General features: G+C 42.9%; 2 long non-coding RNA genes across 6 annotated transcripts in view; both read right to left on the bottom strand.

Moving 5' to 3' along the window:
* The window catches only part of LOC144505130 (uncharacterized), a 22,100-nt gene extending 4,263 nt beyond the window's left edge, over positions 1-17,837 (bottom strand). The window contains exon 1 of the long non-coding RNA XR_013499777.1: positions 17,703-17,837. This is a non-coding gene — a long non-coding RNA (uncharacterized LOC144505130). The remainder of the gene's footprint in view (positions 1-17,702) is intronic.
* A 12,787-nt stretch (positions 17,838-30,624) lies between these two features.
* LOC144505128 (uncharacterized) lies at positions 30,625-71,338 on the bottom strand. Of its 5 annotated transcripts, XR_013499775.1 has the most exons (6): positions 70,755-71,338; positions 69,375-69,712; positions 64,700-64,823; positions 53,368-53,479; positions 51,116-51,182; positions 43,911-45,929 (listed from the first exon to the last, which is right to left on the bottom strand). It is a non-coding gene; the product is annotated as an uncharacterized LOC144505128 (long non-coding RNA). The 5 variants fall into 5 exon arrangements; XR_013499773.1 differs by lacking the exons at positions 43,911-45,929; positions 51,116-51,182 and adding an exon at positions 30,625-31,513; XR_013499772.1 differs by lacking the exon at positions 51,116-51,182.
* Positions 71,339-72,089: the final 751 nt, after the last annotated feature.

The raw sequence follows: 72,089 nt of genomic DNA, 5'->3' as shown, positions 1-72,089 counted from the left end.
AAGCCCAACCCTTCGGGGCATAGTAGACTTTGGTCTCAGAAGTAAAGTCTTTAAGTTCCCGTGAACTTTTTCCTTGTCATCTTCCACCGGTATTGTGATCTCCACGAATGTGAGGGGACACCTACATCCATTCATTTCTTCACACCGGGCCTTGGTCTTGTAATCATCGACTTTCCTCATTGACCGATCTTGGGGGTTGGAGGTCTCCTGTCCTGCAGCCTTATAGACAGGATGCACATCCTTTTGGTGGTCGAATGCACATCACCAACTATCCCTGGAACAAGTGGATACCCCACCTGTCACATGCTTAATTTTCTTTAATGAAAACGGGTTTGAGGGCCCAGGAGTGTGTTTGCCAGTTCTCGGCCAGTCATATTTCCACTACATAACAACATCTGCCAGCGTTGTGGCCTGCATGACACTCTGCGGGACCACCAGTCAGGTACAACTCACTGTGGTTTAGGATGCCAAGATTGCCACAGCTAAGCAACTTCTGCCATGTCACAAAGACATCACACTAGTTCAACAATACAACCATAGTTGCTGGCAGTCTCCTGGTGGCAGCTTTCCTAGGGGGCATAATTGCACCTGCTATATGCTTCTCGGCCAGTCATTTAAACATCATATCTCAATGCCCACAGTGATATTGTTGCTGGACTAGTAATCCAGAGCCCAGGGTCATGCTCTGAGGATCCAGGTTCAAATCCCATCATGGCAAATGGTGAAATTTGAATTTGATAAAAATCTGGGATTAAAAGTCCAATGATGACCATGAAACCATTGTCAACTGTTGAAAAAACCCATTTGGTTCACTAATGTCCTACAGGAAAGGAAATCTGCTGTCCTTACTTGGCCTGGCCTATATGTGAGTCCAGGTCCACAGCAAGGTGGTTGACTTTTAAATGCCCTCAGGAATGGGAAATAAATGCTGGTCCAGCCTGCAATGCCCACCATCCCATGAACAGATTTTTTTAAATTGCCAAGATGAATGTTCTTGTCAGATGGAAATTTTAGTCTTGTGTTTCAATTCTCACTGCACGTGATCATTATCTATAAAAGGAACAATGAAGATACAGGTGTAACAGGCCCGAATTTCCATGGTTGTTTTCCATGTGTTTTCTATATGAAATTAGGACATCAGCTAGTTTTGAGAAAAAAATGGGGTAGAAGTCATTCCATCCATTTTCCAGCTCATTATTTCTATCTTTACATTTCCCAATGCAATTCGGTCAGTTCTGTGATCCACTACCTGAATAACGATGAGTGAGATCATTATAGGAGATGGTAATGAGACTAGAGGTACTGTTACCCCAAATTTCCTAATGATTTGCTTGCAATGCACCGCAGGTAAATTAGAATAAGAGCTATAAGGCACTGCTATTGAAAGGCTTGGCTGAGATAAGCAGAAGTGAAAAGCTTTTAAATATGAAGTGCAAAAATATTTTGAAATGACTTCTTGGAGTAATGTTTTTGGCCTACTGTCTACAAAGCTTTGGATTTGTTTCTGACTACTTCACCCCCAACATTGCACCAAATTAATCTAAAAGGGTGTATGCATAGATCATACATGTTAGCAGTGTACTTGTAGAGTCTCTTCAAGGGGAAATTCTTCTATCTAATACCAACCTTTTATCAAGTTATTGTTCTTCTTGTATACAAGTGGTTATGGAATTTGCTCTACCTTGAAAACTAATGAACATTGTTTTTTCAAGGCATAGCTGAGAAATGAATCTCGGTCTCCAGTTTCTACAAGCAAAATAAGTGATTTGGCATTGTGACATGGTGGATTGAAGAAATAGAAAGGAAAAGATGTCTGAATTTAATTGTTTCTCAGTTCAGAAAAGAGGGAGGTCTTTCATTGGGAAATAGGAAAGCTGTCACAGGGGCTGACAGACAAGAATGGGAAAAGGGGTAAGTAAAGTTTCTGATTTGTAATTTAAAGAGCATATTATTTGTGATTCCTTTTGTACAATGACAATTGTTCATCTGAATTTTATTATCGTTAACCCATACTAATTGAGCTTGATGATGGAGAGGCTACTGCCAACAAAGTCCCCTCCACACAATCTGTTCTCTTAGGTAAGAGAAATTTGTTTTCACTTTCTAATTTATCATTATCATTTGACCATAAATTAAAAAATAAAAATAAATGGATCTCGCATAAAGTAATAATTGTTTTCTAATTACACTATACATTGAATATTAAAAAGCTGTACAGTGCAATTAGAGTAAAAATATTTTATATTGATTAGAAATTATGAAGTGTAATTATTTTTGACAATAGGCATTATGAGAATGAATTATGAAAAGCAGTGTTGAGGTAAGATTTGATTGTGAATGTTATTCAAAAGCCTGGAACACGAACGCTAAGATTCATGTAATATTTCACCCACAGAGGAGGTTATGATGGTACGTAACTGTAATATTAATTGAAGTGGTCACTCCGAATCTTTGTATTACATTAATAAAAAATTATATTCAATGGTCGAGTGAGTCAATGTACTGTTTCAGCCTGAGCTACGGGGAGAATTTAAACCAGAGAGCAGGGCGCAGCTAAAATGGAGCAGGGAAACTTGTCGACAAGGCCACGTCCTTGTTTAAATATGTAAATCAGGTCTCGATCTGGTGGTTTTATAATTGGCTTCTGCGTTCCTGAGCAAAGGAAGGTAAAGAAAATAACCTAGGGATCCTTGTTCCCTGCAGGAAGGCACTTGTGTAGATATCAGGTGACGTTGCTATCTGTCTCCCGAGGCAAGTAGCCTGCTGACATTTATTGCCCAGACTTACATCAGAATTAATATTTGGGTTAATTGGGTGGAGGGTTGCCAGCACTTGTGAAACTATAATCAGCAGCTTCAGGAGAGATGAGCAGGGAAAATAGGGGAAAAGTGACATGAACAAAAAACGCTTTAAGAAAAGGTTATCTTGCGACAGACAAAATGCCTACTACAGTGTGAATTGGCTGCTGCGGCTAATGTAAACTTCTTTCCCTTTATACAAGTGCAGCCAACAGCAAAAATAAACAGCTGCACTCATAAATATAAGTGGCCCAATTTACCTTATTCTAATGGCAGTAGTGAACCGCGTGTTCATGGAATTTGTGAGCTGTTACCAGATTTATCTGCTCAGCTTTGGGCCTTGTGTGTGCATACAGTTGATATCACAATGCCAATGGTGTCACATCAGTAGCATCAAAGCTTCTTGATTAAAATACTTAGATTGAAACAGGCAGCCATGATGCTGTAATTATGTTGCATGCAGGTGTAGGGCAGGTGTTTTTGTATTCCAAATTGATGCCTTGTGGAGAGTGATGATGCCAGGTTTGAAAATAAACAGGGGGAAATGGTGCTGGTGCTTTGGTATAGATTTATAGCTCCACATTCCCAAAACCTGGCAGAAAGGAAGAACTGTCGGTAGTGTTGTGTCGGCAGGACTTTCTGAGTAAGTAGTTTCAAGAAGTGATTTTATTCAGACTCCCTAAAGGCATCGATAACACCCTTTAATCACAGCCAAGTTTCTTTGCACAGTTGTTCGTAATATACGGCAAACATTTTGCCATGTCCCATCCTGTTCATGTCTTTGAGTGTTTTGTTTTAACATTGGATATTTCAAAAGAGGTCCAGTGCCAGAGAAGACTGCATCTGTCCCTCGGGAATGGTGACTACCTGTGCCAGATGATGCAAGAGTTGGCACCACATGGATTGGGAAGTCACCCATTACCTGTGACCTTGAAAGTCACTGCTGCTCTGAATGTCAATGCCAGCAACTCATTTCAGGGTTGCATGAGTGAATTGTGCAGCATCTCCCAGTCTGCCATGCACAAGCGCATAAGGGAGGTCACAGTTGCGCTAATTGCAAAGACCCCCATGTACATTAATTTGAATCTGGACCAGGCAGCCAGGACGCTGGGCTTTGCTCACATAGCAGGCAAGCCCCAGGCGCAGGGTGTCATTGACTGCACCCATGTGGCTCTGCGCTCCCCATGGCGGCGTGGGATGCTATTTGTGAACCGCAAAAGATACCATTCCCTCAATGTCCAGATCATCTGAGACCATGCAATGGTGGTCCCAGGGAATGTCTATGGCAGTTACATCTTGCGTTGCTCACAGATCTCAGCTATTTTTGAAGGAGAGCAGTGTCTGGAGGGATGGCTCCTCAGAGACAAGGGGTAACCACTCAGGAAGCTGATGATGCTAGTGTGAAGGCCACAAACACCTACTGAGACTCGCTACAACAAGGTTCATGCGTCAACGCGTGCGCTGTCTGAGCAAGAAATAGGCCAGCTCAAGATGCAGTTCCGGTGCCTGGACCGGTCAGGGGAAGTGTTCCAATACAGCCCTAGAGGATATCCCGCTTCATTGGGGTCGGCTGCGCTCCACACAACCTGGCACTGCAGTGGGGTGAGGAGCTGGACCAGGAGGAGATGGAGGAGTGCCACATTCCCTCAGATGACGAGGATGTCAGGAGGATAGCGAGGGGCAACAGGCGGAGGAAGGACCTTGGGCAATGACCAGGGCTCCCATGGGTTGCAGAGCTAGAGACGCCCTCATAGCTTCTCGGTTTGGGGATGACCACGACTAGTGAGTCTCTTCTCATTGCTGTGCCTGCGGGAGGTCTTTGTTATGGTCGCACCATTCATGGGCAGGGCCCTAAAGCAATTGGCTGGATGTTGCAGGAGAATGATGATGACTTGCAGTGAGGACAGAGCGATGATCCTCTTGTCCTCTGTGATTGTCTGGGTCCTGTCTGAGAGCTGAGCATGAACTACCACTGAACAGAGTGATCTAGGGGCTCAGAGCGGTTGAATGACACATTTCAACTGCTACTGCCTTCCCCAGGGTCAGGGGCCCTGGTATTTCTCTTCACCTACTGATGAGGTGGACAGACTCTCTCATTTTCAGTTATTGGCATGGTCATAACTAGAGAATGCTGGCAGATATGTGAGACCTGAGAATGGCTGGGGGGGGCGGGGGGGGGAGGGGGGGTGAACCCTCCATGGATGGGGGTTTGTGGGGTGGAGCTCTGGGCCCACAGCAGGAGCAGTGCGGGCTTATTGTGTCATCAGTGTGGGAAGTGGGTAAACATTGGGCTGCCACTCTTGCACTGAGCAGGAATGAAGTGCCAAGTTTGTGTGGGGGTTTGAGGAGCATAGCACCATGACATGACATTGTGGAGGATCCATCTTAATGAACAAAGTGATTTTTAATACAAGTGCGTTATTACAGTGGTACCTTATCTCTACGTGTGACCATTTGGTGCCTTACCCCTACTCTTCCTCACCCTCCCGCCACATCTACGTGTATCCCCAAAATGCACAGCTGAAGTTGAGGTGGCCGGCTGACTTCCAAGCTCAGTTGCTGAGATTACGTTGGTGGGCACCCTTGCGGGAGGCTAGACCTTGAGGGTCCGGGCCTATTTTCAGGCTGTACAGGTGTTGTAGTGCTTGGTGTCTGGGGATGGAGATGTGTTGCCCACAGGAAAGGAGTTGTCAGATGGGCTGGACACCCCCAGAGTCTCCTGGGTGGACAGCCTTGAGCTGTACTCCTGCTGATCCTCTACCCTTCTGGTGCCTGGAGGCAACTGGAGTGAAGCCCCGCCGTCCTCTGGCGCTGACACTCGTGAGTTCCCACTCGTGTCTGCACTGTGCAGTAGAAGCCCTGCACCATGCAGCTCATGCCCTCAGCCATGGAGGTCATGAGCTGAACCATGGCATGGACAGTCCACTCCATTTCCATGTCCATCTCCATGGACATTTCCACTCCATCTGATGAAGGAGTAGTGCTCCGAAAGCTTATGGTATTTGCTACCAAATAAACCTGTTGGACTTTAACCTGGTGTTGTGAGACTTCTTACTGTGTTCACCCCAGTCCACCGCCGGCATCTCCACATCATGGACAGTCCCCGCCATAGAATACATGTCCTGTGTCAAGTTCTCCACTGTGGACACCACCCTCGCAGTGTTGGCCTTGTTGCACTGATGTGAAGGCACTATCTCCTCAGACAGACGGCGATGGGACTCCTCTAGTTAGCCTTGCAGTCAAAGGAGGGATGCTGTCATCCCTTAATGATGCTCACGACATTTGCCTTTGTAGCTCCAGCAGCTCTGGGCTGACTAAACTGAAGATCACATCTTCAATCCGGGGCCCAGTGGAGTCCTGGACTCTGGCATCCCTATTAGTGCCAGATCCCTGGGACGTTCTTTCCTCCTCCGCCTGGTGTGGACCTTCAGCTGTGAGATGCTCACCTTCGAATGACCCAAAAGCCTGCCTACTGATTAATCTCACTGAGGTGTGAGTACCTGTGAGGGTGTGGTGACAGCTGTGATGCCTCCTTAATGCATGTCTCCCTCAGACCTGCTCAGGTTTGTGGTCTCCAGAGGGTGTGAGGATGGTCCAGGCTGGTCAACTGATTAACCTGCATTGGAAACAAGATGGCATTAGTACATCACAGGGGCAGACGGATGGGAGAAAGTTAACCCACGTGAGGCTTCCATCATGGCTGCATGTGCTGAGGGTTCTCACTTCTGTTTCTTGCCCCCACTTCACCCTCTGCACAGGTATACTTCTGCTCCTCACCAGTCAGCTCAAGGGCTCTCTCCTCGAATGGGTCTTCAGCTCAGGTATGACTCCGGCAGGCTGTGACGTTTGTGCTTGGTTTGTCTTGCAATGAGACAAATGGGGAGAGTGTAGGCGGGATTCCTGCCGGCTCAGATGTTGATAAAGTCTGGCATACATAGGAAGTGAGTGGGAGAGAGGATGTGAGGAGCATGTGGGACCCTGTGAGTTGGCTGGGAGTGAGATCACCATGGAGGTGTTAAGAGGTGCAACGGGAAACATGAGGGAGCAGATGTACCCTGTCTGCGAGAAGAAGGTAATTTATCTTAATTCAGCACTGTAGCCCCATTCTTTTATGGAGCCAGCTGGCTCCACGGCCACGGCCTCCTCGGCAGGAGGTGACCTTGCTTGATGGACGTCTGGTTGATTGTGAGTTGAGGATGTCATACTGCTGCTCAACACCATCCAGAATATTGTTGTCTTCCTGGTAGCCATCACCATGACTGGCCTTGGAACAAGTGCTGGGGAGACGTTTAAATGGAGCACCCCACTGATTGCAGAGATTAAGTTTTCCCTGGGTGAGCGAATCAGAGACAAGTTGCCACAAGCAATGGTGCGAAACACATGGAAAAAAAACTCTTTCATTAAAGAGGTTGAATATATGGTGGGTTTTCCTACCAAATAAACCTGTTGGACTTTAACCTGGTGTTGTTAAACTTCTTACTGGGTTTTCCCACCATTGGTACCAGCAGGATTCTCCCTGGTTTTCTTGCCGGGTCCAACACTTTGGAAAAACATTGCAAAATCACACCCCTAATCTCTTTAAGACTAATAGCTCACATGATGAATGCAGATGAGGGAAATCATTTGGTCTACTTAACACACCCTCTTCTCTCTATTATGGTGTCTGATTTTTGCCAAAATGTTTGTCTCTTCTCCCCTTTGGTAGTTGTGTGGGATTACAGGGATAGGGTGGGTGCAGGGTGGTGAGGGGGGTGCCTGGGTAAGATGCCCTTTTGGAGAGTCAGTGCCGACTCGAATGGCCTCCTTCTGCACTATTGGGATTTGATGGTTCTAAATCCACTTCATATTTTGATTGCACAATGGGATGAATTTTCTGATTAAAGTCTTGAATTTTTTTACTTCTGACCTTTATTCCTTTGTCCTACTGTCACAGTTTAATTTAAGTTTAGGGTGGGACGGTGGGCACAGTGGTTAGCACTGCTGCCTCACAGTGTCAGGGACCCGGGTTCAATTCCAGCCTCGGGTCACTGTCTGTGTGAAGTTTGCACGTTCTCCCCATGTCTGTGTGGGTTTCCTCTGGATGCTCCGGTTTCCTCCCACACTCCAAAGATGTGCAGGTTAGGTTGATTGGCCATATGAAATTGCCCTTTAGTGTCAGGGGGATTAGCAGGATAATTACGTGGGGTCACGGGGATAGGGCCTGGGGTGGGATTGTTGTCAGTGCAGGCTCAATGGGCTGAATGGCCTCCTTCTGCACAGTAGGGATTCTATGAAAAGTGAAGTTTGAATTTACCCTTTCTATATTGTTCACTAATTTATATGCCTCAAAAGGGTCACTTTTCAGTCTCCTGTTTTCAAGGTTTAAAAAAATCAAGCTTTTCTTGGATCAGCCTTGTGCCTTTCCCATGCTCCTCTCGGTATTCATCCAGCAGCTGTTCAATGTTGTGGCCATTATGATGCATAATTTGACCAACATACTTTTATCTTCAATTAACTGGAGGGTGTCCCACCCTAAGTTTTGTTTATTCTGTAATCATATGCACTATAGATCTTATGTTCAAAAATAGGGTGACTGTCACTAGATAACACTATCTCCTTATTTGTCAATTAAATGGGTGACTTGCACTCTGCAGCTATACCAAGTGACAACAGCACCAAATTTTTCTCGTGTTCACAACTTAAGCTGGAAATGAGATTTTTCTGGGATACAGCAGATATGTTCAGAATTTTATTCATGTTTGACCTGGCCATATGGGAACCAGTCTGTCCTTGGTAATCAGAATGATTTTCTTCTTTTTAATAAAATGATAATGAAAAGTATATGAACTTAATGTGAATCATGGACAAATGTTTCTGTCCTTTCTCCTTCTGGAGACATGGAACACTTTCTAGGTATGGTTTTACAGGCTCCCAGGTGACCAGCATTTATGCCATGGCTGTTGATAGACTATACAACAGGCATCACTTGCACTCTTCACCTGAAGCCGACACAAATCGAACAATGACGAAGAGAAAGAACCCTGCTCATTCTCATCTCCCTAACTCAGGCGAACCTGTATGCCTCTATTACTACTTCAGATGGTATTAGGTGGCTGGGCAAAAACCAGGAAAAAGAACCCAGGATCTTGTTCAACTAAATGGCTCAGTTCCTTGCTGGATAAACACAATGGGAAGCCTTTAATTAATTAAAAAAGGTTGAAAATGCCTTAAGGAGTAATGCAGCTGACAATAAATGATTGATGGGCACGTTATACCTTAGGCTAAGCATAGTGCTTTAGCTACGTCATGTGGAGTAACAGGTAAACTAAACAGCTCAGAATGATTAATGTGTAATACAAATACATAGATATTTGCCAAGTTATTGACACCAAGACCAAATGACTTCAGCTGTGCTTTCATGGGAGAGTTAATGCAAACAGTCTAGCTGCTGCTGCCACTTCCCTTGAGCTACATGAGTAGCCTTTGCTTCACCTACAACACCTAACATCTACTTGCGTTGCTATGACAACTAGGTTACTGGATGGCGTATTGAGGCAAGTTGCACTGTGGCAGACTCAAATGTTTATTTGCTCAGAAATATTGCTTTCGTGACTTGATTTGATGGAAAATATCTGCATTTATAAGTTTGTACAGCTTTAAAGAAGAATGTTTGCCATCAGCATTTTTTTGAAATATCCGCCATGGAGAAAAAATAAGGACTAACTTTAACATCACTTTTAAAATCCCCTTTTTCGAGATATATAAAATATTTTTTTGCTTTAACAATGAATGTTAATGACCTGATCAAAGAAATGATATGGAGGCATTTCTGTCTGACCTACCAGTTTGAGTATCGTTATTAGTAGAGAATACAATATTTGAACAGTTGTATTATTTCAGCTGTGTCACTCAGTTCAGCTCACTCACACTGTTGGGGGTCAGTGACTCAAAGTCAGTCAATGTTGTCATTAATATAAAGTGTTAAAACATAAATATTAAGAATTCATAGAATTTTTTTGACAATATTAATGTCAGCTCTGGATCAGTGCTTTTGAATCATAAGCTTGTGGATTCAAGTCCCACACCAGAAACTTGAGCAAAAAAAATCTTCGTTGTCACTCCAGTGCTGTGGGAGTACTGCGCCGTTGATGTTGCTGCCTTTTGGATGAGATCTGAGATCCTGTTTGCTCTTTCAGATGGACTTAAAAGATTCCATAGCACTCTGTTGAAGAGTGGGGCAGCTATCCCCAGTGGCATGGCCTACCTACACTTATCCCTCTGTTAACATAACCATTATCTGTTATTATCACACAGCTGCTTTTCAGAGCTTGATGTGCACAAAATGGCGGCTACATTTCCTCCACTACAAGACTGAATATGATTCCAAAAGAAACTGTCATCAGATCATCCAATTCGTTGGATGGAGATGGAGATGATGTGTTGTGGAATGATGATCCTGAAACCCGAAAACGCCACATCTGGCTAGAGTGGGATCCTTACGATTATTCCATAGCCAAAATGACTCCAAGTGAATTCAATGAACTCTTTGCACCGGATTCCAAAGATGATGAATTTGATGGTTTAAGACCAGTATGATTGTGGTTCAAACTATCCTGTTAGAATTAATTCACCAAGTAAAACATGGCAGATTGATTTAATTTAAATTACTGGTGTTTTTTTCTCCTCACATTTCAGAATGGCGACCACCAAGGGCGGCATGGTTAGCACTGCTACCTCACAGTGCCAAGGACCGGGGTTCGATTCCCGGCTTGGGTCACTGTCTGTGTGGAGTTTGCACATTCTCCCCGTGTCCGCATGGATTTCCTCCGGGTGCTCCGGTTTCCTCCCACAGTCCAAAGATGTGTGGGTTAGGTGGATTGGCCATGCTAAATTGCCCCTTAGTGTCCGGGGGACTAGTTAGGGTGGGATTGTGGTTGGTGCAGACTTGATGGGCTGAATGGCCTCCTTCTGTACTTATGATTCTACCTACACTAACACCAGTAGTTCACATTTGATACTTGGCTTACAAATACCCTGTTTTTGGAAGCTTCAAAGGTCAGCTTAAATGCCACAGTCTAGAGTGGTTAGTGAATAAACCTGATGCGGCTATTTCAAAAACATTGGTCTGAAAACCTAATCCCAATAACAACATTAAAACCATCTGAATACTTGGACCTAGCCTCTTTCGCTCCTGGGCCAACCCTGGATGTAGTTTCCCAACTCTCAGACTACCAGTCTAACTCCCGTTGGCCTCAGGATGCTTCTAACCTGCTCCATGTGTCTCTGGTGTTCCCACTGTAAGAAATATTGTCCCCTCCTGACTATTGCATTTAGAGATAAATGTAGTGTTACGCAAGGTAGTAAAAAAGACAATCATTCTCTCTCTCTTCCGGTACCATGTCCTGAGAGGGCATTGCCAGCAATGGACTTTGGCAAGGTTCTGCATTGGTTTGCCATTGCCGTCTGCAGATTCTGGCTGACCTGTTCCTACTGCCTGCTATTGACATATTGAAAGGATTTGCAGGCTGATAATCAACCTGGTTGGCCACACCACAAATAGACCTTCAGTGGCCAACAAGACTTGAATGCAATGAAGTAGGACTGCACAATGATTGAGGAGCAGGAATGGATCTGATTGGTCCTTGATTGGGCTTCACTGTTGCGCCTTTGTGTGTAATAACTTGGAACAGAATCAGAAAATTTATGATACAGAAAGAGGCCATTTGGCCCATCGTGTCTGTACCAGCTGAAATGAGCCACCCAACCACATCCTGTATTTGGTCCATAGCCCTGCAGGTTACAGCATTGCAGCAGGTGCCTGTCCAAACATCTCTTTAACTGAGTTCAGGGTTTCTGCCTCTACCACCCTTTTAAACAGTGATTTCCAGACCCTCTCAACACTCTGGATGAAAAAACCTTTCCTCATCTCCCCACTAATCTTTCCACCAATCACATTAAAGCTATGCCCCCAAGTCACTGACCTCTTCCCATCCACTTTATCCAGGCTTCCCACAATTTTGTACATTTGAATCAAATTCCCCCGTCACCCTGCTCTGTTCCAATCTTTTAGTCCTGGCAACAAGGGAGGCAGTTGGGTAGTGTGTTGTCACTGAGTTAGTAAGGGGATGGTGCAAACAAGCTGTGGGTTAATTTATTGAGACTAGGCACATGGAAATATTTATACAAAGATTACAGTGATCTGTTGGATTGTCATTCTTGGATTCAGGGACCAGGGTAATGCTCTGGAGACCCAGATTTGAATCCTAATTTGTGGCCAACTGATGATTGATATTGTTCCATACCTCGGTTCATAAAGAAAAGGGTTCCATTTGCCTTCTTAACCAATCGTCCTTCTACTTTCAGGGATTTGTGGACACTCACTCCAAGGTTCCTCACTTCCTCTACACCTCTGTGTTCTCCCATTAATTGTGTAACCTTTTGCTTTGTTTTCCTCCTCAAATGATTCAACCCACGCATTTCTCCAGGTTGCATTCCACTTGCCACTTCTCTGCTCACCTAACTGGTACATTACTGTGTTCCTGCAGTCTACAGCTATCCTCCTCACTATCAACCGTAAGGCCAATTTTTGCGTTGTCTGAAAACTTCTTGATCATATCCCCTACATCGAATCCAAATCATTAATACAAACCGCAAAACTAAGGAGATGTGATACTGAGGTCGGCAGAATCACACTGGAAACCGCCTTCCAGTCCCAAAAACACCCATCAACAATTAACTCTTTGTTTCCTGCCACTGAGGTGCCAACTGCAAGGACACTCTTCCCGACATCTGCATGCTAACCTTTTGTGATTCATGTACAAGGATACTGTCATGGAGGCCTTGGGGGATCGTCAATAGATCCCTTATGGGTCTCATAGAGTACGAGCTCCCCGATTAGGGGAGTGGTAGCTCGCCCAATAGGGAAGGAGAGGCAGGGGGTTTAAAACGAATTGGCTCCACTCAGGCCAGCAGTCAAAAGACCCAGGGCTGACCTGCACTCTGTAGCCACTGAACGGAGTTCAGAACACACTGTAAATAAAGGGTCATTGGTGATGGAAGACTGGCCTTGGTAAAATTATTACAGACACCCAAATGCCTTGTACTGCAGCATTCTGCAGTCTCCCTCCATTTAAATAATATTAATTTTACTGTTCCTACCAAAGTGGCTAACCTCATATTTTCCTGCCTTATACTGTATCTGCCGGGCGGCACAGTGCTTAGCACTGCTGCCTCACAGTGCGAGGGACCCAGGTTCAATTCCCGGCATCGGGTCACTGTCTGTGTGATGTTTGCACATTCACCCCGTGTCTGCGTGGGTTTCCTCCGGGTGCTCTGGTTTCCTCCCAGAGTCCAAAGATGTGCGGGTTAGGTGAATTGGCCATGCTGAATTGCCCTTTAGTGTCAGGGGGACTAGCTAGGATAAGTGCATGGGTTATGGGGATAGGGCCTGGGTGGATTGTGGTCGGTGCAGACCCGATGGGCCGAGTGGCCTGCTTCTGCACTGTAGGTTTCTATGATTCTATGATTTATTATCCAGTTAACTCTTAATTTTGTCCCAAAATTTAAATTTCTACGCTTTAATTATTTTATTTAGTATCAAACAGACAACATTGGACCTACATACCTCTTCCCACCATTCCAAAATGTAGTCCATGTAAATAATGCCGACGTGCTACTTACAAAGATCAAACGGGGACATATAGTGTGAAACCTCTGAATCAGAAGGATCCGAGTTCCAGTCACCACCACAGTCACAAAGGCTGGAGTGGATAATCTAAGATGACACATCAGTGGAATTCTGAGAGAATGACGCGTACACTAATATCTTTCAGCTGAGACTTTAAACTGAGGCCCACCCGTCCTCTCCTGTCGATGTAAATTTTGTCTGCATAATGCCCTTACTTTCAGTGCTTCAGCTGCTGTTTGGATCCAAAATGGTGTCGAAGTCACATACACACATTTGCGTTGGACTCCGTTTCGGCTGAGTCGGTAAAGTTGGGATCGGAGTGTGTGATGGAAGTATGCAGAGTAGACAGATGATGATGTCATGACTCTAGCAGTGATATTTTCAGTCTCAGTGTTCCAGTTAACACCTCTCAACCTTTCACATGCATCCAGCAGCAGCAGGGACATTTACCACTGTTATTTAATGGGATCGACAACCATTTCTAGGTTAATTACTGTTCGCTATGTTAGCAGATGTACATCTAGGTTTGCACTGTTATTTAAAGTTGTTCAAATCTAAAGGGAAGATCTTGTGGTGCAGTGGTTTCAACCCTACCATTGGGCCAGAAACATTGAGTTCAGCTCCCACTTGATGGCGATAGGTGCATTCATAACATGGCCAAACAGGTTCATTATCAGCCTGAAAATCCTTCCGGTACACCTGATGGCAGGCGGTAAGAGCGGGAGAGTTTCCTATTCAGCTATACTGCAGCACTTTGCCAAGCATATTCATGGACCACTCTAATGGAAGTCTACGGTCGCCAGTGTTCTCTTAATGCCTGGTACCTGGAGAAAGAAGTCTACAAGGAGTAGCCATGGTGAAGGCCTTAGCTTTCAATTCAAGGGTTCTGGTCAGGTCCCTTGCTGTCAGTCATGGGGTTTCTATCCCCTTTGGCCTGCAGCATGACAGGGAGATTGAGCAGAGGCTCATCTCAGTTCCACTAAGCAACTGTTCTTTGAAATTTCCCACCAGTTGCAGGCGGATCTTCAGTTACAAAGCATGTTGAGGATGGCATTATTAGTGGCTACAAATGTAACTGTGGAGATGAACTTCTTCCCATTTGGCTACTTTCAGGTTGCAGAAGGTAACATCTCCAAAGTCTCACAGTTGACTGTCCATTGTTGCATAAGGTCTCTGTATGAATCTCTGTATGAATGCTGCACCAGCAAAAGAATGTGTTCACAGTCAATTGTACCCTGCGTCATGAGGAAGCAGTCTATTCTCTGTGAGTCTGACAAATTCATGTGTAAATTCAGAGACATATTGTAACCTCAATGGATTCAACTCTTTCAATGTCCAGCTGGAGTGCAACCAAAGTCAATGCATCCTGCTTATCAATGCCCAGTATGCTGGTTGCAGTCATACCTAGATGCCTTTATTCTGTACCAGTCTGTTGTACTGTTAGCTTTTGAGCCACCACAAGAGACTAGAGTGTGGCTACTCGAGACAACGGCTATCCACTGACCATGTGCCTCAGAATTCCAGTGCGCAACAGGTGCAGCATATTTCTATGCAACAGAGAACCTTGTTGCCACACAGAAATGTCATTGATTAGACCATTGAAGTATTTAAGCACAGCTTCCACTATATGGACTACTCTAGAGAAGTCCTGCAGCACTCTCCAGATCATGTCTCACTATTTATTGTGGTCTGCTACATCCTACACAACTTTGCTAACCTGAGGTCACAACCCTTTCCACCAGGTTTACCATGATCAGCTGAGGAGGAGGAGGAAGAGAAGAAGGTAAAGAGGAGGGGAAGGAAGAAGAGTATAATATGCCCTGCTCAACACTGGCTAATTGTGAAAAGTGATCTTTTAATGGATATTAGGCTCCAAATTTACATATTTAAAGCTAGTCCTTCCACTGACTAAGGTCCTCGAGGCACGCAAGGTTTGTTTAGACATCTCATCCTATTGATATGGGCCCTGGAGGCTTACAATGTTCATTGTTCATACTGTCCACGTAAGCAGTTAATTTCTGCGATGTTAATTATAATCCCTTCTAATACATATGTTAGTTATAATCCTTTTTAATACATCTATTTTATTTTATGTCCCCTCGCACACCTATTCTAAGCATCCTGTGCCTAAATTAACCAAAACAATTTAGTGATGTGGACTAACTCCTGAACAAAATGGGCTCACCGCAATTAGAAAGCTTTGTGCCCTTGTATGCACAAGAAACAGCTACGACATGTACAATTTTTGTATCGCTGTGTTGAAAGACAGCATTTGTGCTACTGAGCTAGAAAGGGTTAAAGCACCATTATCACATTAGCCATACTGTACACCCACTGCTTCCTCTCTTGATCCCACTGCTGCCCACACTTTTTTTTCTGTCCAGCTCTGTTCTACAGAAATGCTGGTTATTAGTGCTAAAGAGTTAACTTTAAAGATTAATGTCACTGATTTCAAACTTGTCCTTTGTGCTGAAATAGGGGGGAAACGTATGCATTTCTTTACTGGCTTTAATGGCCAGAATAATTCCGTCCGCCTGTTATGGAGTCGTACTTAGAAAATAAAACCTGGCCTTTTGATGCATTTAAAATTCTATTTCACGTACTTTTCTCAAAGTGGTGCAGACAATGTGTATGTCCTTTTGGGCAACCATTTCAGTTCTCTCAGGATCAAATAACAACCTTGCCAGAAAAATCTAAAAACTGCAGTGTGACCAAACTCCCTGATGAGCAGTGTGAAATCGAGGCCCAGCTCACCCCATGACCTCTCCACTTAAACTATGGTTGCCATGGACACCGTACTCTATAAATAAAACTGTTATTCCCAGTATTTTTTTTTGTTACGGAGTATGGAATGTGAATCGCACCGTTCCTATTAATCAACTATGATGCGGAAAGCTGTAAAATATTTTTTTTTAGTCAAGCTTATCCTCCCGGTATTATTTTGATGAATCACAGACACATTCGGGATTTTTTTTTTAGTTTGGCGAGCTGGATTTCTAGGGATCAAAATAACTTTGTGCCGTGAGAGATAGAGAGGGTTTCTTCTCAGCAGCTCGCTGTGGTGAAAACATGCATGACAGTTCTTTTCAGTTAATCCAGCATTTAGAGGAAAATCATTAAGGCTTTGTGTGAAGCTGTCTGCCGGCAGCCTTCTGCCGTGAGTCAAGTTAATGATGTGGCAGGCATGCAGTGCTGGGCATGACCTGAAAGGCCGTCTCTGGAATTGTGTCACATGGTGTTGCTATTTTCCCCCCCCCCCCTCTTTTGGGATCAATGAATCTTTTTCACATTTTTTAATTCTTACAGTGCTTGACTGCTTTGCTTCAAAGAGGCTTAATGATCATCCTTGTCAGCCAAACTTTCAGACATCATCAAGACCACTTATACCACACACAACAGTTCCTTTCTCTTCCCGTTAGAAAGGGGCAGAAGATTAAATCTGAGTGGTACTGTCCTCAGTTGAAACCATTTAAATTGCCTTTCTGTTACTGACTGACCCTTTGTTTCCTTCATTATTAAATGTCATTCACGGACACAGAGGGCAAGCTTTAACACACCACCATTAACAACAGATCAGTGAAATTCTAACAAGCCTTCAGAATAGGTGTTTCCTTGTTTGCTGTAAAACTTAAATATTGTAGCCAAATATAATTTGAGTTGTCAGAAAAGTTAGTTTTGAAATGCCTTTGATGGCACTTAAAAATTAATGTTGGCTGCAAGTCTTTGTGCTTAATGTCTTTCCCATGTTACGCAATGTAACTTTGCTCATGACATGCCCCTGAGGAAAACTTTAGTCCGCCTCAATTACACTGAAAAATGGGGTGAAAGGCAAACGAATTTTGAAAAAAAAAGCACACATTAGCTGCCCGAGGCTCCTCTGATTCAGTTTGGAGCAGGCCTCAAGATGGGTGCCCAGAGCTCCTGTCTGAGTCTGATGACAGCCTTATTTGAATATTTCAATAAGGCATCTTCTCCTGTCATAGAACCTTGACAAAATTTTCATGGGCCAATGGATCGTGTGCAATTAGCGGATAGCCTAGAGTGGCCTAATCATGGGTCTTTAAATAAATTGCTGCAGACTGCTCCATACATGGGCCAAAAACCTGCAGCAACATGAGTGCTCATGCTGATCCAACAAAAATATTATGGAGCACTGATGGCCCCTGATGCAGCCCTTTCAGATCACCTGGCCAGGACCTGGCTATGCAGCTTGAAATAGGAGCCAATCAATTCCTCACCCTTCCTGTTAAATCTTTTCGTAGGTGTCTTCTCAATAACTATTCCACAGCCAGGCATCAGGGAATACAGATCTTCATTCTGTCTACTCGCTCCACACTCCAAACGTTGACTGTCCATTCAGGGCAGTTCCCAATCTGCTCACCCCACACCTCAGGTAATATGAGCCATTCCCTTAAAGGAGCTATGCCCCAACATACATAACATGAGCTGCCTCAGAGTGCCCACTCAGCGCTAGCTGCTCACTTCATGCTAATGAAGAACAACCAACAAGGTGGTTCAGGACTTTTGTGGGGGCAGTCTGACAGGCAGCTCAATCTCAACACTGGCCACTTGTCTGATTAATGAACCAGACAGAAAGGACTCCTTTACCTCAGGACTACAGAGACTTGAAGCGGACGATGCATCAAGATGATAAAAACAAAACATTGAAAGTGCAGAGGCAGGACATTTCGGACTCAAGCTGCTGAAACAGTATAAGGAGCTTTTAGATTTACTTCCAACTAAGGAGTGAATGCTCCTGAAAAGCTAATCTTCATTCTAGCCTCCATAAAGTATAATGTAATATGACATTTGTGTCCATATGTATCTATTAGAATGCCTAAGGTCAATGTTACAGATTAAAACAACAGTGTAATTCTGCATTTAAAATAAACCTCATAAGCAAATAATTATAATTGTTATAAACATGTTAATCTATAGAAATATAAAAGCATGTGGGGTTTGAACCAAGTGTTACATGGCATGTTCTATAGCAGTTAGATCAAAGGAAGTCCCACTGATGGGTTGTCAGTAAGAGATGGGTTCAAAATCAGTCTCTCTCTAGAATTCAACACCAGTCAATAAATCTTACGTTTTCAATGAACATACATTCCCAGGTATATTGGGAGGCTTGCTCAGTTCTCATTGGGGTTGCTACTCAAGCAGAACAGATAGGACTCTCTTTCACCTATGTAACTCTCTGGGTCACTGCACACTTTCGAATGACTCATCCACAGAGAATAACTAGGAGTTAAACTTTACAAGAATGTTCCACACTGCTCAGTAGAAGTTAGAGAATCCAATTTTCTTTTCAAAAAAATTAAATGGTCAAAATAAACAATATCCTAAATACCCTGTCTGATCTAGTGTGATTCATAAGAACACTTTATACTTGTAATTAATCCAAATCCATGTTAGATTTGTTTGATTGTCCAGTGTCCTGTCTCGCCACAGTGAGTACAGCACACAGTTTAATGCTACATGTTCAGTTACACTGCGTCCATCTATGTTTGCCATGACTTTTTGCTTGCGTTCACCGTGACTGCAAATGGCAAAGTGGGCGCAAGTATCACAAGTCTTGGAAAACAAAAGTCTTGCCGGCGAGATCTCATTTTATGATTCTCCCCTCCCACCCCACCGGGGCTTACCCACCAAATCATTCCCCCCATGTTAGGAATTCCCCCTCACCGACCTGATGTCATGTTGGCAAGCTTTACAACTCCTTTTAGAAATGAGAACCAGGCGAAGGAAACTGGCCAAGGGTGAACAGGTATGTATAGCCTCTGCGGGGAGGGCAAGATACCTGGGCAGTACCCTGACATTGTCCCCTGGCATTGCCCCTTGAATCAGTGCCAGAGTGCCCGGAGCAGTATCAGCAGCTTCCCTCTGGGAAGCTTCAATGAAGGGGTTCCCTCATCATGTGAGGGTGTGCCCCGTGTTCGTGTGGAGGGAACCCTGTGTATGTGGGGTTTCGCCCATGTCCATGGAGGGGTTCCTGTGTTGCCTATTGGAGATCAGGGCATCCTTTAAAAATTGCGCCCCGATCTCAAGATTCCTGGCTGCCGGCCTTTTCTGGCCCCGTCCCGCAGCATGATGGTGAGGGCCACACCTCCAGCTTCTCTCTGCAGAGAGTGCCGCACAACGTGGTGAGGAAAGCTGACTGTGCAGCCTGAGAGCTGCACACCAGTTTTCTCACCTCAGCGAGCACTCCTACAATGAATCTTACCTCTCTGCTTAGCTATGAGCATTCGGTCTCATCCATTTGCCTGCCCAGGACTAACACTTTAGCAGAAGGGAATCTGTATTGGCTAACCATCTAATCATATAACACTAAGTAATGAGTGCAGCTTGCTTAAACCTGGTTTGTATTCCTTTCAGCCAGATTGTCAATTCTGGGACTAAGTGCTGTAGTGGGGGTGGGAATGGGGAATATTTCCCACTGTGGAAGCTGCTGGGAATTTGTGCAGTATCGCACTACTCAGTAATTATGAAGTTGAGGGTTTGCTGACGTATCACATGGCGTGACGAACGGGATGTCACATACCCTGCTGTTATATGTAGGCTCCATTGTTAAAAGGTGCCCAGACAGCAATCTGCACAACGTTGATGGAGGAGATGGCCTAAAGAGGACAGGGAGCTCCAGCGCCCAAATTCAGCAATATCTCCCTGAGTGTCCTGCTCGATGAAGTGGAGGCAGGAGGAGCACCCGCTCTCTACCGGATGGGAGGAGGAGGTTGAGCAGGGAGATGAACACAGCACGGAGGATTTCTCCACTACAGTCAATGCCTGCCCAGGGTTTCCACCAGAGAACTGCCCTGCAATGCCGCAAAAGGATGAATGATTGCACCTGCGCCACCAAGAAAAATGAACTCTGAACTGCTTACACTGACCTCACTGAATGGTACAGGGGACACAGGCCTCAGTGGCATTGTGATAATGTGATGCCTCATAGCCTCATTGCAGTCCCTCTAGTCTGCTGGTGCAGCAGCCTTTGTGAGCCCCTAATTCTCCCATACAGAGAGCTCACATGGAATTGGGTTTGGGGAGAGGGGGAAGGGGGGTCCGGCTTTTGAGGGCACCAGCAAGCACCACTCATGACATGCCTCTGTGAGCATTATCCTTTTATCAGCATGGGCTCACTGTTCTGGAGGCTGTTGCCTGAGAATCCATGTAGAGAACCTGCAGTTCAAGTTGCACACAATCCTGTTTGTAAGACAGGAAACAGGAGAATGATATCTGAAAGCCTATTGTCTCTCTTTGCACAGGGGAAGTTAAGCCACAATAAGAGAGTGAGAGTGAGAAGATAGGAGGAGGTCGGCGATACTTCAAAGACCTCATCATCTTCGAGGAGCAGGCAGCCCAACTGGCAGGGGTGGAGTGGGACAGATCCCATGGAAATGGAGAGACGGGCTTGTGGCCTCCATCCAGTAAGGATCCATGCATGCGACATAGAAACATAAGGGTCCATGCAGTCACTCACTCTCGCCTCTCTTACAGGTGCCAGAAGGAAGAGAGCAAGACCCAAAAGTGACAAAGCCCTGTCCAGCACTCAGACAAGACTGGAGAGAAGAGAGGACATTGCAGAGGAAGAAGCTGCACCCGTAGAGGTGGTACAGCATACCTGCAACCTCCAACAGCTCAGAAACAGGCACTTATGTGGGTTCTAGATTATAGTTCAGGCTGTGTCTCGCATTGTGCATTGTCACGTGACCAGAGCAGGGGGAGGCCGTGTCAGCCAAGCTCACCAGCACTTGGAGGAGTGCTAGGGAAGAGGTGCTGTCTGTGAGATTTAGGCCTGATGATAAACTTTTGGAATTGGCCTTCCAAGAGATGCTGGACAGGCAGCAAGAGACAGGGAGAAATCAGCAAAGATGTCGGAGGCCCTCAGTCACACATGAGGCTGAGGAGGCCATCTGCCTGCTGGATAGTGAAGTGCTTCTGACCTGTGCACGAGTGAGGTCTCCATGGGGAGGGTGGCAGACTCCATGGAGACCCATGTCCAGCAGCTCCTGCCAGAGATGTGCGTAGACCTGCGCTCCATTGCTGTAGCAATGGGTCAGCTTTCACAGTGGCTACGCGAGAGGATGGAGCACTTTGCCCTGCCTCCAGGTACCCCCTCCCCTCTAGGAGTCAGACAGGGCCCCTTGAGCACCCAAAGAAAGGAGTAGCAGTTGGACACCCCTGGGGCCTCCACTCAGGACTCTGAGGTATCCAGCCCTTCTGAATCCCCCTTGCCAGATTCAACCTTTTCCTCTGTCACCACCGAGGGAGCAGATGCCCACAGAGGAGAAACAAAGTAAGCCTCCAGGCCTTGGGTGTCCAGAAGACGACCATGATGGTTATCCAAGGCAATGGGACCAACTGGTCAGCAGGCTGCTTCCACTCCTGTTGCAGAAGTGAGGGGAGCACTTAGAAGTGGTAGGGAAAGAACAATTAAAAAGCTCTGATTTTATAAGAGTTTGCATGGGTGCACCATGGTTTTACACCGGTCATACTTTTGTAAATATAATTCACTTGCACTTTAATCATGTCTGATGTGGTTTATTTGCCATATAGTTGCTTGCAGCCAGGGTCGTGGTCACATTTGAAGTTGAGTCTAATAGTCTTTTGCCTTCACTCTCGTATCCAATGATTACCCCCTCCCAAGAATTACTTTTGACATCCTCATGGTCACCCTTCAGCCCTCCCCATCACCTTCTGTCCCATATTTGTCAATGTTGAAGTCCTCTATTCATAGAAGTTTTTCATAGAAACCCTACAGTACAGAAAGAGGCCATTCGGCCCATCGAGTCTGCACCGACCACAATCCCACCCAGGCCCTACCCTCATATCCCTACATATTTTACCCACTAATCCCTCTAACCTACGCATCTCAGGACACTAAGGGCAATTTTTAGCATGGCCAATCAACCTAACCCGCACATCTTTGGACCGTGGGAGGAAACTGGAGCACCCGGAGGAAACCCACGCAGACACGAGGAGAATGTGCAAACTCCGCACAGACAGTGACCCAAGCTGGGAATCGAACCCAGGTCCCTGGAGCTGTGAAGCAGCAGTGCTAACCACTGTGCTACCGTGCCACCCACTATCTTCTCAAGCAGCCCACCCTCAATAGATGGAACATGCCCCCCCTCATCCTGTTGACCCCAGAATCCACACTACCTCCAACAACATGGGACAGAAGGTGATGGGGAGGGCTGAAGCGTGACCATGGGGATGTCAAAAGTGGTTCCTGGGAGTGGGTAATCATTGGTTACAAGGGTGAAGGCAAAAAGCTATTAGACTCAACTTCAAATGTGACCACGACCATGCCTCTTCACTTCGCATTGCCTCACCCTCCCATCCTACTTGTTCCCACTGCCCCCTATAATGGTCACCATCCCATCCCACCTGCATCCTGAGCATGCCCCTCAGCACTACTGCACTGTCCTCCCTCTGACCCCTTTCCCCTCTTGACCGCTATGCCTGTCCACACCTCAACACCCCCTCCATGCCCCTTCACACCTGCACAATCCCCCAACCCACGATGCATTCCAGCACTGCCCTTCGCACCCTCATGCTCTATACCAGCTTGCCCATTCCACGACCCCGGTAGAACCTTTCTCTTTCCTCTATCACTGACAGTCTCCCCCATCCCCCTTTAAGCTTCCACTCTCATCCCATCTTATTATCACCCCCCTCATCTACCCCCAGCAGAGACCATCACAGTCAACCAGTGCCACCTGCAGCCTTCCATCTGCAGCTTGAAAATTCGCCTTCTGGAAGCTGCTGTGCCGAGAATATTCACATGGTTGATCCTTCACCCACTGACTGCTGCATGTGATGTTCTAGAGTCCAGTCGCTGGAGGCCTCCATATTCTCTTTGGATCTCTGAAAGCTGCCCCAGGAATTCTTCAGGTATGTGTTGACATGTATGAGCCACACTAGTCCTGACATATTCTGGACCGGTATGATTTCCCACTGGTGGCGCAGGTGATTGGGCAGGGAAGAGGCTCCAATTCCCATCGAACATTCCAATCACATTGGTAGGCTGGAAATTGATTTTGCCCTGGCCTCTGGTGAGAATGGTGACCACCATGGCAGGCAGGATGGAAAATTACCAGCTGTCATTTCACGTTGGTGGGAAAATGATTTTTCAGCTCCCATTGCATTGTTCCCCCCTCGCCTGGCATTAAACCCTCTGTAGGTGGGACTGGATAATCCTCCTCTTTGAATTGAGAAGGTTAAAGGGTCAATAATTTTGTTTTTAAATGATTAAGGCATTCAATAGGGTAGAGACAGAAAAACAATTCATTTGGTGAGGCAATCCAGAACAAGTATACATAATTCTAGAATAAGATCTATCCCACTTAAAATGGAAAAAAAGCGAGCCCTTTTTCACATAATGGGGTTGTGAAAATTGGGAACTGTCTCCCCAAAAGACTGTAGGTTCTGGATCAATTACAATTCTCAAGGCTGATATTAATAGATTTTTGTTAAGTAAGGGCATCAGAAATATGCATGGGTAAATGGACTTGAGATACAGATTGACTGAACAGACTCGAGGGGCTGAATGGTCTAGAATATAGTTATATATATGTCTTTATGATATATGCCATGGAGGAATATGAATAACTGGATAAATATACATAAAGACATAATTGTCAAAGAAATGTAGGCTGGAATTTTCCTGCTGTTAACGCCCCACCGCTGCTGCAAGTGAGGATGGAGAATTTGGCGCTCAGCCAAACCTTCGTTCACTGCAGCGGAACCAGAAAATCCCGTCGGCGTGAACTGCCGGAAAACTCCACCCATAGTGTTCAAAAATACTGAACACAATATAATAGTGCCCAATCAGCTTGTGAAAAATTAGTTTTTTGACAAAACGAAAGTACAATGTTGTTAAAATATAGATTTTTTTAAAGGAATAAAAGTCTAATATTATGTTCTTTTTCTTTATAGGCAGCAATGATTGTAATCTGTGACAGCCTGTGAAAACACATGTACAATAAATGACTAACAGCCACTTAGTTAACTCTCCACGGCTAGCTTTACATGTTCTTCAATAAACCGTGTCAATTTCAATTCTGATTATTGATGCAAAAGACTTTTCTCTGAACTTTCTGAGGCAGATTTCTTGACCACATTAGCAAATCTTTGAAAGAGAGAATAATTCCATTGCAGCCACTTGTATTTTTCAGTCTTGTGATCATGCAGCTGGCTTCTAATACATGGGTTGCACACAGCTGGCAGCAACACCACAGTCATCTAAGTTTGCTAAAGCGGGCCATTGGGAAGACCAGATTTAAAAAAAACAAAGAAAATGTTGCTTGCATGAATGAGTTCAACAAATTAGCTACCAGGTTGCCACCAACTGCCCAAGACCACGCACTGTGAGCAAGCAATATTCACACAGTGGTTTTAATGCAATGGGGGGAGTAACTTCAGAATTTCCAGAGACTTGGCTGGTCTTCTACCTTTCTAACTTTCACAAATCTTTCAGTAAACTGAGGCAAGTTGGACAGGTTTGCCTGTTACTTAATCCTTATTCTTCTGCTGAAGTTCCTGAGAGTCACATATAAGCAGGCTGCTCCTTCCATCCCTCCCTCCTACATCATCTCTCCCACCATGCATTCATCTGATCTATTTTCATATTCTGGCTGTTGCCAGCGTGTGGCACTGACAATATTCCTGAGATTACTATCTTTGTGGGCCAGCTTCTTAATTTATTTCCGAAGTCCCTCTGCTTTCAGGACCTCATCCTTCTTACCTATGTTGTTCATATTGATATGGACCACAACCTCTGGCTGTTCACCCTCCACCTTCAGAATGTACTGCAGCTACTCAGTGACATCCTTGACCCTGGCAGTAGAGAGGCAACGTACCATCCTGATGTCATATTTGTGGCAGCAGAAATGTCTATCTGTTCCACTTACAACAGAATCCCCTGCCATTGCAGTTGAGCCACTTGTGGTGCCACGGACTTGGCTCTTACTGCATTCCCCTGAGAAACCACCAACCTCAACAATATCCATAACAGAAACCCTGTTAGAGAAGGAGATGGACCCAAGGGCTTTTCCTGCCTCGTGTTTTTGCTTTGTCTGGCAGTCCTCCATTCCATTTCTTCCTGAGCACTCTTTACCTGCGGTGTGACTGCTTTACGGAACGTGCAATCTGAGAAGGTCTCATCCTTGTGGATGCTCCACAGTGACTCCAGTCACAGCTTCAGCACCAAAACGTGGATTTTGAGTTGCTGCAGCTGGAAACACTTGCTGTACATGTGGTCACCGTGGACACTGGAAGTGTCCCCGAATTCCCACATCGCACAAGAGGAGCATTCCACATGGCCAAGCTGCTGTGCCATGACTTACCTTTAAAGTACTTCCTTGACTTTTACTTCCTCTATTTTAGTACATATTAAGGACAGTGGAAATATTCACCAGATCCTACTTACCAAAGCAGCTACTCTTTTTTTGAGGAAAGGTTGAAAAGGATCAGCTGTTCCCCTCCTCACCAAACTCCTTCAGCCACCAAACTCCAACTTAAACACTTGTTTCCTCTAGCTGTGAGGGCTAGAACAAGGGGGTCACAGTCTCAGGATATGGAGTAGCCATTTATGACTGAGGTGAGCGGAAATTTCTTCACTCAGAGGGTGAATCTGTGGATTGTCTACTCCAGAAAGACTGTGGTGGCCAAGTCACTGAATATATTTAAGAAGGTAATAGATAGATTTCTTCACTCTAATGACATCAAGTGGTATGGGGAGAGCGTTGGAGTATGCCATTGAGATGAAGGATCAACCATGATCATATTGAATGGTGCAGCAGACTCATAAGGCCAAATGACTTACTCCTGCTCCTATTCCCTCTGTTTCTATTTGAAATTTCTATCTACATTATTTGAAAATGGATATATTTGGTTCAAACATGAGCACAATGATTTGATCTGTGGACAAAGTGGGCAGCTTGATGCAGTCATAATAGTGTTTGTGCAGTTATCTTGTAAATTGTTAAAATTCTTCAAAGGTTCTGCTACCTTTCCTCATTTGTGCTTATGACTGCATTCATCTTTCGTTCTTCCCAACAATCTTCTTGATTCTCTTTCTTTATCTCGAGATACACGAGGCAGACAAAGCACATGCCTGTATCTGTTTCCATAGCTAGGTATTTCTGGAATTAAATCATTAGCTATAACTTGGGGGGCACCACTTCACATCAAGCATGACTGACCAGGAGTATCTTCTGTTCTTACCACCTGTCATAGATAGTGTTGGAAAGATTGACCAGTTGATAATTAACCTATTGACTACATTACTAACGCAGTTTCTGTGGTCGTCAAGTCCTGGGGCTGAATCTTCCCATCCCACCTGCCACAGGAATTGTAGCGGGCAGGCCAGGACCATGCAAAGGTCCTTTGAACTTGGGCGGAATTTTCCAGTCTTGGGGCAAGTGCGGCCGAAAAATCCGGCCCACAGAGCTTGTGGCTCAGATCCAGGGATGCTCTACTACAGCTCTACTACTCCACCTCCTTCCTGACAGTAGTCCACACCAGAGTATACTAGTTAAATTCAAAGCTGTTGGGAATCTGGTCACTCTTGGGAATGGACAAGAAATTGTCTGGAGTATAAAATAACCGGAATTTGCTAGAGCAGGAGAAGGTGTAAATCTTGTACCCATGAGACAATGCTGAGACCATTGCTGTTTTGAATTTGCATCAATGTCCCAGAATCAAAAATGTTATGCTAACTTGCCAAATCACAATTAAAAAAAACTAGGAAGTGTAGTGAAATCAAACAAGCAGTTCTGAAATTACAGAACAGGTTGAGCAAGATATGTAATGGCAGTTGAAATTTAAATGGTAAATATTGTCTATTAGAAAGGAAAATGGGCAGCAGATAAACTCCCATGAATCACGCTGAAATAGTTAAGAAGTTGTAAGAGACAGAGAACCTCAGCAGATTCAACGCTCAACATGTCCAACTGTTGCAGAGTAATTAGCAAAGTCAATAAAGTGTTGAACTACATAGCCAAACAAGTAGACTATAGATCAGAGGAAGTAGTCAGCAAACTACTGTGCTCCAGTCAGACATCACTTGAGTATTGTGTTCCGTTCTGGTTGCTGAGAAACCTAGGAGACAGTCAGGCACCAGAAAAGTGCTACAAGGATGTTCCCTGCTGAGTTATAAGGAAAGCCAGGAGAAAATCTGAGTTTTTCAGCAGGCTGAAGACGTGCCTGAGAAATGATCTCCTTTAGGGGTATAAAAGGAACTGGAAAAAGGTAAATCCACAATGGTTGCTTTAAAGTGATATGAGAACATGATAAGGAGATAACAATACAAATTGATAAGTAGTAAATTCAGGTCTGATTGCAACAAAGTTGTTTGCACATTAAACTTTCAGATAAAATAGTGGAGGTGAAAACCATGGAATCATTTAAGAATGAATTAGATATTGCAAAGAAAGTGGGGGTGGGGATGGGTGAATAAATCAAGACTCATCAGTACTGTGATGTGTTCATGCACTATCCTATTTGAAAATTAGTAGCTGCAAAAATTAGCACATCTAAAGGTTAAAATTTGTGACAAGTAACATAGGTAAGCATTAATAGAGGAGCTAGCTTGTTTTTTTAAAATCAAATTATTAAGAGCTCTGATGCATATCCTGCTTGTAAAAATGGCTATAATTTTCTTCTTTGTTTGATGAAAGGGTTAATGACCTTTTTAAAATACTTATTTATGGCACACCAACAAAATGCAAGAATTGCACAAATTTTAAATAGGTAATTTTATGCATTTTTTGTTAGTAGCTAACGAATCCCTTCCTTGAGAGAAGGGATTTTCAACTCCGTACCATCTGTTTCTTGGCTGAAGAGAATCTGATGCGGACTTTTTTTTGCACTATTCATTCGTGGGACATGGGCGTCCCTGACTGGCCAGCATTGACTGCCCATCCTAGTTGCCCGAGGGCAGTTGAGAGTCAACCACATTGCTGTGGATCTGGAGTCACATGTAGGCCAGACCAGGTAAGGACAGCAGATTTCCTCCCCTAAAGGACATTAATGAACCAGATGGGTTTTTCCGACAATCAGCAATAGTTTCATGGTCATCAGTAGATTCTTAATTCCACATTTTTTTGTTGAATTCAAATTTCACCACCTGCCATGGTGGGATTCAAACCCGGGTCTCCAGAACATTAGTTGATTTTCTGGATTAATAGACTAGCAATAATAACACTAGGTCATCGCCTCCCCAGATCTGGGTGACCAGACTTCCGACTCAAAATGGACAGGAGGCAGCTTAAATATGTGAATCAGGGTTTGGGATCCCGATTGTTGTTTTCATGGCCAATGGACCAGAGCATGCTAGTTCCAATATACACACATCAACCTAACCAGCATTCCCTAAAGGGAGCACTGGGGGCTGCTAAGGAAAGACAATGTTCGCTTTTTGTAAAGTATGGTTTGTGTGACATGAGGAAGAGCAATCATACTGCCAGCCCATTCAAACTTCACCCCACCAACACCTGGATCTGATTTTCTCTCCAGACGCTTACCAGCCAGTTAACTACCCTATTTGGTAACCAAGACTATCAGTGACATTTATGAAGATTGTACCTGAAAATAATTTAGACCTGCCAGTTATAGCCTTACGTGGATGCACAACCGATATCAAACTCTTTTTTTAACCCAACTATAATACTAATCAATCCCCAATGGTATTGCACATTAAGTGTCAAGGCCAAGAGTTTTCAGATAAAGCAGAATTATAGGATACAGGAATAATTGGACTGAGGAGTGGGTCGGAAGAGAAGTGGTAGAAGGGTGAGGGGAAAGGCGAGAGTGGAAATGCAAGGATGGGGAGAGGAGAGAAGGGTGAGGCAGAGAGAAGGGAGGGTAGGAGGATGTGGAGGAAGGGGAAAAGGTAAGGAAAAGAGGGAAGGGAGCATTTAAGAGGAGATGGGACATTGCGTTAGAGAATAGGGGAAGTGCGAAGAAAGGGGTGAGGAAAGAAAAGGCGAGGGAAAAAATAATTGAAATGAGAAAGGGATGGGTTAGAGGTGTTAGGAAGTCAGAGACAATGCAGGAGAGAGAGAAGAAGAGTAGGAAGAGAGAAAGCACACAAGAGAGGGTGACAGAACAAGGTCTGCACATTTCAATGTTACACCTGAGAGAGACACCTTTAACTGCAACAATTCTATTACCAGCAGAGTTTGTGTCTGGCAAACCAGTCCATGTCAAGTTATCTAATCTTATCCTTTCTACTCTCTCAGAAACTAGGGAACAACTTTTAAAATTGCAAGAAAAGTTGACCAATGTACACAATAGTAATGCAGGTACAGAATTGTCAATTTTACACTTGGGACAACAAGTTTGTATCCAAAAGGTACATGGCTTGGGTTGTTTTCGTTGGAGCAGAGAAGACTGAAAGGTGACCCAATCGAAGTGTACAAGATTATGAGGGACATGGACAGAGTCAATAAGGAGAAGCTGTTCCCCTTAGTTGAAGGGTCAATCACAAGGGAACATAGGTTCAAGGTGAGAGGCAGGAAGTTTAGGTGGATGTGAGGATAAACTTTTTTACCCAGAGAGTGCTGATGGTCTGGAATGCACTGGCTGGTAGGGTGGTAGAGGCGGATTGCCTCATATCCTTCAAAAAGTACCTGGATGAACACTTGGCACATCATAGCATTCAGGGTTATGGGCCAAATGCTGGCAGATTGGATGAGGTGGGAGTTCAGTTGTTTCTAATGTGTCGGTGAAGACTCGATGGGCCGAATTGCCTCTTCTGCACTCTATGATTCTATGAATGATAACTCCACAGATCAGTGTGAAAGAAATCAGGTTACCATTACGAGATGTGGATATACCAGCAAATTACCTCTACACTTTAGAAACTCTTGGATTCATCAGTTCTATACACTTCTGCAATCATAACAGAACAGGAACATGTAAATAATCATACTTCTACGTAGGAGGAGAAGTACCTTTAAAAAGAAAGAGGTTGACATCAGTAGAAGAGAAATGTGTCATGATCCATACACAGCTCCGATGTCTTTAAGCTTTATACCTATGTAAAAATGTTCTCAAGTGCCTAGTCTTAATAAATGAATCCACAAAGTACTTACCAAATCCCTTATGAGCAATCGATGCCTTGTGTCTTGTATAGTAAGTAAGCACAAGGTTTATATCGTTATAATAACATATTTAATAACACATTATAATAACACTTGAAAGTGTGCCTCCATTCCAACCATTGGAGGCACACTTTCAAGTGTTATTATAATGTGTTATTAAATATGGTCTACAATCTTGGTCAGCATCACTCGACACCTCTGGTTGGATTTCACTGAGGGTCCTCTGATTGGGCTTCCCATGTCACTGGTCTGCAATGATGTGGAGATGCCGGCGTTGGACTGGGGTAAGCACAGTAAAAAGTCTCTCAACACCAGGTTAAAATCCAACAGGTTTATTTGGCAGCACTAGCTTTCGGAGCCTCAAGCTCCTTCTTCAGGTGAGTGAGGACTTGTGTTCACAAACAGGGCATATAAAGACACAAACTCAATTTACAAGATAATGGTTGGAATGCGAGTCTTTACAGGTAATCAAGTCTTAAAGGTACAGACAATGTGAGTGGAGAGAGGGCCAAGCACAGGTTAAAGAGGTGTGTATTGTCTCCAGCCAGGACAGTTAGTGAGATTGTGCAAGCCCAGGCAAGTCATGGGGGTTACAGATAGTGTGACATGAATCCAAGATCCCGGTTGAGGCCGTCCTCATGTGTGCGGAACTTGGCTATCAGTTTCTGCTCAGCGATTCTGCGTTGTCGTGTGTCGTGAAGGCCGCCTTGGCGAATGCTTACCCGCAGGCCATCCTGAATTGGATGGGGTTTTCTGCTCTGAGAATTTATTGACTGTCCGTTTTATTGCTGGGTTTTCAGCTGCGTTGTCTGGAGCGAAAGAGACAGCAACGAAAAGCTGGTTTCCTTCCCATTCAATGTACTTTGACTTGAAATTGTAGAGCATAGGTTGATATCTGCAGCTTAATGCATCATACGTTTCTGAAGTGACGAGATGTTTCCCTGTAGAAAAGGAAGTATTATTTTGAATACAGTCTGACGCTTAGACAAAAAACAGCACGCCGGCAAAGACAACCTATTTCTCCTGGAATTAGTGTCAGTAAATCAATGGGTGACATTCATGCAGTTTATCAATTATTAGGAACAGCTAAATTTTAGCATTAGATTCAGAACTGACTACAGTTTGATACCTGGAGCTTTTGTGGGTTTGCAGCCAAAGGTCAAGATTTCCTTTTGCCTTAAAATGTTGAATCCTCTGTGGCATTCTATTGCAAAACAATGAGTATAATCACACAGACACCTTTATAAATTGACAGGTATTTGGCATTGGGTAGCAACTCAGACGTGGTGCAGTGCCATTCAGAATTTATCTTATGTGCCATAGTGTATTGAATGAACATTAAAGTAACAATCAATAAGGAAATAATATCGTTAATATAAATCTTAAATAGTGCCAAAAGACTTATGTTACTACTTGATCCAGAAGAATATCTGAATTATGTAAAAGGTTTGTACTCCAGAAGTTCTAAAATATTCTATAATTTTGGAATATAAACCAATCAGGAAACAAAATAATATTTTAAAGGAAGAGACCTGTAGTTCTGGAACTCTGTTTATATTGCAAAGCAGCTTCTGCAGACCTGTGACTCAGTGTTAGATCTTTATGACTGGTTTATTGTTTCTCATTGTCATAAAAATGAATCGTTTCCATTTGCCAAACTATTTCTTCACCACCAAAACTGTCCTCCTTTAACATTTGCAACATTCAATTTATAAAACACAACTTAAGAAAACAATTTTCAGGGTTTATGGGTGTTGTTGGCCAACATTTATTGACCATTCCTAATTGCCCTAGAATGGAGTGCTCAGCCACTTCCAGAGTCAACCACATTGCTGTGGGTCTGGAGTCACATGTAGGCCAGATCAGGTAATGGTAGCAGATTTCCTTCCCAAAAGAACATTAGCAAACCAGATGAGTTTTTACAACAATGGGATCATTGTCATCATTAGATTTTTAATTCCAGATTTTTATTGAATTCAAATTTCACCATCTGCCATGATGTGATTCTAACCCAGATCCCAAAGCATTAAGCTGCATCTCTGGGTTACTAGTCCAGTGACAATACCACTACACCATCACCTCCCCATGAGTGGCATCATTTTGAGACATAATTTTAATGGTTCTTTACTAAAAAAAAATATTTTGCAGATTATCATTTGTTGGAGTGAGCCAATAATGAGTATTTTCTTCAATATTTGCTTTTCTTTCTCTATTGTGCTTCTCAGTTTAACTTGAATCCCACATTCAACTGGAAAGTGTACATTCATTAGAAAGCAAGAATATTCACTTGAGTTTGCACAACAAAAACTCTGTGGGGTAATTTGACCACTGGGATAAGTTGGGGGAGGTGGGAGTGGAAATGGTATGACATTAAAAATTTCAAAAAGGCAAATCGAATTCCACCTCCGATTCACCAAATTGCAGTTTTAATGGAGATGGTTAGGGACAGGATGACCAACCCACTCTTAGGAGTCAAGTGGGTCACTAAAATCTTTCAAGCAGGATGCATGCCTCCACTTTAGCTGATGCTTATTGTTAATAACTGCAGGTTGTGACTCTCAGCTGATGAAATGAGGTGAGCAGGGTCAGCTCCATGAGGTCAATGACGTAATTGCATGGCTTCTGGGCTGGGAGAAGGACTACTTCTGGACAGCAAAGCTAATCTCTTAAACACCCTGATGGGACCTCTGCAAACCACCCCCATCCTAATGTTCAACTTCTCCCCATCATGTCCTTTTTACCCCTCATCATGATGACACCCCTCACCAGCCATCCAAAACACTTAATTCTTCATCCCACCCACCCATGTAAAATTCCATTCACCCTCCCCTACATACCATTCTCATGCCCCCACACCCGAGCTATCTCCATTTCCAACCATGTAATGTGTATTCCCTTGCCTTGTTAGCCTTCCAAAATAAATCACAGAATCCCTACAGTGTAGAAGGGGGCCTTTTGGCCAATTGAGTCTGCACCAACTCTCTGGCAGAGTATCTTACCCAGGCCCTATCCCCTGCCCTATTCCCGTAACCCAACACATTTACTATGGCTAATCCATCTAACCTACACATGTTGGAACACTAAGGGGCAATTTACCATGGTCAATCCATCTAATCTTCACATCTTTAGACTATGGGAAGAAAGTGGAATGCCCGGAGGGAATCCACACAAACACGCGGAGAAAATGCAAACTCCACACAGACAAGAATTGAACCTGGGTCCCTGGCAATGTGAGGCAGCAAGTGATAACCACTTGTGCCACCATGCTGCCCTCACATTTCACCTCACACTTTTCCGAATTGAACTCAATTTGCTACTGTTCCACCGATTTGACTATTGCATTGATATCTCCCTGCAGTTTACAGTTTTTTTCTTAATTACCAACACACAGTCAATTTTTGTATTCTCTGCAAATGTCTTAATATTATCATCTACAATCAATACTAAATCAGTTCACACAGACGATATTGACTACACTACCCTCATGTTAGTTCCTCAAAAAATTCTATCTTGTTGGTCAGATGTATGTTACCCATGAGGTTGCAAATGACATAATAATACAAATTAAGTCACTATAGATGGACGCAGCTTTTGACTTACCTTTCCATCAGAACAATGTGCTTCTTAAACTAAGATAAACAACTTAAGTGATGGTGTAGTGACACATTGCAAAACAATATTTAACATTTCCAAAACAGCAATGTTACAGAACTGAAGCAATTATAAACAAAAGCATGCAATCTGGAACAAATCAGTGAGTTTATATATAAAAGCCTGTTTTATATCAAACTTAGTGTAAATATATTAAAGTTCTCTGAAATAATAGTCCAGCAAATTAATCACCAATTTGTATTAATAATCACAGGACATTAATGAACCAATGGATCTTTACAACAATGCTTTTATGGTGATCTTTAGATTTTTATGGAATTCGAATCTCACCATCTGCAGCAGTGGGAGTAGAACCTGGGTCCCTAGATTATTAGTCCAGTGACAATACCACAATGCCACCACGTGTTCTAGTTTCCTCAACTAGCGAGGCATAAACAGCTTTTATCAGCTGGAAAAGCAGGAAAGCAGCAGCGAATAAGGTTATCAATCAGAGTGACACAAAAGGAGTTTTTGTAAGTGAAACTAAACATACAGGTTGAAACAGTGCAATTTGGAGCAGATGTCACACTAAACATACTTTAGTAACTTCAAATAAATGTTCATGCAGGAGAAAAATGGATACTTAGGTCAATTGGTGCAGAATTAAAAAAGATAGCCGATGAAATTGGGCTCCCTCGTGCCAGTGGTGATAATGTATGTGGAACCAGTAAATTGGAATGATGTTGACTAGCATGCTTTCAAAGAACAAAGGAAGTACAGCACAGGAACAGGTCCATCGGCCCTCCAAACCTGTGCCGATCATGATACCCGAACTAAACTAAGAAAAAACCTTCTGCCCTTACTCAGTCTGTATCCCTCTATTTCCTCCCTATACATGTACCCATCCAGATGTCTCTTAAATGTTGCTAATGTGCCTGCTTCCACCACCATCTCTGGCAGCACATTCCAGGCACCCACCACTTCCTGCGTGAAAAACTTTCCCTGCACATCTCCCTTAAACTTTCCCCCTCTCACCTTGAACCTGTGTCCCCTTGTAATTGACACTTCCAACCTAGGAAAAAGCCTCTGACCATCCATCTTGTCTATGCCTCTCATAATTTGTAGACCTCAATCAGGTCTCCCCTCAGCCTCCGTCTTTCCAGTGAAAACAATCCTAGTTTATTTAACCTCTCCTCATAGTCCACACCCTTGAGACCAGGCAATATCCTGGTGAACCTTCTTTGCACCCTCTCCAAAGCTTACATGTCCTTCTGGTAGTGTGGTGACCAGAACTGCACACAATACTCCAAATGCGGCCTAACTAAGGTTTTATATTGCTGCAACATGGTTTCCCAAATCTTGTACTCAGTCCCTGGCTGATGAAGGCAAGCATGCCATATGCCTTCTTAATCACCTTGGCCACCTGTGTTGCCACTTTTAGGGAACTGTGGACCTACACGCCCAGATCCCTCTGTATGATGTTCCTAAGGGTTCTGCCATTTGCAGTATAATTCACACCTAAATTTGATCCTCCAAAATGTATCACCTTGCATTTGTCCAGATTAAACTCCATCTGCCAGTTCTATGTCCAAGTCTCCAATCTATCTATATCCTGTTGTATCCTTAATTCCCGGCACTATCAGCAACTCCACCAATCTTTGTGTCAACCACAGACTTACTAATCAGATCACCCACATGTTCCTCCAGATCATTTATATAAACTACAAACAACAGAGATCCCAGCACTGGTCCCTGTGGAACACCACTAGCTTCAGATATCCATTCTAAGTTTAATGTTTATTTATTAGTGTCACAGGTAGGCTTACATTAACATTGCAATGAAGTTACTGTGAAAATCACCTAGTCTGAAAACGCCCTTTCACCACTACTCTCTGTCTCCTATAACCAAGCCATTTCTGTATCCATCTAGTCAGCCCACCCTGAATCCCATATGATTTTAGTTTTTGTACCAGTCTGCCATGTGGGACTTTGTCAAATGCCTTACTAAAGTCCATCTAAACTACATCCACAGCCCTTCCCTCATCAATTATCTTTTTCACCTGTTCAAGAAACTCCATCAAGTCGGTGAGCCAAGAGCTCAATTTCTGCAAACAAAATGGCCCTTAAAGCATTCTGCAATCCCCCACACCCCCCACCCACCCACCGTCCCCAAAACAAACACACTGCAATGTTTTCTGTAGCATCTTCATTTTTTTTAAGGCAACTGTTACCTGATAAGAACATTACTTTGAAAACCCAAATAAGATATACGGTTCACACCATAGAATTGAATTGCTCTTGGAAGCATGTAGCTGAACCATATACAAACCAGATGACCTCAGATATAATTTGGGCTGGACTGTCTTAGCTGATCCCACTAGATATGGCAGCAATGGCATTGCAGTTACACTTTACTCTGAGTTAGGGAAGAGCGAAATCTGCCAGAGTTCTTATTCATAATAGCTTTTTAGCAGCTTCTGCTAGAAAGTGTGTATGTTGTGGTGCTTGCAGGTAACAATATTAAACTCATCTGTGATGACCTGCCAGCACTTACCACCTGGAAGCACAGATGTAATACAACTATTTTGGTTGAGATATTAGACTGCATACTACCCCTATGAACCCAAGAGCCAACAAATCCAAAAGAGCATGAGGAGAACAGCAGGGAGGCAAAAAAGAGTCATCATTTTTCATAACATTTGCAGTCCAAAATCATTAATTATGTTCTGATTAAGAAAATTACAAATCTGATGCAGGGATGGTAATAGAATCTAGGAAAACAAATTCTCATTTCTAGTACTGGACGTAACTGAACCCTTAGTGCTTTCAGTATGTACTATAATAGGTTTTGAGATTTCATCCATCTTGTTGGTCTTTGAGTCAATCCTGACTCCAGATGTCTTTCTTCCTTTCCCCAGCTGTCTCTTCAGCAATTCTGACTCCTGTCATCAGCTGCCACACAATTCCTGGTGTGTGTTTCACAGCATCAGGCTCCCTCTGCGTCACTGTTCACTGCCAATTTGTCTCTTGCAGCCCAATTGTAAGTCATGGAGAATGACAGGCTAGCAGATCCCAATAAAAAATGGAATCAAGTAAGAAAGAAAGCCTGTTGGAGGAATATTCTAACTTAACTTTTAAAATTCTGTTCAAAGATCTCTAAAGAGTAGAAAAAATGGATTTTAGTTTCAACACAGAATAAGCAATTAGAAATAGAATACCATGGAATTCTTGCATTTCAAACTGCATCCTTTAAAATTGTATTTGTACACTATGGGACGGGGGGGGGTATTTTAACTTATGGTAAGGATCAGGCAGCCAAGTATGGCAGAGTGTCAAATACACCCAAAGTCGTCCATTTGAGGCCTGGGCTATTTTAACTCTCAGGCCTCATTTAGGGGTGGCACGGTGGCATAGTGGTTAGCACTGCTGTCTCACGGCACCAGGGACCTGGGTTCGATTCCCGGCTTAGGTCACTGTCTGTGCGGAGTTTGCACTTTCTCCCTGTGTCCATGTGGGTTTCTTACAGTTGCTCTGGTTTCCTGTCACAGTCTGAAAAACGTGCTGGTTAGGTGCATTGGCCATGCTAAATTCTCCTTCAGTGTACCTGATAAGGTGCCGGAGTGTGGCGACTAGGGGATTTTCACAGTAACTTCATTGCGGTGTTAATGTAAGCCTACTTGTGACACTAATAAATAAAATAAACTTACATTTTGATTAGAGGGCTGCCCTCTAATCAAGTGCAAAATTAAGTATAAACTAATTTGGGCCATGTTAGGAAGCCAGCAGTAATCTGCTGATTTCACATCTAACTCCAGCACATTCAACAACCTGTGAGATACCCCCATGGACAAGTTAGTCTGCTAATACGATATGCTAAAACGCAATTGAGTGCATTTTTAAATTTGAATTCTGACTTTTAGTGCCAGCACATGCATTTCCCAGGCTACCTGGAACTCAATTGGTGGAGCAAGGTGATGGATTGACAGGGCTAAGCAATTGATAGGCTGGAAAGCCTTTAAATACTGAGATATGACAGCTGTTTCTTTGCCTAAGTGGAAGGGTTTTACTCACAGGCCTTGTTTTGAGGGGCTGTTTTGGAGGCAACTTCCAGGATTTTGGACATCATTTCCATTACCTTGGAGTTTTGTCTTTATCAGCCTGCTCAGCAGCTTATGTAGCTTGACCTTGAACTTCTGATAAGGAAGAGGAGGACCAGTAGCAGCAACAACTGCAGGATCTGGGGTAGCACCAACAGGAGCAGCATCAGCCACCTGCTGAGACACCTTCGCTCTACAGGGTAGAAGGGATGAACACAGAACTCCACCTTGCAGGAGAGCTATCTCCTAACTCAGTATATCCATTTAGAGACAATTAGCTTCCCGAACATGACTGAGCACCAGTGTCTTAGGAGGCTCAGACTTGCGCATCATTTCATTACTGACATCTACAGCCTCCTAGATGAAGATTTCCTGTAAGATGGACCAGGTGGGCCTGCATTACAAGTGATGGCCAAAGTCACCACAACTCATAGTTTCTTCACTTCTGGTTCCTTCCAGGCTGTACAGTCTCCCAATTAGCTATGCACGACTGGCATGTTTGTTGGGGCTGCCACTTACATCCACTTTGCTGTTGTTGAAGACAATCAGGATGAGAGAGCCTTTGAACTTGCTGCTGAGGTTGAATTTTCACAAGCACAAGGAGGCATAGATTACACCCATCTGGCAATCAAGGCCCCCTCAAATCAACCAACTGTATTCATCAATTGAAAAGAATTCCATTACATTAGTAGTCAGCTGAAAGATGATCTTGTATCTATGTGGAACGTACCTAGGAAATTGCCTTGAGGGCTATATTTTGCATCAGTTTAAGTCACCCTATTTGCAAAGTCATTGGATAGCTCATTGGCGACATAAGTTACCCCCTAAGTTTGTGGCTGTGAGGAGATCTACCACCAACACTGAGGAAAGGGGTAACAGAAGCCATACAAGCACAAGAGCAGACAAGAACAAGCCATTGGAATGCTGATGTTGCAACTAAGGTGCCCAGACAGATCTATAAACAGTCTTCAGCATACCCTAGCAAGGGCATCTAGAATGATAGTCCCGCTGCGCCTTACATGACGTAGCATAACAGAAAGGACTGTAACAGGAGGAGCAGGAAGGTAATGACTGTTGTGCATTTTTGGAAGAGGTCAAGGAAGAGCAACAAGACAAGGAGGAGGGAGCCTGCATATCTGCAGCCACTCATTTAGCTGACAGTGATGCACAGGATGGTCTTATTCAGGTACACGTCAGCTAATCTGAGGCAATGCAACTAGCTGGCACAGCAGTGATGAATATACCTACCCAAAGCATTCCCGCAAATCAATCAATCTATCTCTTGCTAACAGCCATTGCTCATCTTCTACTCTTTCTTTGAGGCTAAAGTCCAGGCGACTGGCAATAATTGGGATGACTAGATGATCAACCTTCAAAATAAAGTTTATGGTGCATAAAAATTGGAAATAAAGGGGTAACAGTGTTGAACACCTTAATTATTTCAATTTTCTTGTTACTCCTTGGCCAGGGATCACACACACATTGTGCCACTCTTTCAGTTTCAGCAGAGCTAGAGACAGTTTCCCTTGCTTTGACTGCTCAGATGCTCGTGGCTAACAGCTTCTGCGTTTTGGAGTCTGTGAGGGCCTGGCTAAAGACGGCTCCATCCAGGTCCCTTTGTACATCAACATTTCCCAATCTATCACCATTCAAATAATACTCTGCCATTGTTTCTTCATTCAAAGTAGATAAATTCACACTTCTCCACGTTATACTACATCTGCCATGTATTTGCCCACTCACTCAACTTCTTTAAATCACCTTGAAGCCTCTTAACATACTCCTAACCGCTTGTATTCCCATCAAGTTTTGTGTCATCAGCAAACTTGGAAATATTACATTTGCTTCCCTTGCTGTATATTGTTAATAGCTGGGGCCAAATCACTGATCCCTGCGGGACACGACTAGTCACCATCTGTCACTTCAAAAAAGACCCTTTTTCCTACTCTCTGTTTCCTGTCTGCTAGCCAATTCTCAATCCACACCAATGTATTACCCTCAATCTCATGTGCTTTAGTTTTGCACACTGGGGAGATGGTGGCGTAGTGGTATTGTCACTGGACTAGTACTCCAGAGACCCAGGGTAATACACTGGGGTTCCGGGTTCACATCCGACCACAGCAGATGATGAAATTTGAATTCAGTAACAATTTGTGATGAGAAGTCTAATGATGACCCTGAAGCCATTGTCGATTGCTGTAAAAAACCCTTTAGGGAAAGAAACCTGCTATCCTATCCTTACCTGGTCTGGCCTACACATGACTCCAGATCCACAGCAATGTGGTTGACTCTCTTAAATGCCCCTGAGTCAAAACTATTGTAGGACTCTGAATTGCATGTAGTCATGAGATGCTTGCCAACTTCCAGTGGGTGCCTTGGCTACCTAAAAAAAGTTAATGGTTAAAGGGATGGGAAGCAGGGAATCAAGCAATAAGCTTTCCAGGGTATTTTTAATGTGTGGCATCCCATGGCTGGGAAGGGCCTAAGGCAGAGGCTGGCATGGGGACACTGCACATTCTGCAACCAGGATCGGGGTAGGAGGAAATGCTGCACACTCTGTAACCAGCGATCGACCGGGACAAGGGTATGGGGAGGATCAACCAGATCTTGTTGAGGTCAGGGAAGCATGGGGGCCGATTGGCCATGGAGGCCAGCGATAGTGGAGGGGACAATCGGCTGTGGAGGCCAGCGATATTCAGGGTGAGAGGCAGTGACAGATCAATGACAAATTCCATCTGAGTATGCACAATGGCGCCCTTTGCTGTGATCTATGGTTTTCAGTGAGATTAGGCCTCACCCCTCCCCCTACTGGTGGGAAACAGGTTTAGCAATATTTTTTGCTCAGAGTGTAGTAAGATTGGATTTTTAACTTGCCCAAAAAATCGGCGCAATTCTCTCCTGTTTTGCTCATTCGGCACTGAGAATTTTTTTGGTAAGATCGCCACCTAGGTTTGATAGATCTAACATAAGTGTAAATGAGAGCATGACTTGTAATTATATTGATCAAAACAGAAGAGGCAACAACACTTCTTTTTCACATATAAATTTAAAATAGATCAAATGCAAAGAAAAATAAATCATGCAGTTAAAATAAATATTTTAAGCTTGAATCATGAAGGATCTCTTTGGGACAACTTTTAATATTTATTTAGGTACTGGGAATTGTCTTTTTAAACTTCGAGTGTGAATTCCATTGCAATTTTGATTCTTGTCAAGACACTCTTGTCCAATTCACAGCTAAAAAGCCAATGGGATCACTTCAGGAAGCTCAGATCTCACATTGGAAGAATAATGATCTTGCTTTGTAAGACTATCTCATGAATATAATTTAAAAACCTTCACTGATCTGTGCACGTGGAGTGATATGAAGGGATATCAAAATGTAATTTGAAAATATTGGAGCCTTTCCCAATTTCAAAAATGCTTCAGGCAAGTTTCTTGCCTTTGCAAACTGAGAGCGGGGTGCGGGGTGTTAGGAGCTTTGTGATGGTGAACGATCACCGGGAGAGAAATAATTGCTGGGGACAAAAGGATATAAAACAAAACATATAGGCATGAAATGCAGTCTGTGATCAAATGGTGGAAGAACAAGCCTTCCAGTCTCTGGTTTGTCAGACGCTAGGCGTATGACCAAAGATGCAAGTGTGATACTGTGGAAATCCTGGTACACAGCCTACATGGAAATTACCAGGGAAATTTCAAGTTTCAATGGGCAATACCACCCGCAACGCACCCCCCCCCCCTCCTCCACCCCCAGGATACTGTGCAAACATCTCTGACTCTGATATAAGCAGACAGTTACACAATAGTTATCCAGGAAATGTTAAACAGAACATCTCGGTTACAACACATCTGATTCCCCCACAATCACTGCCCAAAACTGACTACTTCTCTGACCACTCGAAATCCCCCCTGACTTTACTATCTTCCTGACCCACCTACAATCCCGACTTGACTACACCCCTGAACCAACCCCAGTAACCTCCCGACCACCAGACCACCCCCTCCCCAGATGACCTCTCCAACCACTTGACTACACTCCCAATCGAAACCCAACTATCCACCGCCCCAAATACCCAGTCACTCATCTATCTCTACCCCTACCCACTTCACCCACTTCCCCAATTTGTTCACTTACCCATCTCACCCTCCTAAACCCTATCCACTTACCCATCTGCCTTACCCACCTACCCACTTACTGACCTCAACCACTTATCCATTTCACCCACCTAACCCCCTCCCCACTTAATCACCTCACCCCAACCCTATTCACTTACCTGCCTCACCACCTACCCATTCACTCACTCACCCACTCAACTTTTCATCCACTCAACCATTCACTAACATTCAAATTGGACATTTAAACATACCAAATGGTAGCTAGTGTCTTCCCCTGACTCTTCACTCTGACGGAGTTCCCCAAGAGACGCAGCATTGTGCATTTCTATGGAAGCCCAGCTTAGAAGACCCTGATAGAAATGCACAGCAGCATTGAGTCGAAGGAATTTAAGAATGTCAGGGTAATCTGACAACTATTCCTACTGCTTGGAAGCTCCAGGCTATTATCTCCCTTTCCCCAAATTTGATGGCTCACAAGATGCATGCTTTTTCATCAAGTGTGTGCAAGCAGGGTTGCATTGTTTAAAATTTCAGCTGTCTCAAAATGATGGTGCGCCATGTCTGGCAGGCATGGTACAGATACTTAAATATCCAATTTGCTTCATCATTGGGAGCCAGTCTGAGTTATAATGCAACTATATTAAATGGTAGATTTTACACCATGGACTCCACCTTATGTTCAGTCTTTGGAGTATCACCAAAGAGAGAAATGAAGCAAATCCTGCCTATAGTGTTATAATAGCCCTGCATGAAGCCAATGTCAGAGATCAGGACCTAGAAATTGGTTCATGCTCGGAACAATCCTAGTGCCTGTAAAGTTGTTCTGAGCCATACCCCAGATCTCAATCGCGTGAGACTGTTAAGCTTCAGACATCCAGCTTCCCGAATTAGGTTGACAGCAAAGTTGATTTCAGTTTTGGATCACTGCGTCACCAGCACTGTCTGGCAGGTATCTGTTAGGGGGTATGGGAAGTGATGGGGGTGAGTAGGGGTCATGGAGTGGTGCGATCGGAAGAAAAGGGAGCAATCAGGAGAGAAGTGGAAGCGACTGAGAGAAGACTGAGTGAAGACCAAAGAGTGCTGGTCCTGAGCAAAAGAACATGAGCTTTTTTAGTAGTCTCTTTAAAGCCTTTATACAGCATATAGACTACACTTTCCTGAACGCAGCTGGCCAAATTTTAGCTTCATTCAAGATAGCCCAATGTTGAAAATAGGGCCTCAAACATGTATTGGGCCCCCCTCTGCAGATACAAAGAGCCGAATACCTGTTAAGACATATGTCCCGGATGCTTTTTTTATCTACCTTTACTCATATGGTGGGTGAGTAATGAGTGAATGTGCCCCGCTCACCATATTGTGTGTTTACTGCTCCAGGACCCCTGGAAGAAGGACAACATTAAGTTTTAAGGCCCAGAATGTTGATTGGAGTTTATTCTCTTCCATTGAAACGTTCAATACTGTTGTTCTTCATCAACATTTTATTTACTGCTGTTTGCATATTTTTTCCAAATAAAAGGACAAATGAGTTGTTGAAATAGTTGTCCTTTAATTTCTTGTTTGAAAGCGCTAAGTTCAAATAGGATCAACTCAGGGCCAGCCGAGAGAAAACAAAATCCAAAGAATAAACAGTATGATTTTGACTTCAACTTGCTCACTGAAAATTAGAGCTATTTGTTATTCAAACTGTACATGCATGGTGATAAATATAAATATAAGCAAATAAAATCATATTCATATAATGTACAGAATTAGAAAAAAGGGATGATGGTAAAGACCGGCAAATAATTTATATCACAAAGGTGACTGGTTAATTTACTCATGATTTTATCATGAGCAAAATAAAAATAATTTTCCATGGATCTTCATCAAGTATTTTGGTTACACCATGTTTTAAAAATATATCTGAGAGGATAAAATTAACTGGGTGATGAGATTATGAAACATGGCATTAAATATTATCCAATTTCTGTATTGCACTTGAAGGTGAAAAGAACCATCAAATCATACAGCAAAGAAGACCAATTAACCCGTCACATTTGTGTTTTCTCTTTGCTGGTGGCACGGTGGCACAGTGGTTAGCTCTACTGCCTCACAGCGCCAGGGACTCGGGTTCAATTCCGGCTTTGAGTGACTGTGTGGAATTTGTATATTCTCCTTGTATCTGTGTGGGTTTCCTGTGGGTGCTCCGGTTTCCTCCCACTCTCCAAAGATGTGCAGGTTAGGATGATTCGCCATGGTAAATTGCCACTCAGTGTCAGGGGCCTTAGCAGGGTAAATACGTGGGGATAGAGACAAGGTGAGCGTGTTATTGATGCAGGCTCAATGGGCCAAGAGGACTCCTTCTGCACTATAGGAATTCTATTCTATCCTATGGAGCAATCTAAAACTAATACTACTGCCTCATTCCCTCCATATTGTTGTTGACGTTTAAGTGTTGTTGTCTTTCTTTTTCTAGTTGTGCTTTTCAGGGAATTATATACTTGAACCTTAAGGTCTTCCTGCTCATCCCTACCCTTTACTGTCTTTCCATCAATTGGGTACTCCCATTCCATACACTGCATACAACCTACACTTATCCATATTAAATTACATTTGCCACCTGTCTTCTCATTTGATTTCTACTTTTGTGCAATTCACAGCTTTCAAGATTCTAATCCTAACATCATCTGCGTAGATTGAGAACCAAAGTGGATCAAACATTGACTGCCTGCTGTGCATTGTATCACTATCATATTTGGGAGAATTTAATTGTGGGATCTCATCTCCTTAGGTCTCCTTTGCAAAACCAGTGAAAAATGGCAGCTGGCCAGTGAAAGGGAGAAGAATGTTTTGAGACTAGAAGCTGCTTCTAGGGACCGAAGGAATGATCCCTGATACTCAGATAAGGTGGCAGAACAGGATTTGGCAGGATTTGCGATCTGGAATCCCGGGATTGGGAAAGCCACAATTTCCTTGCTGGCCATAGTGAGCAAGTGAACCTGATGTGTATATTTCAAGAAGGATCCTGATGGTTTCCAATGGCTGCCCTTTCTGCATGCTCAGAGGCAGGCTAAAAGTGGAACCTTTGGGAAGGCAAAAGTGATTAGAACTGCCCAATATCTGTCTTCCACCATCCCTCAAAAATTTGGTCACAGCTAATGTTGCACTGACTGGTCTATGGTTACTTTATTTGTCTCTCCTTCCGTGGACAAAGCTGATGATTTGTTTATTATGACAGTGCATTAAGAATTTACACCATTTGGTCAATCCTTTCAAATTAATTTTAAGAGGAAAAACAATTTTGGTAATTATAAGATGAAATAAGGTCATGAAATATGAGAGATGTTTAGTAGAAATTAGACTACAATGAACATTTCTCAGCCGAAGCCTAGTAAGCAGAAAGCATAACGACTGTTATAATGAAACTTCTGAAATATTACATATGGTTTTCATGCCACTATTGATCCACATCCTTCAGCTTCCTTTCCGGTGAGTTTCCTTGTAGGTCATACATTTCTCACTTGTAATCCTGGTCCTCATGTTTCTACCAATTTTTATCATCTTCAAACACCTTTTGAGAATAAAATTAATATGTTCATTAAAGATAATCTATTTTAATTTCACATTTTTGGAACTTTTGTTTGCATGTATTATAAATGTCCATTATCTACAAGTACAGTGTATTTAAATATTTGGATCATTTATAAATATTTATCAAATGAATTCAAACTGTTCAATCATTCCCATTGCAATTAGGCATCAAAGTTAATGCTATTTTATTTGCTTTTAAAGTCCTGCATTTTTGAAGCTTTGTAATGAACATGATTCATTACATGTTTAGGTAAATCTCAATACTGTGTTGTATTGTGTGCATGTATTATGTGAATACCGTGTACTGACACTTTTAACATATTGCATGGAGTGATTGGTTCATAACCATAATTTCTCACATGGCAGTTCCAGATCTCAAGTTAACCTTCAGTGGGTCATGCTGAATGGAGCCAAGGGATTTATTCACAGGAGGAAGGGAAAAAAATGTGAGCAATATCTCTAAAGGTCTGGAAAAAGGCCATCTTCTCACCTTCTCAGCTGGAGAATTGTGCATGATATGAAGGGGGGAGACTGAAATTTGAGACAAATATATTCCACTACAAATGCCTAAGATTAAAATTGGAACTTGTATAACAAGAATAAAGCATGAACTGCTAAAATGGGCAAATATTTAAACTTGGTTTGTTGTTAAACCTAACCAAAAAGGATTTAAACTATAAACAAGGTGAAGAACAAAGTGAAAATGTCTCTGTCTCCCAGGTATTTTTAATCACTCAAAGGACCTTGGGGCTAGTTTCTGCAGACAGTACTTTTCTGTCAAATTACTATAATAAGGTTCAAATTATGAAGCCTCTATTTAGCCAAAAGGACAAAAAATTACTCCAAGGATTTATGCCAGAATTCTTCAAATTATTGCCCTGTTCATGATCATTTCCTAATACAATTTATAATGGCTGCTTAGTTTAATGTTTTATATTGGTTGGCTATAGTCAATTTAAGACATTATAATTTTTAATGATCATTGTTCAAATTCAGGTGGCATGTTCTTTTTTGATTAATATTATTGCTTCTGTTTCCAACACAGGACTTCATATTTAAACATTTTGGTTATAAAACTTCAGTTCATTGCACTAAATAAATAGCAAATTCAAGGGTCTGCAACTTACTTACAATTTGAACTCAGGATTATTGAAATAAGTCTGGGCTACAAAATATAGCAAGGCTCAGTACTTCACAGCAACTCCCTCTGAAATTGTTCCAACTGACCTTGCAAAGATGCCTATTCATCACCAGCACCAGTGCTTGGTCAAGATGTAGCTTTGTGTCCAATGGGAAAATGTCAATTTTGGAGTAATATAAATCATTTTCTGGCCTCAATATTTTTTTCCTAAATTGCTAGCTTCGCAACCTCAGAGTTGTTTAGGATTTCTAAATATTGTTTTTTTAAACAAGTATTAAAAGTTCAGTGGATATATATAGTACACTGGTATAACAAAATCATGTTTGCAGTAAGTTAACTTTGCATTGTTTATTTTCCAGCAGCTTTTATAGCATGCCTTTATATTCACACAATAGAAAATATCCATGTTGTGCATTATATAAATGTCATGGAACCCATTTCTAATCAGAACTATAGAATCATAGAATATTTACAGCACAGAAGGAGGCCACTCAGCTTGTCATGTGTGTGCTGGTCCACTGAAAAAGCAATTTATCTAGTGTCATTCCCCTGCCTTTTCCCCATAGCCCTGCAAACTTGTCCTTTTCAGATAATGGTCTAATTTTTTTTTTGAAAGCCTCAATTGATCCTGCCTCCACCATACTCAGGCTGTGTGTTCCAGATCCTAGCCACATGCTGCGTGAAAAAGGTTTTCCTCATGTTATCATTGCTACTTTGTCACTTACCTCAAATCTGTGCTCTCTGGTTCTCGACCCTGCCAGCAATGCAAATAGTTTCTCCCTTTCTTGTCCCTGACTCCTCTGGATATCCTCTCTCTCCAACGCTGAAATGTCTCCCTCCAGTACTGCCACCCCACCCCCTTTCTTGTCTTTCCTGAACACCTTGTACCTAGGAATGTTTAGTACTCAGTCTTGTCTTTCTTTGAGCCAGGTCTCTGTTATTGTCACATCATATTTCCATCTAACTATGTGCTTCAGCAACTCACCAACCCTATTTACCCTAAATACACTGTAACCCTAATTTAAACTTTGGACCATAATGTCCGAAAGTCCTGGCCCACTGGAATTAAAAGATTTTAAAGTGCATTGACCTGCTCTGGAAAACTTCACTGCAACCTTTGCTGGCTGGAGCTGCTTGAGACCAGCACAGCGCAATTGTCCAGGGGAAGTTAGCGTTTCTGGACAATTGCCAAGTAATCCCTTACCTGGGAACTTCCCAGAGGGATTCCCCAGTGCATTTTTGAGGTACCCCCCTAAATCCAATGCTGGGGAATTTACGGGCCATTTGTTTATTCCTGTCTTATACTGAACCCACCTTACTATTTCCAACTCTGATGTTATCTACCTCTCCCAATATTCTTTCCACCTTGGCATCCCTGCTAGGATAATTCAAACCCTCCCCAATAGCACTAGCAAATCACCCACTAGGAAATTAGTTCTGGTTCTATTTACTTGCAGCCATCTGGCCTGTAGTGGTTCCCTCTCCCAGAACTGATCCTAATGTCGCAGTAATCTAAAACCCCCCCTCCTGAATTATCTCACCAGCCAAGCATTCATCTGCTCTATCCTCCTATTTCTACTTTGCATTGTACTATGAGTTATCCAGAGATTACTACTTTTGAGGTCCTACCTGCTAATTTCCTACCATCTCATTAAATTCTGACTGCAGGACCACATCCCTCTTTCTGCCTATATTGCTTGCGCCAATGTGGACCATAAGCATTCGCTGTTCATGCTCAGGGTGGTCTTCAGCCAGTGATATTTTTGACCAGGGAGGAAATGTAACACATTGTTTCACATCTGTGGCCACAGAAATTCCTGTCTGTTCCATGATCTATCAAATCTTTTGTCACAGTCTTCTTTGTAACCTTGTACAGCTGAGCAAGCTGAGGTACCATGGACTTGGCTCTGGCTGCACTCTGCGGATGAACCATTATTTTAATCAGTATTCAGAAACCAATACTAATTGGAGAATTATGCACTCATGGGACTACCTATCTATTTCTTCTTGCCCGCATGGTGGTCATCCATTCCATCTCTTCAGTGTACTCTTAAGATGTGAGGTGACCACATCTATGGATGCACTATCCACAAAGTTCCCAACTATGTGCATGTGATTCCAGCTGAAACCTGGAGCTTGAGCAGCTGAAGATGACAATAATTCCTGCACGTGGTTATCCAGGACATGGGAAATATCTCAGAACTCCCACATGGAACAGGATGTCCATTCCGTGGTTCAGAGCTGCCCCGTTATTTCACTATCTGTTGAGTAATAAATCTTGCTACTTAAAAAGTAAAGACCCATCAGCTACTCACTTCCCTTCTATTGTCACTTAAATATACCGAGGTTAATTGAAATGCTTTACTTAATTATTATAATTTTAAAAATATGTTTCCCAACTCCTTAACCTAACTTCAGAGAAAGTATAAATTTTTTAAAGTTTATTTATTAGTGTCACAAGTAGGCTTGCAATGCAATGAAGTTACTGTGAAAATCCCCTAGTCACCACACTCCGGCGGCTGTTCGGGTACACTGACAGAGAATTTAGCATGGCCAATGCACCTAATCAGCACGTCTTTCGGACTGTGGGAGGAAACCGGAGCACCTGGAGGAAACCCACGCAGACAAGGAGAAAACGTGCAGACTCCGCACAAACAGTGACCCAAAGCCGGAATTGAACCCAGGTCCCTGGCACTGTGAAGCAGCAGTGCTAACCACTGTGCCATCATGAAGCCCTAAAGGGAACAAAGCTACAATACTAACAGGCCAATTAACTCGTGGCCTTTCTGTGATTTCATCGTTTGATTTTTTTTCCCACTCTAATTCAATGATCCTAGAACCTAACCTGTTTCACACTCCTCCCTTTCCACTGATCCTGACCTGCTGCATACTCCTCCTACTCTGCTTCACACTGATCCTGACCTGCTGCACACTCCTCCTGGTCTGCTTCGCACTGATCCTGACCTGCTGCACACTCCTCCTGGTCTGCTTCATACTGATCCTGACCTGCTGCACACTCCTGCTACTCTGCTTCACAGTGATCATGACCTGCTGCACACTCCTCCCGGTCTGCTTCACAGTGATCCCGACCTGCTGCATACTCCTCCCGGTCTGCTTCACACTGATCCTGACCTGCTGCACACTCCTCCCGGTCTGCTTCACAGTGATCCCGACCTGCTGCACACTCCTCCCGGTCTGCTTCACAGTGATCCCGACCTGCTACACACTCCTTCTACTCTGCTTCAAACTGATCCTGACCTGCTGCACACTCCTCCCGGTCTGCTTCATACTGATCCTGACCTGCTACACACTCCTTCTACTCTGCTTCACACTGATCCTGACCTGCTGCACACTCCTTCTACTCTGCTTCACAGTGATCCTGACCTGCTACACATTCCTCCCGGTCTGCTTCACACTGATCCTGACCTGCTGCACACTTCTCCCGGTCTGCTTCACACTGATCCTGACCTGCTGCACACTTCTCCCGGTCTGCTTCACAGTGATCTTGACCTGCTGCACACTCCGCCCTGTCAGCTTCACAGTGATCCCGACCTGCTGCACACTCCTTCTACTCTGCTTCACACTGATCCTGACCTGCTGAACACTCCTCCCGGTCTGCTTCATATGATCCCGACCTGCTGAACACTCCTCCCACTCTGCTTCACAGTGATCCTGACCTGCTACACATTCCTCCCGGTCTGCTTCATACTGATCCTGACCTGCTGCATACTCCTCCCGGTCTGCTTCACACTGATCCTGACCTGCTGCATACTCCTCCCGGTCTGCTTCACACTGATCCTGACCTGCTGCACACTCCTCCCGGTCTGCATCATACTGATCCTGACCTGCTGCACACTCCTCCCAGTCTGCTTCACACTGATCCTGACCTGTCGCACACTCCTCCCAAGGATTAGAGGATTAGAATGCATAAAAGCTCTTACACAAAAATTATACGTAATAGGAATGAAGGAGCCAGCAAAGATCTGATTCTGATTTTATGACTACAGGTATTTTGTCAATTTTACCTGATAATCCATCTGTATAAAATGGCCTTATTAGCTTTGTTCACAGAGACATGTCAGGAACATCAAACTATGGAAAACAACATCATTTTCAGCAATTTATAAATACCCCGAAAACACTTGAATGTAGTAATTTGCTTTTTTTACTCTTGTATTGTATGACAGTATACAATACAAAGTTATTGTATCCGGACTCATATTTTTTGATAGGCTAAATCAAAAATAAATCACAAAACTGTAGCTATGCATTCTCAAACTCATGCATTCTGAAAATATTGTACATTTTTGGCGGTGTGTTGTTTTGCTCACCCTTCAAACTGCTCGCTACAGATTCAAAGTAATGTTCCGAACATAATACAAACCAAAAGAATCAAGCTTGAGCGGGGCATGTCATCTAATTGGCCTGGAGGTATCTTCCTGACCTAGCAGGGTCACGTAACACATGGGAGGCAGGCTTGACCTCCCACCCAGATTGGGGTCGAGACTTGTGCCAGCAGGCCCCAAGGGTCTGCAACAGTGAAACGATTAGGCAGCTGTGAGTTGACTGACAAAAAGGTCTGCAAAAAAGTTTAACTTTTGTTTATGTGTACAACAAAGTCTTCAGAGTGTTTGAGCAAGCCCATCTTCAAACGCCACAAGGCCCACATGGCTCTCCATGCATTTTCTTCAAATTGAATATGCAGTTGAATTTGGAACTGGATCTGGAGCACATCAGGAAAGTGGGAATGCAGCAGTGCTTGCCTCTAAGTAGTTTTCTGCATCCACAAACACAACATCCCTCCAGAAAGTTAGCTTGAACAGAGTTTAGCAGGCCTAGGCCAAGATCCAGGTTGCAAAAGGAGGCCACCCCTATGGTGTACTCCCCTGCTTTTCCATCCTGTGAGCCCCTCCTTAAATCATCTCCTGATCTCTTAACTCCTATCTGGGTATCAGCAACTCTACGCCCATTTCCCACCCATTCTTGGTAGAAATCATAGAATCCTTACAGTGCAGAAGGAGGCCATTCGGCCCATTCAATCTGCACCGACTCGCCGACAGAACACCTTAAGAGGCCCACCCACCGCTTTATCTCCGTAACGTGTATTTACCCTGCTAATCCCCCTAACCTACTCATTTTGGGACACTAAGGGGCAATTTACCACAGCCAATCCACCTAACCTGCACATCTTTGGACTGTGGGAGGAAACCCGAGCACCTGGAGGAAACCCATACAGACATGGGGAGAATGTGCAAACTCCACTCAATTTATGCCTGTAAATATATATTTTTTATGAAGCAGATCCCAACATTCAGTTTAATATATTTACATTTCATTAATTGCCCCCTGTTCCCCCTCCCCCACCCATCACCTTATATTGTCCCCCTGCCATATATTCAAAATGTGCCCACAACTGCTGGTAGCCGGTAACAGGCCTGTTATACACTCTGCCCAATATGCCTTTCCAATGAAGGCAGGGTGTTTAACCAGCAGTCAAAAGCTATCAGCAGTTTTACACCCCTGGCAAAAGTTAAAATCAGCTTTAGTACTGTTTGCAATGTATTGTATCGAAAATATGAGTGATAGGTTACACAAGCAGAGGTTTCTGATCATATCAGACAAATCGCTGTCAATTTGGGGCTTCACTATTGATGAGTGCAGATTGCAAAATTGGGACCATACGCTATTGCCTGAACCTTGACCCAGCTTGTGTCAATAACAGAACTCAAGGCAATGGAATAACTTCACTAAATCACTTCACATAAATCGTAATGGCAAAGCCTGAAAGCTTCTTTGAGTTGATATGGTCATCAGTATCTTCTGGCCCATGGCATGGTCTCGGCCATTTTTCAAAGTATTAATACACAGTTCAGCTTTTCACATTGTTGAACTTCTTCTCACTTGAGATTTTTCTGCATGTTTTAATATTTCACTGCTAATTTTTTCTTTGTCCCCCATCAATTTCCATAGACTGTCATTCAGTTTTGGCACATGGATTTTAAAATAGTTAGAAACTATTTTCTCAGAAAATGAAATATACAATTCAGATAAAGAAATTAGGTAAATTATAATATATTACCTACATGTGAATGGATGATTTTCTTAACATTGAATGTTTTCTTCTGCATAAATATATATTTAATCAAAACTGACTGATTTTAATACACAAAAATGGCCTCATTTCATTACAGGATGTTCATATGGCATTGTATGAACTCCCCTCCACCCCATTCAGTGGAGACTCAAATGCATGTTTCAGATGTGACCCCATTCTAACCTTGCGAGTTGCATATACTTTGCCGTTTCCATTTGGTTTAAATTGTTCATGCTCATCTGTATTCCAGGTGTCCGAATCTGAAAATAGCTTTCTTTGATTTTCTGCGAATCTCCTAAAACAAGGATAATTTACAGTATTGGTTTACATTATCTTGTTAGGTCTGTCTCAGTACAACATTTGGATTAATGGGACATTAGTGTTTCAACTCAATTTAGTGATTTTCAAACTTTGCTGTGGGAGACTTCTTGCAAATAGTTGCACACTTCTGGGAACTCCCTGTCAACATTTATAGACTCCTGCCCTAATTTTCAAGACAGCACCAGCTTCTCAGTGAAAAACAATGTTATCATTCTAAAAAATCAAGTCTTATTAGTATAGAGCAACAGAAACAATGGGCCAAGTTTACCTGCAATACTACCTGGCTGCAATACTGCATGGGAGGAATTAAAACTTTGAAGTCAGATGTATACTCCCACTACAGTCAGGCAGACTACTAATTTGAATCTATACATTGTGGCACAATGACCCTGTCATTGCTTCAACATAATTTAAATGAAAACTTGGAGGAGAAAACTTAGTGTCAAATCCATCAGGAAAAAGAGGATGTTAAGTTGTATTGTTCAGGGGGATTCATTAACTGATAGGAAGGTTAGCTCATATTAACATGGTGAGTAGCATGCCTTGTCATGAACATGGACTTCCTATCAGCCATACTGGAGATAAAGGCAAAATACTGCGGCTCCTGGAATCTGAAACAAATACAGAAAAAGCTGGAAAAACTCAGCCAGTCTGACAGCATCTGTGCAGAGAGAATAGAGCCAACATTTCAAGTCAGGATGACCCTTCATCAGAGCTCAATTGGAGACCTAGGAGGCCAATTAATATTCACTGTGTGCAGTGATCTTATCAAGTTACAAGATAATAACAAGAAAACGACTTACATAGAAAAAAATGTTGCAAGTCACTATACAGAGTCAAAAGCAAAAAATGAATGTCAAGCCAAAGAAAGATTTTCTTTTATTAGGCGGGGTGATCGGGTGTTAGTGTTTTTCTTAGTAGACTCTTAAAGAAGGAAAGGTGGAGAGATGTGGGGGGAGTGTCATGGTGTAAACGAAGGGGTAATATACAATGTGCAGATCAGACTAATGGAGAGCTTTGGGGGATAGGGTATTGGCTAGAATGCTGGAGGATGTTTTAATGGGACAAGGCTATGAAGAACTTTAAACACAAGGATGCGTATTTTAAATTTAAGGAATTGCAGCGTTGTAAGCCAATACTGGTTAGCAAGAACAAGAGTGATTGGCGTGCGGGACTTGGCATAAATAGGATATCAACAGTGAAGTTTTGGATAAGCTGATGTTTATAGAGGCTGGACGATGGGAGGCTGGCCAGAAGAGCATTGGAATAATCAATTTTAGAAGTCACAAAAACATAGAAGAGGATTTCAGCAACATATTGGCTTAGGCAAGTGCAGAGGCTGGTGCAGAGACAAAAGTAGGTGGTTTTCTGGTAAGGAGGGCATTGAATGTGAAATTCAGTTCAACGTCGAACAGAAAGCTGAGGTTGAGAATAGTTAAGGTCAGCCTGAAACAGTGGCTAGGGTGCAGATGGATTCAGTGATGCGTTTGACTGTTTACATTGTCACCCAGAGGCAGCATGTAGATGAGGAAAAGAAGCAGGGCCAAGTATTGATCCATGGGGGAGCTCAGTACACATGATACTCCAGTTATAATCAAATGGTTTTAATTGGAACCAGGCATGGTTGTCCCACTCAATTGGACGAAAAAGAACCGGTGTTGAAGGTGGATGGTGCAGGTGACTGTGGCTGCAGGGAGGTAGAAGGAAATAAGGAGCAATAATGCACCATAGACCTTTAGGACTTTGGTCAGGGCCTCTTGGTGTTGTAATGGAAATCCAATTCGAGAGTTTCAAACAGGGTGTTGCAGGAAAGGTGGACACAGAATTGGAAAGCAACATATTCAAGGTAATAATATAAAAAAGGGAAATCAGAAGATTGATTTTAACTTAAATTGTGAGACTGGACATACCTGGGAAAGTTTTCATATTGTCGGATAAATGTCAGTGTTGTAGCTCCACTGGATTAGCTTGGTCAGGGGCACAGCTTGGTCTAGAGCACAAGTCTTCAGTTCTACTGCCGGGATGTTTTAAGGGCCTGTGCTATCCTGTGCCTTCAGGCGTTCTTGACATTGCATGGAGTGAATCAGATTGGCTAAAGATTGGCATCTGTGTTGTCGGGGTCCTCAGGGGAAGGCCAAGATGGATCATCTATTCAGTAGGCTGGCTGAAGATGTTTACAAAGGCTTTGGTCTTGTCTTTTGCACTGATGTGCTGAGAACCCCCATCATTAAGGACACAGTTATCTTTAGGGACTTGTCTTCTGGTTAGTTGGTTAATTGTCCTCCACCACCATTCACAGCAGGTTCAGAGCTTTGATCTGACCTCCTGGTTGTGTGATCACTTAGCTCAGTCTATCCACTTATGTCATAGGACCATGACAACCGGATCATCCCCTCCCACTCCAAGTTCTTCTCCAATCATGAAGAAATGTCTTTAACTCTGGCACCAGGCAAGTAACACAATTTTCAAACTCCTCTTTGCGGCTGCAGACAACAGTATCTATTCCCTAACTATACTTTTCCTTATCAATTCCTTTTCATTCCCCCGCAGTTGAATGCCCCTTGCACCATGGTGCTATGCTCAGTTTGCCCACTCATACCAGCATATAGATTATCACTCTACAATCTTAGAAACTTTCTGACATTCCCGGGGCCACATAAATCTCAATGTCTCAGACTTAAGAATATTCTGCAGTGTGTATGGAAAACTTCCTGCAATGTGTTAAAGATGTGGATAATAGATTCCTCCCAGTTGTCCATGATCTCAAACTGTCTCCACAAAAGATTGAGATGTTCCCTGATCATTATTATTTTTTGAAGACAGCTGGCTCCAGAAGCAAGGGGAGTAACTTCTCGTGGAGGAATGGATCTCCTCCTCTTGCACTCTTCGCTTCTCATCCTAGGTAGTGTTTAGTGCTTAACCCAGTGACAGCTCTTGCAACTCATTAGCTACTTCCTCCTGAATGGAATTTAAAACAGAAAATGTTGGAAATACTCAGCAGGTCAGGCACCACCAACGGAGTGAGAAACAGCGTTCGCATCTTAGGTGGATGATCATTTGTCAGAACTGTCCAACCTGAACATTTCCCACATTTTCTGTTTTCATTTCAGATTTCCAGCATCCACAGTATTTCTCTCCTGAGCAGTGCCTATGCAATTAAATGACAGCAGCTGAGGCTGTGGTTCTGGTAACTGACTTCTCGGTGGAATTGCGTGGGTGGTAATCATCATGACAAGCTTCTTCCTACAATGTACCCCTATGATGTGAAACACAAAACATGTTGTTTCGGTGTCATTCTAGTCACAGTCCCCCTTGGAAAAAAATAATTGCTAAGTATAAGGGCATTTAAATAAGCCACAAAAGCACGGAGAGCTGGAACTAGCTGATGACCATTTCCCAGTCTTCACCAACCTTCCGTTGTCACCTCGCCTCTAACCTTACTCTCACAAGGTTCCCTGGCTGAACAAGATAGGCAGCAGTATTTTCTGTTTACGCACATTCAGGGTTTTTGGCATTGCTGCTCCTTCGCCAGATGTATTTCAGGACACCGGTTTTAGGGTTTCTTTTGCTTTAGAGGAACTGAAGACAATGTTAAGGATGTGTGAGCGGCATAAAACTGTCCTCAGTGACAATGAGATTTAGTGCGTACGTGCAGAGTAGTCATAGCTCTCAACTTGAGCTGGCAAGAAGGTTTTTTGAGCAAAGGAAGCACATAAGAAAATAAAAGCAGAAAATTCTGGAAATACTCAGAAGGTCAAACAGCACCTGTGGTTACAGAAACAGAATTAAAGTTTCAGGTGGATGACCTTTCATCAGAACTTGAAAAAGTTCAAGGTGTAACAGCTTTTAAGCAAAGACATAGGCAAAGAAAGTGGGGGAGGGAGGGAATGAACAAAAGGGATGGTCAGGGGTGTCTCTGATCACGTGCACAGCGTTCTAAAGTGGGAAGGCGATCAGCCAGATGTTGTGGTACACATCGGTACAAATGACGTAGGTAGGAAGAGTGAGGAGGTCCTAAAGAGTGAGTACAAAGAGCTTGGAAGGAAGTTAAAAAGCAGGACCCCGAGGGTAGTAATCTCAGGATTGCTACCTGTACCACGTGCCAGTGAGGGTAGGAGTAGGATGCTTGGGCGGATGAACACGTGGCTGAGGAACTGGTGTAGGGGGCAGGGTTTCCGATTCTTGGATCATTGGGACCTCTTCTGGGGCTTTTGGGACCTGTACAAGAGAGACGGGTAACACCGAAACTACAAGGGGACCAATATACTAGAAGGGAGGTTTACTAGTGTTATTGGGGAGCGTTTAAACTAGATTTGCAGGGGGATGGGAACCAGAGTGCCAGAGCAGATAGTGGAGCAGGGGTAAAAAGACAGTTTAGTTCAAGCAAAATCACAAATGGAAGGGTTGAGTGTGGTGGAAATAACCTTTTGAGGTGTGTCTATTTCAATGCTAGGAGTATTGTGGGGAAGGCAGATGAGCTGAAGGCATGGATAGACACATGGAAATATGACATTATAGCCATTAGTGAAACTTGGCTACAGGAGGGGCAGGACTGGCAGCTCAATATTCCAGGGTTCCAATGTTTCAGGCGGGATAGAGGCAGCGGGATAAAAGGTGGGGGGGGGGGGGGGGTGGCATTGTTGGTCAGGGAAAATGTTACAGCGGTACTCAAGCAGGATAGATTAGGGAGCTTGTCTACAGAGGTCCTATGGGTGGAGCTGAGAAACAGGAAAGGTATGACCACGTTAATGGGGTTGTATTATAGACCACCCAATAGTCAGCGAGAATTGGAGGAGCAAATCAGCAGAAAGGTAGCTGACAACTGCAAGAAACACAAAGTTGTGATAGTAGGGGATTTTAATTTTCCACATATAGATTGGGACTCGCATACTGTTAAAGGTTTAGACGGGGTAGAGTTTGTAAAATGTGTTCAGGAGAATTTTCTACATCAGTATATAGAGGTGCCAACTAGAGAGGATGCGATATTGGATCTCCTATTGGGAAATGAGTTAGGGCAGGTGATGGATGTGAGTGTGAGGGAACACTTTGGATCCAGTGATCATAATGCCATTAGTTTCAACCTGATCATGGATAAGGATAAATCTGGTCCTCGGGTTGAAGTTCTGAACTGGAAAAAGGCCAAATTTGATGAAATGAGAAGGGATCTGGGAAGTGTGGATTGGCACAGGCTGTTCTCCGGTAAGGATATAAATGGAAAGTGGGAGGCCTTCAAAGGAGAAATATTGAGAGTGCAGAGTGTGTATGTTCCTGTCAGGATTAAAGGCAAAGTAAATAGGAATAAGGAACCTTGGTTCTCGAGGGAGATTGTAACACTGATTAAGAGGAAGAGAGAGTTGTATGAAATGTACAGGCAGCAAGGAACAGATCAGATGCTCGAGGAGTATAAAAAGTGCAAGAAGCTACTTAAGAGGGAAATCAGGAGGGCTAAAAGAAGACATGAGGTTGCTTTGGCAGACAGAGTGAAGAAAAATCCAAAGAGCTTCCATAGGTATGTTAGGAGCAAAAGGATAGTGAGGGATAAAATTGGTCCTCTTGAAGACCAGAGTGGTAGACTATGTATGGAACCAAAAGAGATGGGGGAGATACTAAATGGTTTTTTTGCATCTGTATTTACTGAGGAAACGGGCATGGAGTCTACGGAAATAGGGCAAACAGGTAGGGAGGTCATGGAACCTTTACAGATTAAAGGGGAGGAGGTGCTTGCTGTCTTGAGGCAAATCAGAGTGGATAAATCCCCAGGACCAGACAGGGTATTCCCATGGACCTTGAGGGAAGCTAGTGTTGAACTTGCAGGGGCCCTGGCAGACATATTTAAAATGTCAGTATTCACGGGGGAGGTGCCGGATGATTGGAGGGTGGCTCATGTTGTTCTGTTGTTTAAAAAAGGTTCCAAAAGAAATCCGGGAAATTATGACGTCAGTGGTGGACAGGTTATTGGAAGGTGTGATGAGGGATAGGATCTACAAATATTTGGATAAACAGGGATTTATTAGGGAGAGTCAACACGGCTTTGTGCATGGTAGGTCATGTTTGACCAATCTATTAGAGTTTTTTGAGGAGGTTACCAGGAAAGTGGATGAAGGGAAGACGGTGGATGTTGTCTACCTGGATTTCAACAAGGCCTTTGACAAGGTCCCTCATGGGAGGTTCGTTAGGAAGGTTCAGTCGCTGGGTATACATGGGAAGGTAGTAAGTTGGATTAGACACTGGCTCAATGGAAGAAGCCAGAGAGTGGTTGTGGAGGATTGCTTCTCTGAGTGGAGGCCTGTGACTAGTGGTGTGCCGTAGGGATCGGTGTTGGGTCCATTGTTGTTTGTCATCGATATCAATGATCTGGATGATAATGTGGTAAATTGGATCAGCAAATTTGCTGATGATACAAAGATTGGAGGTGTAGTGGACAGTGAGGAAGGTTTTCAAAGCTTGCAGAGGGATTTGGACCAACTAGAAAAATGGGCTGAAAAATGGCAAATCGAATTTAACGCAGACAAGTGAGAGGTATTGCACTTTGGAAGGACAAACCAAAGTAGAACGTACAGGGTAAATGGTAGGACTCTGAACAGTGCAGTCGAACAGAGGGATCTGGGAATACAGGTACAGAATTCCCTAAAAGTGACATCACAGGTGGATAGGGTCGTAAAGAGTGCCTTTGGTACATTGGCCTTTATAAATTGGAGTATCGAGTATAAAAGTTGGAGTGCTATGGTAAGGTTATATAATAAGAAGTTTAACAACACCAGGTTAAAGTCCAACAGGTTTATTTGGTAGCAAAAGCCACACAAGCTTTCGGAGCTCTTAGCCCCTTCTTCAGGTGAGTGGGAATTCTGTTCACAAACAGAGCTTATAAAGAGTCTGTGTCTTTATAAGCTCTGTTTGTGAACAGAATTCCCACTCACCTGAAGAAGGGGCTAAGAGCTCCGAAAGCTTGTGTGGCTTTTGCTACCAAATAAACCTGTTGGACTTTAACCTGGTGTTGTTAAACTTCTTACTGTGTTTACCCCAGTCCAAAGCCGGCATCTCCACATCAAGGTTATATAAGGCATTGGTGAGGCCGCATTTAGAGTATTGTGTACAGTTTTGGTCACTTAGTTACAGGAAGGATGTAAGTAAGGTTGAAAGAGTGCAGAGAAGGTTCACAAGGATGTTGCCGGGACTTGAGAAGCTGAGTTACAGAGAGAGATTGAATAGGTTGGGACTTTATTCCCTGGAGCGTAGAAGAATGAGGGGAGATTTGATAGAGGTGTATAAGATTTTGATGGGTATAGATAGAGTGAATGCAAGCAGGCTTTTTCCACTGAGGCTAGGGGAGAACAAAACCAGAGGGCATGGGTTAAGGGTGAAAGGAGAAAAGTTTAAAGGGAATATTAGGGGGGGGGCTTCTTCACACAGAGAGTGGTGGGAGTGTGGAATAAGCTGTCGGATAAAGTGGTAAATGCGGGGTCACTTTTAACATTTAAGAAAAACTTGGACGGGTTCATGGATGAGAGGGGTGTGGAGGGATATGGTCCAAGTGCAGGTCAGTGGGACTAAGCAAAAAATGGTTCGGCACAGACAAGAAGGGCCAAAAGACCTGTTTCTGAGTTGTAATTTTCTATGGTTCCATGGAAGGTGTGTCATAGGGATAAGGGCAGGAGAGATTAAATAAAAATATGAATCATAGTGCGAGACAAAAGGAGATGACAATGGGACCAGAGACAAAAGATGGGTGCAGAGGAGGTGTAAATGAGAATATCTGAATGCACGAGTTGCTGTCTGCAAAATGGAGCAGAGTTTTGAACTGAAATTATTGAACTCAATGTCGAGTCTGGAAGATTGTAAAGCTGAGATGTTGTTTCTCTAACTTACATTATGCTTTGCAGAAAATGCTAGAAAAACTCAGCAGGCCTGGCAGCATCCTTGGAGAGAGAAAATAGAATGAATGTTTTGAGTCTGTATGACTCTTCTTCAGGACTAAAAAGAGGAAGGAATGTGATGGATTATATACTCATAAGAGGGGGTGGAGCAACTGGAGCAGAGTAGAAGGTCAGTACTCGGTGGGAGCCAGGAAAGATTGCAACAAAGATGTGTAGTTCATGAAACAGGAAGCGTTAATGGTAGGAGAAGGTGCTAGTGATTGCATAAATGTAAGATATCAGAATGTGTTAATGGGAGAATAAAGGTCAGTGTTCAGTGAAAGCACTGATGTGGAGATTCCAGTGTTGGGCTGGGATGGACAAGATGAGAGGTCATAGAACATAGAACATAGAACATTACAGCACAGAACAGGCCCTTCGGCCCAGGATGTTGTGCTGACCTTCATCTGAAACCAAGATCAAGCTATCCCACTCCCTACCATCCTGGTGTGCTCCATGTGCCTATCCAATAACCGCTTAAATGTTCCTAAAGTGTATGACTCCACTATCACTGCAGGCAGTCCATTCCACACCCCAACCACTCTCTGCGTGAAGAACCTACCTCTGATATCCTTCCTATATCTCCCACCATGAACCCTATAGTTATGCCCCCTTGTAATAGCTCCATCCACCCGAGGAAATAGTCTTTGAACGTTCACTCGATCTATCCCCTTCATCATTTTATAAACCTCTATTAAGTCTCCCCTCAATCTCCTCCGCTCCAGAGAGAACAGCCCCAGCTCCCTCAACCTTTCCTCATAAGACCGACACTCCAAACCAGGCAGCATCCTGGTAAATCTCCTCTGCACTCTTTCCAGCGCTTCCACATCCTTCTTATAGTGAGGTGACCAGAACTGCACGCAATATTCCAAATGCGGTCTCACCAAGGTCCTGTACAGTTGCAGCATAACCCCACGGCTCTTAAACTCCAACCCCCTGTTAATAAAAGCTAACACACTATATGCCTTCTTCACAGCTCTATCCACTTGAGTGGCAACCTTTAGAGATCTGTGGATATGGACCCCAAGATCTCTCTGTTCCTCCACAGTCTTCAGAACCCTACCTTTGACCCTGTAATCCACATTTAAATTAGTCCTACCAAAATGAATCACCTCACATTTATCAGGGTTAAACTCCATTTGCCATTTTTCAGCCCAGCTTTGCATCCTATCTATGTCTCTTTGCAGCCTACAACACCCCTCCACCTCATCCACTACTCCACCAATCTTGGTGTCATCAGCAAATTTACTGATCCACCCTTCAGCCCCCTCCTCTAAGTCATTAATAAAAATCACAAAGAGCAGAGGACCAAGCACCGATCCCTGCGGCACTCCGCTAGCAACCTGCCTCCAGTCCGAAAATTTTCCATCCACCACCACCCTCTGTCTCCGGTCAGATAGCCAGTTACCTATCCAATCGGCCAACTTTCCCTCTATCCCACACCTCCTTACTTTCATCATAAGCCGACCATGGGGGACCTTATCAAACGCCTTACTAAAATCCATGTATATGACATCAACCGCCCTACCTTCATCAACACACCTAGTTACCTCCTCAAAAAATTCTATCAAATTTGTGAGGCACGATTTGCCCTTCACAAATCCGTGCTGACTATCCCTAAGGACCTTTTCCATCAATTTACCAACCACCGAAGTCAGACTAACCGGTCTATAATTACCAGGGTCATTTCTATTCCCTTTCTTAAACAGAGGAACAACATTTGCCACTCTCCAGTCCTCTGGCACCATCCCCGTGGACAGCGAGGACCCAAAGATCAAAGCCAACAAAGGTCGCACGATATCAGGTTATAGTCCAACAGGTTTATTTGAAATCACAAGCTTTCGAAGCGCTGCTCCTTCGTCAGGTGAAGTGGAGCGAGGCACGCAGGCACAGAATATATAGGTGGAGTGATGATAGCCCGACACTAACAGATAATCAAGAGGATAAGTACAGTGTAGTACAGAGTAGGCTGGCTGAATAACAAGTCTTTACAAGTAATCACGAGTGCTAATCGATAAGTGTAAGCAGTTACGTATAATCAGTATGTGTAAAGTGTCGATAGGCTGTATATCAAGTGAAGGGTTGACCTAAGAACTGATAATTTAAGGCAGAGAGATAATTACAAACAATCAAAGAGTGAGATAGTACTAAACACAATGCAAACTAATTCAGGCAGAGAGACCATCACCTGTAATCATGGTGTGCATGGTGTGAAAACAGGACAGTCAGGAAGATTATTCCCCCACAGACAGTCAGGTGGGGTTACATGTAGCCGTCCTCATGAGTGTGGAATTTGTCAGTTTCTGCTCGACGATTCTGCATTTGTCGGGCACCTCGAAGGCCGCCCTGGAAGTCGCTTACTCGAAGCATTGATGACAATGGTACTGGAAGCTCCTGATACTGGCCCATGGCGAGTTGCCCCTGCCACGGGAAATTACACTGCGCAGGAAGGGTGACAGAAAATCCCACCCATGGTTTGCGGGCTGGGCACCTGCCCTATTTCATGTGCCTCCCGCTAAAAGCATGCCCAGCCGGAGCACATAAAATCGAGCCCTATAACACTTGCATAGATATGAATTAGCCTTTGTCACTAAAAACTGAGAAAGCCTGTGCTAACTCTTGTAGTGTACTGGAATACTAAAAATAACTAAATAATGCCAGGAGAGCCACCAAGAAATCAAATAGGGAATTCAGAAGGAACTTCTCTACAGTTAGTGGTGAGATGAATATAATAGATGCACTTAAGCAGAAACATTTAAACCAGGGAGAAGGGAATAGACAGTTATGCTAATAGTGTTAAATGAAGCAGCAAGGTGGGAAGCATGCACTAGTTGAGCCAGACAGCCTGTTTCTGTAACTCCACATAATATTTGCTTTATAAGATTTAAAACATGAGTGGTTTGAACTCATCCATTAAACATATATTTTAGGAAGACTCAACTCTTTATTCTAAACGGAAACCATATGCATATCTGAATTTTAACTAAAATGGTATTCATAATCAAGTTGGTAAGAATGTTGGACTGCAGTTGCAGTCCACCTATCCTTCCACTTTAAGGGATACCATTTTTGTTTTGCTTACTTTAAATTGTCTTTTTAAAAAAATGTAGATAACGTTATTTCCTTTGGCAAACAAATGCATGCCGAATAAGTGAAATATGAATTAGCACAAAAAAGTTATAACTTGGGAGTTTTAGGATGATTGTTATTTTAAGACCTTCAGCCCTCACAAAGTTAACTCCTTCCTCTGAAACATTTGGTTTATTTGAATGGATCTGTACCTTGCTTTTGCTGAAGCTTCACGACAGATCTGTTCAGATGGTTTATCCCCTCGAGCCTCTCCCATCACCCACACCCACACATCTCCGTCTTTTCCAAGCAGCCAATCCACTCATTTTGTTGACTCTGTCAGAGGAGATAAAAGCATTAGTGGCTGCAGTTGTGAAGCATGGGCATTTCAAAGTTAAGAATGTGAATGTAAAAAGGCTAACATTTTATATCGTTGAGGAAAGTTAGTAATTTTTAAGAATTTCTCTGCCCCATTTGTAAGAGGGCTAGTGGCCTGCTTCCAGGTTTTTGTTTATTCCATCCAAACCAGTCAACAGGAAGTGTATGCCAGAGTAATCCAAGTTAACTTTAATTTTATTTTTTTTCCTGCCTGTACAGTGTAAATTGGATTTGCAGGAAAGACAACACAAACCTTGCCATAGAAATCCAGGTTCCTATCAGTTGAACAAGACAGTAGTGTATACATTGTTAACACTGGACAAATCCACAGTTTGTTTACTTTTCCCCACCAGCACTGTTAAAAAGGAATAGAGTTTTTTTTTAAAACTGCACAAGCTCTAAAAAGTACAACAGCCTTTATCTTGGGTATGTTGTTTTATTTTCCTTCAACATTGTATCATCATGGGAACATGTCCAAAATTTTCAGCGGATTCATATATAGACAATACTGCATTATGAGTTGAAGGTCAAATGACTGTTATGGTGTGAACAAGAGAACACTACAGTTAGAGAAAAAACTGCATTAATATTGTGATATATAACTATCTAGGGCAAAAATATGCTTTATTATAAAATCACTGTATGCATTGTTTCTTCTGCTGTAATGTTAAACACTGGTTTGGTGCCAAATTCTAAGTATTTAGAATTCTCCCAAGTTATACTAATTAAACATGCACATGTAATTTGCTGTTATTGTGTGAGGCAGTTTCCACAATCAGTCCTAATGATTCACAAATTCCCTTTTTTCCAGCAATTTTATTCCTATATTTTATGGAGTGTGAGAGATCATCCATTAGCCAAAATTAGCCAAAGAGCTATAGGCACCTCTTTCCGTTCACTGAAATTTGACACACTGTGTTTCTGATATTGTCCACGCAATCAGTCCTTCTCTGAGTTTGCCTGTTCCCTCCTGATCCTTCACCTTCTCCTGACATCAGCATCAGACTTTCACTCTGCTTTTTCCAGTGGTTGCACTTCCTCAATTTCCAATTCTTCATTTCAGCTAAAGGCCCATGAGAGGCTGGTAATAAACCAATATTGCTGAACAAGTTGAAAATTTGGGTATTGAATGAAGCAATGACTCACTTCAAAAAGGTAGCCAATACAATTTAAAATGTGTATCCAACATCTAGGATTCAGTGAAATCCTTGCACGGAAGGGGGCTTTGCTGTTTCTTATTTTACCCTACTCTACCATCAGGATCAACTTTGAAGTTCCAAGATGTATTGTTATCATGCATCTGCATCCAAACAGTAACATTTAAACAGGTAAAGTAACTAATGCACTATTGCCACTACAGATAATCAGAAGACACATATCCTCAGACAGACATCCTTTTCTCTCCTTCAGACTGCAAGATATATAAATTAATTTATCCTTAACAGGCATTTAAAATGTGGTCCTATTTCTCCAAAATAAAAATCAATCAGGCATTATCAGGGACATACAAATTATGTGGGCATGGATATTTAAAATTCCAGTGGGCTGTTATGCTCACAAGTGGCATAGCACAGCTATCACGATTATGTTTCAAAGCATGACTACGTTTTTAAAATTAGAACAGGAATGAAAGATATGTTAAAAGGAAATAGAATATAACAAAAAAAGATAAATGCATTTGAGTGGGTTTGAAAGAACTGTCTCAATTTACAATGTTTGTTATATTCTTAAATCTATTAGTATCATGACTTATTATTTTTAATGGATTAAAATATTTGATTTTTGGGAAGACAATTCCATGCATTCTTTCAGTTTTGCAATCCATTGTATGGTCCTTTTTGTACTATGCATAAATATGGAGGCACACTGAAATATTAACACGCAGAAGAGCTTAGCTAAGGATCATTGTCCATATTAGGGCAAGACTATTATTTAGCTATTGTCATTTCATTTCCTCTGAGGCATCGTGCATTCACTACCGATCAGAGTACAATGTCCTCTTCACCATAACATAATTTTCCCAAGAAATGTCAATTTGTTATAATATATTATGTTGTTAAAAATTCTTTTCAGATGACAAGCCTCTCAAGATTATATTCAACTTGGATGAGAGCAATGAAAGAACTTATATTTATACAGTGCCTTTTACAGTCTCAAGATGTCTCAAAGTGATTAATATCTGTTGAATTACTTTTGAAATGCAGTCACTTTTCTGTCGACAGTCAGAAGTAATTGTGTTTTTCTAAGGTTAAGTTGGGAGATAATAGGCAATGGTGACTATTAGCATCAAGCATTGCTTGGAGTCTGTTTTCCTATTTGTGAATTATGTTCTTTTTAACATTACACATAATGTAAATAACATAAAGTATTGCAAACAAGATAATATGAAGATGACCAGTAGAATGTCCAAAGCTCCATTTCAAGAATGCTTGCAAGTGTGAGATGAATATCCTCAATATCCATTATTACACCTGGGAGTCACTCATGGATGACAGAGAAAAATGGCAACAGCTCCTGTAGGCTGGCATGCATCATCATACTGACCAGTGGCTACACTGGCTTGACAACGGATGCCAACACCAAAAACACCTGATAACTTCATGGGTTGCACTTGTGGGAGAATCTGCCCTCAAGGATTGGTCTCGTCAGCCATCAGTAAAGGACATATGAAGACACAACATCTGAAATGGATTATCTGCTGTGTATCCATCATTTTTTGTAGATGGAAGGATGTCAATGATGATTATAAATACAAGATTTGTAGCTACACTACCACCATTGCTATCCTGCACTCACCAACATGCAAGTAGAAATAAATACTATTGCCTTCATTCATCTGTATAATTGCAAAACATGCTGAAGTAGTAGCAGTGTTTAAATTGGCAACAATAATGCTGTAGCTGACTTTTCCCTCACTTGCAACATTAGTGGAGCAAAGAGGGATCTTGTTATATTGCCATGTTCATGTTATTGCCAACTGCAGTAAATGATGCATGGCAGTTTAGCAGGTGAGCACAGTATCATTACCCTCAGTGTTTGCAATCTGCCAACAGGCCAAGAGTAAATAGCTGTTTCCCTACTCAATATCCCTCTTCTTGTCATGAGCATATATTCTACATAATTTCATAACTGTGTAAATTGCATAATACATGACAGTGCCGCTGAGACAGAAGTCAGTTGCTTTATCAGGCCTAGGAGTCTCATTAGAAAACAAAATTAGAATGGAAACGTATCTATTATGAAGGGGGCTTTGTTTAATGCTAGCACTGTCCATATGTTTAAAGAATAACACTATGTTGCATTCCTTGACATGCAAAATGCACCCTTTTTCTTAGAACATAGAAACATAGAAAAACTACAGCACAAAACAGGCCCTTTGGCCCCACAGGTTGTGCCGAACATATCCCTACCTTTTAGGCCTACCTAATAGAACATAGAAAAACTATAGAACATAGAAAAACTATAGAACATAGAAAAACTTGGATGTAATCCTTTAATCTTTCACAGACTGATACTATGAAAGTCTCTCTCTAATAACTGCTGCAGACCGAAATTAAGATATATGGAGATTTGAAAATCTTAGAGTCCTACAGTGCAGAAGGAGGCCATTCAGCCCATAGAGTCTGCACCGACCACAATCCCACCCAAGCCCTATCCCCTTAAACCCATGCATTTAACCTACGCTAGTCTCCCTGACACCAAGGGGCAATTTATCATGGCCAATTCACCTAACCCACACATTTTTGGACTGTGGGAGCAAACAGGAACACCCGGAGGAAACCCACGCAGACATGGGGAGAATGTGCAAACTCCACACAGACAGCAACCCAAGCCATGAATTGAACCCAGGTCCCCGGCGCTCTGAGGCAGCAGTCCACTGTGCCACCATGCTGTGCCTGAAATGTGTTCCTTCTGTGTGCAAGTCCATAGAATTGAACTGCCGATTGTTCACCTTGATTTTACCTGCTCTGCCAGGTGAGGGTGATGTCATTCAGGTTATTTTAGTCTTTATTTAGTGGAGGATATTCTTTTGAAATTAAGGTGCTAAATTACTGCCACAAAATGCATTTTATCCCAGAGGTTATACCTAACCTGGGAATGTTTTACATGGGTACTCAATTTAAAGTCTCAGTTCTCACCACTAACATCATTCTTCTGACTAAAGGCAATATTCAGTCTAGAAACAAAGGATAATTCATATGCCAAGTTACAACTATAGATATTAAATGTTTGTAATTAAGATTGTTCCTAACTGTGTCAGGCATTTTGTTTTGAATTTACCAACTGAAATTAATACTTTTTCAATCAATAAAAGTTGCTAGATAGCCCCAAAACAGATTCCAAATGCAATTACTATGTTAAACTGTATCCTGTTACATACTTAAGAAATTAGTCATCACTCAAATTAAGTTAGCATTAATTTTGAAAGGAACAATGCCTGGAAACTCAGTGACTCTGACTGATCCCCGGTTAAAAGAAGATTTACCGACATCAGAACTTTCTGAATACCTGTCTTATTTATCTTCTTCTCCTCTCGTTCTGCTTTTTCTTCTCTTTCTTTCCATCTTCGCACTTGCTCTTGCCTCATCTTTAGGAACAGAATCTGCTTTTGTTCTTCATTGAGCTGCTCCAGGACAGCTGGGTCGATGTACATGTCCTGTAAAATCTGCTGCAGCATTTTGTCAAGACAGGCTCGCTGAGTTAGACCGACACTGGCGGGAACAAAACAATGCAACTTAACAACCTTTTGAATTGTGCATCATAGGCATTTACGGTCCTCGCATTCTTGATGATGACACTGTCCGTTTCTGATGCGTCTTCTTATTTAAGACATAATCCAGATTACCCTAAAAAAAGAGACAGTGTCACATTAAAAAATTATATGCTGATTTGCAAGTATTCAGGAATTTATAAATAACCCAGAGCCCGCATAACTTTGCAGCAAAGATACAGGAATAACAAAAATAAAATTGGTATCCAAAAAAACTTCATCCTCAGAGCACCGCGTATATTTTTAGCAAAGACTTTGGAAAGTATTTAGTCAGTTATAACAATCTACTGTATGCCATGCCCCTGTTGTTGAAGCCTCCAGCCTAGGGCGTTGCATTTGGACTTTATTATTAGACGATGTGTATCTGTCAGATGAGGGTCTACAGGACATTCCTTACTTCTCTGTAACTCCCTCCGCTTATGCAAAAAGTGCCGTAACGTGCACACACACACTTGGGAAATAAAGATCTGACCATAATATTGAGGATTTGTGAATTATGAATACCATATATCCTGGAGACTTATTTCTGTCCGGATGGAGGTGCAGCATGTCCACATTTTCAAGTCAGCCCATGAGTTTGCATTCGCTTCAATTAAAGTTATCAACATATCTCGGCTTTTCCTGGATTACTAAAACTAACCCGCCCTTAACCCTTCTATTTCTTAATGCTTTCCCATAAATGCTTTCTCATTTTGTTTTGCAACCCTCCCCCCTTCCCCCTCCCCCGCCACCCACCGCGCAGCCCAGCAGTCCGATACCACCTCTGAACAACTTTGGCACACTTGACATGAAGCGATGGATCTCAGCTGTAACAGTGCGGGGCAGTGGGCAATTTTATAAAGGCACGTGATAAAGTTTTGCCACAATTGCTCATTGCCCAAGTATCAAAACAAAAAGTTGACTGCCGCTCTTTGACTACCGAATAATCATTCGGTAACTGGCAGTCAGATTCACCAGAAATAAAATGTTGAAGCTTCAAGGTCACTGCTGATATGTGCAAGCATAAACCTACCATCAGTAGTTGGGGAGTTTTACTGAAATAACTATGCTCTGTACAATATATTTTTTAAAGGCTACTGCTGGTAATTTACATTCACAAAAAAACATGTTTTACTTACGGCAGGGTTTCGATTTTGAGTACCCTGGTTCTTTCAGCAGAGACTGGTATTTTTGGCTGAAACGATTTTCCTTGACTACAGGGAAATAACTTGCCTGCAGTTCGTCACTCCGAATGAAACTTGTTGAGAGGCTGGGAGGGGTGGCAACTGTATTTGGAAGTAGCGGAAAGTTGTCCAAATACATGCCACTGCCTGATCCAACCATGATGAAAGCATCCAACCCCAAAGGCTAGTGCTAATTTACGATTTCGGGGATTAACGAAATCCACGCCCCCACCTCTTTAAATTCTTCCATGTTTATTAACTCTGCCTATTCGGGTTTCTTGCAGAGAACAATGTATGCTGAATGTTCATGTGGGGCAGTCGCTCTCCTGATGTTATGATGCATTTTCTCCTTAAACGTGCCAGGAATCAGATTTCTACAAATAAATACTTCCTCTGCAATTGATACTGCTCAGGATGTTTTAAGTGTCTAACCCGTGTGCTACGACTGGGAGGAAAATGGAGGAAAAAAAGCTTTTCTGTCTACATTTCAAAGGACCGCTCCCATTTACACTCACTTGTAAATTCCTGCTGTCAATGTCATTGGCTCAGCAGGCTCCGGCAGGAAAGTGCGCTGCTTGTGGTAGGTGAAGACATTTGCAGATGTCATGCTTGCAAAATCACTTATTCTACGCGCGATAAAACCTCTTTTTGTGATTGAAGTAGTTGTTCATTGGCATCCTTGTGGCTAACCGGAAGGGGTGGCGCAGGAATGAGCAGAGACTCTTTTGTAGCTGCAACAACAAAAGAAAGACTTGCATTTATATAGCGCATCTCATAACTCAGGAGGCCTCCATGTAATTTACAGTCAATGAAGTACTTCTCAAGTGTATCCAATGTGGTAATGTAGGCGAGGAAGCAGCCAATTTCTACGCAGCAAGCTCCCACATATGACAAATGTAACCCCCTGCTGATCACTATATGGGGCTACTATTTAACTGTTCGATTTACAGGATCCTGAATTCCTAGCGGTTGATGGTGAGCTGGCTAAATTTCCTGTTTACCCATAAATGCCAGTACAGGCTTGCATGGAAAGGATTTGAGTGTGTTTAGCGCGGTGCCTCCAAAAATGTTATTGAGATAAAGCTTATAATGAGAAAAGGTTTGGAACAACAAGGTAAACGGAATAACAAAAAAATTTAATAACAAATATAATTAGCAGATATAAACAAGTAAAGAATCCCAACTGAAGATTTTCCAATTAACAGTTTCAACCTGAGAAATGTTCAGAATATCACCAAGCACTTTGAATTTTAAACGTTGGGGCCCATCCATTGGTGCACATCTGAAGAA

This window comes from Mustelus asterias, chromosome 16 (genome assembly GCF_964213995.1).
Source record: "Mustelus asterias chromosome 16, sMusAst1.hap1.1, whole genome shotgun sequence".
In the NCBI taxonomy this organism is placed as follows: Eukaryota; Metazoa; Chordata; class Chondrichthyes; order Carcharhiniformes; family Triakidae; genus Mustelus; species Mustelus asterias.
The sequence above is the reverse complement of the archived record's forward strand: the minus strand, read 5'-3'. Positions and strand labels throughout refer to the sequence as shown.